At 40.5% G+C, this 71,149-nt stretch overlaps 4 protein-coding genes, 1 long non-coding RNA gene and 1 pseudogene across 7 annotated transcripts; 1 reads left to right on the top strand and 5 right to left on the bottom strand.

Annotated features, from left to right (window-relative positions):
• Nucleotides 1-2,729: 2,729 nt before the first annotated feature.
• Nucleotides 2,730-6,226, bottom strand: SIRB (sirohydrochlorin ferrochelatase B). The gene is made up of 6 exons (XM_088976946.1): nt 5,910-6,226; nt 5,374-5,591; nt 5,183-5,244; nt 3,370-3,480; nt 3,166-3,258; nt 2,730-3,040 (listed from the first exon to the last, which is right to left on the bottom strand). The coding sequence occupies exons 1-6, from the start codon at nt 5,951-5,953 to the stop codon at nt 2,936-2,938; spliced, it is 633 nt and encodes a 210-aa protein (XP_088833072.1). The 5' UTR covers nt 5,954-6,226; the 3' UTR covers nt 2,730-2,935.
• A 2,853-nt stretch (nt 6,227-9,079) lies between these two features.
• LOC148862751 (uncharacterized) lies at nt 9,080-12,936 on the bottom strand. Its single transcript, XM_088976945.1, has 2 exons — nt 12,500-12,936; nt 9,080-9,691 (listed from the first exon to the last, which is right to left on the bottom strand). The coding sequence occupies exons 1-2, from the start codon at nt 12,697-12,699 to the stop codon at nt 9,232-9,234; spliced, it is 660 nt and encodes a 219-aa protein (XP_088833071.1). The 5' UTR covers nt 12,700-12,936; the 3' UTR covers nt 9,080-9,231.
• A 1,711-nt stretch (nt 12,937-14,647) lies between these two features.
• Nucleotides 14,648-26,058, bottom strand: LOC148862749 (uncharacterized). Its single transcript, XM_088981613.1, has 3 exons — nt 25,750-26,058; nt 25,209-25,392; nt 14,648-15,066 (listed from the first exon to the last, which is right to left on the bottom strand). Exons 1-3 carry the CDS (start codon nt 25,886-25,888, stop codon nt 14,844-14,846), a joined length of 546 nt encoding a protein of 181 aa, XP_088837739.1. The 5' UTR covers nt 25,889-26,058; the 3' UTR covers nt 14,648-14,843.
• Nucleotides 17,099-25,194, bottom strand: LOC148862750 (uncharacterized). Its single transcript, XR_016110918.1, has 2 exons — nt 24,921-25,194; nt 17,099-19,590 (listed from the first exon to the last, which is right to left on the bottom strand). It is a non-coding gene; the product is annotated as an uncharacterized LOC148862750 (long non-coding RNA).
• Nucleotides 26,059-43,771: 17,713 nt separating the features above from the next.
• LOC148862748 (glycosyltransferase BC10-like) lies at nt 43,772-59,206 on the top strand. Of its 2 annotated transcripts, none has more exons than XM_088981612.1 (11): nt 43,772-45,091; nt 50,053-50,169; nt 50,710-50,810; nt 51,823-51,894; nt 54,933-55,014; nt 55,108-55,188; nt 56,573-56,611; nt 56,818-56,883; nt 57,652-57,801; nt 58,545-58,673; nt 58,970-59,206. In XM_088981612.1, exons 1-11 carry the CDS (start codon nt 44,858-44,860, stop codon nt 59,012-59,014), a joined length of 1,116 nt encoding a protein of 371 aa, XP_088837738.1. In that variant the 5' UTR covers nt 43,772-44,857; the 3' UTR covers nt 59,015-59,206. The 2 variants fall into 2 exon arrangements, 1 of the variants encoding a protein (XP_088837738.1); XR_016110917.1 differs by having other exon boundaries at nt 43,883-45,091; nt 57,630-57,801.
• Nucleotides 59,207-60,964: 1,758 nt separating this feature from the next.
• On the bottom strand, nt 60,965-63,041 carry LOC148862747 (U-box domain-containing protein 2-like; annotated as a pseudogene). Its single transcript, XR_016110916.1, has 2 exons — nt 62,758-63,041; nt 60,965-62,134 (listed from the first exon to the last, which is right to left on the bottom strand). The product of XR_016110916.1 is annotated as a U-box domain-containing protein 2-like (transcript).
• Nucleotides 63,042-71,149: the final 8,108 nt, after the last annotated feature.

Here is a 71,149-nt window from a genome sequence, read left to right as displayed (position 1 = left end):
GGGAGTTAGTGGCCTACGAACTATGCGAACGCCCTTGCGAGTCAAGCCCCTCAAAGCTCCCGAGCGAGTCGACGACCTACAGTTAGTAGAACTGTCCCTAAAGGTCGAGCTCCCTATGGCTTCTCGTAGGAGGGGATGACCGGCGTCATTACAAGGCTGATGCAGTGTAACCGTGGTGGCCCCGAACTTCCGACTCACACCAACAACAACATCATGCCCTCACAAAGGGGGGCAGAACATGTACGTTGTGGTCTCACAAGTACTCACCCAGGAAGATAATCCCACCGGATGACGTAGAAGCAGCCATATGAGAAGATACTATAAAATGACCACCCGCTTAGGTGAAAAGGTCAGGCCGCACGTCAGCTAAATAGTATTAAGGAGAGTGGACTACAAAGTCGCTCCTAGAGCCTAAGGGCTAAGGTGCCGAGCTGATAAAGACATCGGCACAACCTGTGACCCAATTGCCTCTTCAGCATAGGCAAAGTCAAGAATAAGGAGAGTGGACTATGAGTCTCTCCCTAGGCCTAAGAGTTATGGTGGCAAGCTGACAGAAGAACTCGGCACCACACAAGACTAGCCGCTTCGGTAGAGGTAACCTAAACCCCAGTCACCTCTTAGGTATGGGCGAAATAAAAAAGCATTTCACATTCATCGGTGTGCAAACATATCGGATACATTCCCTACAGTGTTCGTGCCCCTCGGGTTACATCGACCTCGGATTATTCCTAGCTATGCCCAGTTCACCAATTCGGCACCTTGGGTGAATCCAGTGAATCCACACTTAGAAAATTTTTTGGACAAAAAGAAAGAGAGAAAAAGAAACGATGGACGGAAGATTAATCTGGCACAAGAAAGAAAAACAAAGGAAAGACTAGTTTGCTTCCAGCATCATGACAGACACAAACTTGGCCGATCTCTTCACAGTCGATCTCCACCTCGATTCCTGACTCCACATCGAACTCGCCAGCTACTCTTTTGAGAACCAGCTCGAGAAACACTGCGTCGAAGCCTACCTAGGTGAAGCAACCTGATAAAACAACCACACAAAACCCCTTCTTGAGGATGGCATGATGAACTCCGCTCTTGAGGTACTTAGTTGGACTGTAGAACCCCTTGATGGTTGCATCCCTAATGAGGTAGATGCTCTCGAGGTACCTGTTCAACCTCTCCTCGAGCGGATGAATTTTCTCTCGTGCTCCGATAATCAAGACAGTGAAGTCCTGCGTAAGACTGCAAACATTTGGACTCTTCCGACCTGAAAAGCAAATTGGACCAACGCTTACAACTACGAGCTTATCAAATCAGTCATTCCGGGCCAAAAGGAGCGATCTACTCCCTTCGCCAAGCTACTTTCAGTTCAGGAGTGGGGGGCAATTGATGAGGACAGATTTGGCCCTCCAATGACATTGTGACACATGGCCTCTTTGAACAACTAGATGACACATGGACACCACCTAAGCGATGACTTGGAGTCCCAAATCGTCGTTTCCCTTCGCCTTGATCTGGCGACCTCGACCGCAACTCAGGTCGGCTAGAAGCACCTCATCTAGGGCCGACCTGTAGCACCTCATCACTGGCCAAAGTGACATCAACATGAGGAGCGACCTCCCTTGAGGGCATGCCAACCTGACTAAGGTCCCAGTGGCGACCTACGAGACATGCTCGCCGACAAATTTGACATGCATATCCCGACACTCCCATGTTTCTCGAAAGTTGACCCATGTACCGAACATTCCGGAGGATGGTCAACGTGCATGGTAGTTACCTCCGGGGTTCTCGGACCGATTAGGCAACCTCCCAAAAATCTCGAATGTGGTGCGTGAAGCCCATACCAAACAATGCCTATATAAAGGCACCAAAACCAATGACATAGGGAGGACATGTGATTAAGTACATTCTATCTCTCATACTTTCTGATTTCTAGCTCGCAATCTACTACAAAAGTATTAACTTAAGCATCGGAGCAACCTCGTCAGGTTAGTCACCTCGGGTCCTCTAGCACTGTTTCCTTGTAGGTCTCTTCGAGAGCTACCTAACTCAGCATCCGAGCAGCCTCTTAATTCAATCCAGTCAGTTCGGCATCTAAGCCTTCTTTTAGCAGAAATACTCCAATTCAACCTCTGAGTCATCAGACAACAAGAAGTAGTAAGAACAACAAGGTGCTGCTAAAAAAACCCTTCATCAATACCAACTGAGCCACCCCAATTATGATCCAATGTAGAGTTCAACCCTAGACCAAAAACCAAGCACACATGAGGCCAACATCTAGGCTCACATCAAACATGGATGCACCATTTTACAGGGTATGCAAATAGTACAACTGATGTACATAAGGCAAGGGAAAAAAAAATTAAAAATCGGAACGCCCAAATATAGGAATTAAAAAGAGACTTGCATGAGTCCTAGAACATTAACTTGGGAGGTCTACCGGCTACCTACCTAGAGTCAAATTCTCTTTGTAAAGAAAATGGCAAACACACACTACCTACAACCCACTAAAGATTCAGGGGCCCTTTGATATTTGACTGAGATGAATTGCTTATTTGACTTTTAAGTGGACAAAACAGTCATATAGTAAAATATTTAGGGCTAAGATAGTCGCTTCATCATGCAATTCAGCAATTAAGGAGCTCGCACCCTACTTAATTGCTTATTCACTGAAGTTTTGTTGGAAGACCTTGACCTGTGTGCCTTGGTCTTTGCACAAAGTAACAAGTCAAAACTAATGCAGATGCAACAGAAAACTTGGCTGTGAAACTCAAAAAGCATACAACACAATTTAATACAAAGCCATAAATAGCCATAATTTTTTTTCTGAGTCAAAACCTGCCAATAGGTTTTTTCTCAGGCTTTTAACTCTTTCCATTTCCACACTGACACAGCTCCCTTTACTTAAGTCTCCTTTTGTATATCCAACATGAATCAAGTTTCCTTAATCATATATCCGACATTTTCCCGTTCCAGCACAAGCTTCACATTCATTTGCATTACCTGCAACATGGCTTAAGCAGTGATTGATTCTGTCATTCATGATATCCTGCAAAACCAAAATCTCAAGCTCTAAATAACTGATATTCAACCTTCGACAGAACAGAATAAAAAGACTATGGACAATAGTCATCTCCAAGAGTAATGAAGGCAAGACGATAGATGTTTCCATACCACCATTAGCTCATGCAGGCCAAGAGGTGCAGTTATGATGTATGAGATACCCGGGTGCTCCTTTGCAGCTTCAGCCGTTAAGGATGGAATATCCTAGGAAAAGCAAAAGATTTGTGAGGAAATTCCATAAAATCTCTTTTGTCCTCTTTATCCACTAACATACATAAATACATATTATCTCTAGTTTTCAGCAGCCCACCTCACCTGGTACCAATGTCGTCCGGGGAAAAGGAAGAATGGACTAACAATTACACGATTTGCCCCTTGCTGCATACATAAATTGAATGCATCTTTGATTGATGGTTCTGCCAACTCCTGGTTAAATTAAACAATATTGAAAACAATGAAATTTTGGTTTCGAGAATACCAAAGTAATTTTAGAAATCATAATTTCAGTCTCAAAAATAAATATGCCAGAGTGGTGGCATTGCAAATTGAAAGTCACCTATGATCTCATATTTTATCTTCTTTATGTCCAACTCATTAGGAAAATTGATACATCAAAAATTATGTGCAAACAAACTCTCAGCTTAACTAATAAAACTTAAACTTCAGAAAGAAATAAAAAGTATGCAGAGGTGAAAACTTCTTAGACCCAATGGCTATTGTAAAAACATATATCCTATCCATGGAATTGGAACTACATTTTCAGATGGATTAAAAGATAATGAGGATCATGTCACTCTCAGGTGGCTGAAAAAACATAATGAAGCACAAACACAGTCCACATTAATGATGTCAGATTCAGACAGACAGAAAACCAGAACCGGAATGCTCACTGGGTCATGGTTTTACCGGTCAACCAGTCAGTTGGCTTGTTCTGATAGTAAAAGCCATCAATTAAAGGGACCCAGAAAGGTCACAGGACAGAGTAATATAAATCTGAGAATTAAAGATATAAAGGGTAGCCCAGTGCATGAGGCTCCCGCCAATGTGAGGTATGGGGAGGGGCAGATGTATGCAGCCTTATCCCTGCACATACAGAGAGGCTGTTTCCAACCTTGCGCAAAGGCCCACCCTCATAAACTGAGAATTAAAGATATCTTAAGGATAAACTGCAGAACAATTTAAAATTCAAGCTCAGATGGTGGGGTATCTAGCTTGACTTGGGATCAAATCCCTCTGCCACCAGAGTTGGGAGCATACAAGAGAAGGATAAAAAAAAATTATAAGAGACTACTGAGCAAAGTTGGAAAATAATACATACATTACCCTATGGTTTTTCTTGGAGATAAGAATTTTTCTGGGGGGAGGGGGGGGGAGATCTACCAATTGGGCCTGCTGTGAGGTTACCATGCTGTTCTTCATAGTTCCATCACTCCTCACTGGGACTTTGTTTTCTGTAACATCTCTAAGATGGTTTTTCTCTCTGCAACTGATTCTCTGATAAAAAACCAAACTCCCTTCAAGTATACGTTTGCAGTGTACAGACCTCTGAACTAACCAGAATTCACTTCCCTTCCAAATTTTCCAAGGAAAAAAAGGAGAGAAAAAACCATCAATTCAAAATATTCTTTGCCATAAATTAACTGCATTATCTGATCTATCTGCCAAACTTCATCAAATATGGGATAAAAAACATCATGGAAGGCCATTTTTTACTGTTGTTGTTCTGCAAACAAGAGAAGACCAATCAAATAAAACCCATTTCATCTGATGTTAAACCAAGGCCATCTGTAAACAATTTTGCCCGATATGAAAAGTCAAAATGCCGTTTATTTTCTGAATAGTAAACACGCTTCAGTGGTTTAAAATGGGGAAAAAAAATGAGAGCTATTTCAAGACCCAATTTTTTAAGGATTTGATTAGTCACTCAGTCAGCTTGGGAATATGCAACCTGTAGAGTGATACAATCATAGATTATTCACTTTATGTGAACTGTGGACATTATCTGCTAAGACACAAATTGTACCTTTAGTCTCCACGTCGTCTTAACATTACGTCAATTGAGTAAGTGAAATAAACAAAATTATCAGATAAATAGACTAAATAAAGAAAAAGAAAGAGAATAACTGACCATATGAGCAGGTTCCACGATTGGATACCCAGTTCTATCTCTAAACATCTTTACGAACTCATCTGCAGTACTAAAAGATTCAGTCTCAGCTCCATGTAAAATAGCTATCCAAAATTAAAACTACTAACACCAATGAAACGAATCTGAAATAGGAATTAATTACATGGGAAAGAAATAGCAGTTTAACTTACTTAGCATGAGATTGGATTCTTGGCGCCGGGACCCATGATCAACTATGATAACACCATCTCTGTCGCTTACACCATGTTTCTCCAGACTAAAACCGTTATTTTCAGCAGTCAAAGAGAAAGTTTTGGATAAAGGTCTGCTTTTTGCTGAAATTCTTGGTAATTTTACGAAATTGGATGAAGCCCATCTAGGGCTTATAATACTTTCCCTAATTGAAGTTCTTTAGTACCAAAGGAACCAAAAAACATACTAAAATCAAAACCAGGAAAAAGGGAAACAGAAACAAGAATTTAAAACCATAGAAGCATGATTTATTATTGCACTAAAAAGAAAAGATCGCGAATAGTAACTGCAAGCTCAGAAATATGGGAAACCGAGATGGGATTGCTTGCATTTTCCCTATTGGTAGTTCCTTGCTAAAATCGAAAGAAATGGTGAAATACACACTCAGAGTGAAGAATATGCGAAGAATGGCGGGAATTATAAAATAATGTTAAGTAGGAACGAAGAAACAGTTTGCAATTGAATCGGTACTTACTTGTTAACTGTCAACTGAGAAGGAACATACGACGATGAGTCCATCGACGTCTCCACTCTTCAGACTGCAGGAGTCAGACAAGGGGTTCAAGGCGCAGACCTTGTATTGAGAACATCTCCCAAGACATCATCGGAGATGTTCCCAATACAAGGTCGGGATGGGCCGTGGGGCATTGTGGGGCGCTGATGTGAACTCGCTAACTGCTCAAATTCACGTAGACTTTTCTCGATCAAGTGGTGGATTTGTTTTCTTGACTGGGTTACTTACAGACACCCGGAGCCGGAACAGTGTATTTGTTTTTATATTTTTGGTAAATTACAAAGACCCCTTCTATTATGGGTCAATAAGAAATGCGTTAACTGAGGCAAAATAATAATAATAATAATAAGAAATGCGTTAAATTATTAAAATGCCCACTTATACTTGATTTTCTTTCTCTCAACCTTTTCTCTTAAAAAAAATGCGCCAAATTAGATTTTTTCTCTTAAATTCAATTTACAAAAAGGGAAAATCTATGATAAAAGATAGGGTATGAAAGAAATTTTGACCAATCAAAATCCACCCATAAATTTTGATGAATAATACCTTATTTGCTACCACGCTTATGATAAGTTATACTGGTAAGTTGTTTTTCAGATATCATATCTTTTCCATATCATAATCGAACTTTAACAAAAAATGTCTCCATTTTCTCCAAATGGAACTACTATGATAAAGTCTCCTATTGCTTGTAGTAGAGACCCGGGGTATGGGTTTGGGGGATGGGCTATCCCCCTTGTGTAACCCCTTAAATAAAAAATGAAATTATTAAAATAACAAGAATCATTTCACTAGTATAACAAAAAAAAATCTAAATTTTTTATTCATTTCACTCACATGAATTCTTCTCTTCATCTTAAAATATAAAATTATCAACTCCTTTCTCCAATAAATCCAAAAAAAGAAATCAAACCATAAATCTATATGCATCAATTTATCATCAAGAAACCTCTACCATTTCATTTGAATATTGAATCCAATCAGAAATCTGTAAGGATCTATTAGAGCAACCAAGAGGGCTTCAAGTTACATTTAAAAAACTAATCAAGTCATAAATCATTCAAATAAATAAGAAAATGATAGTTTTGGGATTTAAAATAGTTTAAATAGCTAAATGAGAATCTTTTTTGAAGTTAAATGCTGAAACTCTAATGGAGTGGTATATTTGTCACTGACCCATGGGATAAGGGGAACTTTGTAATTTACCTTGTTTCTCGTCCATTAGCATCGTTTGTTGTGGATTTGTGGTAAATGGGGACCGGATCTGCTCATAATAAAATACTTTTCCAACCCATTTCAGCATGATCTATATCTGCACATCTTACCATAAGAATGGGATCCATCATGGTGAGATGCACAGAGACAGATCATATTAGAGCATGTTGGAAAAGTATTTTATTGTAAGCAGTCAGTAAATGAGGATCATTTAAAATTCAAAATTGGAAAAAAATAAAAGAAAGTAAAAATACCAAGGTTATTTGCTAGTTAATTTCATCAAAAGTACACAATATTCTTATCACTTTTAGTTTGATTTATTAGTCATATTTATTATTTAATATCCAAATCTCATCCACCTCTACAATGTTGGCAAGACTAGTCTAGATTAAAACCAGAAATTAGAATGCTCAATGGGTAGTACTTTTACCAGTTAACTAGGAAATTAACCCATTCAAACTGCTATATAATTGGGACCTAGATAGGGCTAGAAATGACATCCGTTCAACAATCTAATCCAAATTTGATATAGTTAAAGGGTTGTCCACAATGTTTTCAAAACCGGACGGTTAGACCGGAAAAAATGGGAATCGGACACTTAATTGGTTCTGTTTTACCCCAAAACCACTTTTTGACTAAAAACCGTTGATTTGGTTAGCGATTCATTGACTTGGACAGTTAAACTGTTTGACCTGAGAACGGTTTTTTGGTCATTTTTTGGGTTTTCTATTTTTTTTTTTTTGTCAGACGGGCTGTTCGTTCGGACCAAACGATTGGACTGTTGAACTCAAAAATCAGACCCCATAATGGTTCCTTGTCCGATCCAGTTTTAAAAACCTTGGTTATCCAAATTTGATTGGATCGGATATAATCCAATTTGATTCAAGTTGAACGTATATGTTTATATATACTTACAATGTATATTCTATTTATCAGTAAAATTGATTTGAATGTTGTATTTTTATTAAGGGTAAAATATAAAAGCCTCCCTTGTGGTTTTACTTTTATAAAAAACTCCCCTGCAATATTGAAAAAACCTATAGTTGCCTCCCTTTCTTGTCATTGACAAAGAAACATTGTTCTAATGCATTATTTTTTTTTGAAAGTGCCCATTTTACTTTTATATCTATTAATTTAGATGATAATTTACTAAAATACACCAAAAAAAATTCACTAAAAAGATCATTGAATTAGATTGAAAAGAATAAAGTAATTTTATTCTATAAAAACATTAGGTATATATGGTAAACTTTAGAAGGGCAAATCTGATATTCTGAATTAAATTGAAAGATTCTCTAATAAGTTGTAAGAATAATTTTGTAACTTTAAAGTCTTCTTTACCGGAACAAAATGGAAGAGGTAACTGCAGGTTTTTAGTAAACTACAGGGAAGGGTTTTATGAAAGAGAAACCTCAGGGGAGGTTTTTATGATTATCAGAAACTTTAGGTGAGGTTTTATGTTCCTTTTAGGCTTTTATTAAAGAGTCATTGGTTCGTTTTCAATGTATTTTGCTCGTAACAGAGTAATTTTTAGTTTATTTTACTAACAATATATAAGATTTTGATAATTTTAGTTTAATTTATTAATGCTACAATCAGTATTCAATTGAAATGTGATATAAATCTGATGGATGAGATGTGATTCAAATCCAAATTTTGGATTCTACCTTAAATCCAATTCGATCTAATCCATCTGGACTTTGATCACATTCAACCGTTCAGTCCGATCTGAGTCCTCCAACACTGGTTAAATATGAACCCAACCAATAAATTACCAAACAATAACATTTCAAAGTTGAAGCTAGATAATATCTAATTTAATCCAATCTGTTTGTCACCCTAGTTTCTTGTCTTTTCATGATATTACCTGTTACATAGGGAAAATTTGAATGAGATCTGCTGCAAATACTGTCTCATACACTTAAAAAAGCATAGTCTACTTAAATTTTTTATATGTACATATAAAGCATACACTGATACAAGGAGACTGAAATATCCAACATTCTATATATATTTAATTTAGCCCTTTGATAGACTTTCAGATTAGTTGCAAGTTGCAACCATGCATTTAGTATGTAGATACCCTAACCCTACTGAATCCACACCCATTACGTGCAGATCCAGCAACATCCACCCACACTTCATTTAGGCGTCCTATAAGCCGAAAGGGAGAATCATACTGTGCAATTGAGTAAGAATCCTTGCTTTGAGTCATAGTTGAATTCGCCCATGGAGACCTACTCAAACTGACAGCAAGTTTCTCTGCCTCCTTTACGATATTACCATCCCTAGCAAACCCTGAGAACTTCCTGACAGCAACACACATATGTCCCCTTGCATCAAGCTGCAGGTTCAGTTCAGGGAGGGGAACAGGTGGGGTAGTTTGGATCTCTGCTGGCAAGTAGAACCGCACAACATAGGCTGATGAATGCAGGGGCCCAGCCTCTGGGACAATGCTTGTCAGCACAGGAGTTGTCATTCTAATCTTAGAAGAGTTCAAATTGCCTCCTTCGATATACTGGAATATTCTGCAACGTAAAACTTAATGGGAATTGAAAGATGTGGCAGAATGAATGAGGTTGACCTCTGGATATGTATTTGTGAAGGCATATCCCATTCATAAATATATAACACCCAGAATAAACTCAATACACATGATCCTAATTTATGAAAGCACGATCAGTTTTCAGATGATCTTAAAAGAAGACCAAAAGCGCATCACACATACCATGGCCTCAGTGACAAGATGAATTAATGGGATTGGCTTTCTATGCTTTAACATGGAGACTTCAGCCACATTATTTTTTATGAACGATTTTTTATCATTGATCAGACAATACAATATCAAATTGAAAAAACATTAGACATCCAATTGAAAACACAAATGCACAAAATCAAGCACTGACTACTCAAATCTTAGGTTGAGAAATTCTGTAAATGCTATTGTGACAAAAAAGTTGATGATTTCACCCCAGAACCACATTCTACCTGATTGAATTTGGTATAAATTATATAGGGTAAATTGTTGAAACCTCCCCTGAAACTTTAAGTTCTCGTTTTTTTTTTTTTTGTTGTTGTTTATACAGTTTGTATTGTTTTTTTTTTCTGTAGAAACAGACCACAATAGTAACTGTATGGGGTATTTTGAATATTTTCATGTCTCTTGTTAGAGGATTCTAACAGAAGGGGTCTACTTGCAACTGTCTCATAAAGTTCATGGGAGGTTATTGCAATTACCAAACTTTAGGGGAGGTTTCAGCAATTTACCCTATTATATTTAAAACAATCTTCAAGCGAACCCATATTAACTAATAACAGTATGGTAAGTTCCAAATCAAAGTGGGGAAAATTTTGGCTGTCTATATTCAACAGCCTGGACTGTAAAAGGGCTGTCCCCACAAGACACAAGTTCACAGGCTCCTTGTAGCAGTATCGGTGCTGGATGCATTGGCACATTGCAGGGTGAATTTATGTGTGCCCTAAAAGCCCTCTCCCTCAAAAAAAATGTCAATATATTCCCTGACAGGAAGGGGTCCATCTAAACATCATTTAAGCACCAATCAATCCAAAACGAAGCATTATTCTGGGGAATCTGGATTTTCTCCTCACAGAATGGTCCTGACACCAACATAACAGCACTTGCAGCCCTGCATTGGGAATATCTCTACATCTCTCATTGGATGAAAACATACAAGTACGGAAATGTTCCTGATGTGCGGCTGCAACATGCTGTGAGGTAGGTGTTGGGACCATTCTGTGAGGAGGAAATCCAAACTCTCTTCTGGGCAATTGTTTGCAGATGCTTAGGTCTCAAGCTGTTCAGTTTCCTGTCAGGGATCTACTTAAGCTGGCTGCAGGAGCTTCTACTTCTGTCATAATAGAATTGTCCCTAGCAAACCTTGGCAACTTCCTAACTTCTACACAATGAACTACCCACTTCCCAAGATGCAAGGTCAGCTCTGGGTGGGCCAGCCAGTAGACATCCTGATATCTTTTAGACGCATAAAATGTCTCAAATTATTTAGACCCATTTGTTTCCGGTTTGATGTTTGTTAAGGCAGAAGCAGTCGTGTAAGTTAAGAATCAAAGTTAGTACCACTTTGGCCAACAATAATTATTGTTATAGTAGGGGTTTTGCACATCAATATATGAAAATTTCTGCATGTTAGTACCACTTTGGCCAACTATATTTACCTGCATATTCAGATTTGAGATCTCAACTCAACAAAACCAGTGCTTGTGCTTTTGAAAACATTTTAACTCCAAAGCCTTTAAAGTTTGTGATGAGAAGAGAAAAGCACCTTTACTTTTAAGCTTTCCTCAAAATGAAAAAGAAAAGCTGCAGCAAATGGCTTAAAGAGCATGAGCACTTCTTAACTTTTCATCAGAAAAGAAATGCATATATGAAAATGAGGCAATTAAAATTAGGGAATCAACCATGAAGCGGTGACATCAACAGATATATGTAGTAACTTTCTCTATAATACTTAAGAACAGACATTTTCATTGAAACCGCTTAGGCTCAGGTTGGAAAGAATACAAATACAAATATTTACAGTGCAAAATACACACAAAACATATTTGTAGAGTGCAACTGCAGAACCTTACATTTTGTATTATTTTGTATGTATTTGCATTGTACATATTTGCATTTATACTCTTTCCAAATTGAGCCTTTGAAGGAAAATTTAAAAAGCTGACCGAAACTCAGAAATGTTTTTATCCAAATGAAGAACAGAAACCGACTTCAGAAAAGATTGTAAAGAAGTTTTTTCAATAAAGCAGCATCCAATGGCAATCATTTAATTCAAGGTGATGCATAATTTTGAGAATAATGAGTGATTTACACCTTTAAAAGCTCAATGGATGCTTCAAAGCCGGTCGTACGTAATTTCATACAATCAATTTCCTCAAGTGGATTCCCAACTTCCAAGACCCCAGAGGAAAGAAAAAGAACCCTTCAAACCATACAGTCAAATAAAAGCTATCCATGCAAAAATGCATAGGTGAAGTACAGTTCAGGTGACAACACCTCATGAAACTGGAAATGATCCTTACCATCTCCAGTGCAAGAACAGAGTATAAAATAAGTAACTGAACCCCATAAAACCTCATTAAATTCAGTAAATAAATGAGCAATTTGAATCTTTAGTTTCGATGGCATAATAAGTATTAAAAGAAAAACAACCATGGATTCCGCAAAAGAATAAGACACAGCTAGATGATCACGGAATAGTAACAGAGTTTCCATAATTCCCTGCTCTGAGAAAGCAACCATAATTCTTTTCCTAAACACAACTGCGACGACAATATTCAAACATATAATTCAAAATAACCTGTGAAAGCCTTCTCTGGTCGCCTTTTCGAACGAGATTCCTCGAACAGGAGCCGACATCCACGAAGATTCGTTATACAGTCTGACCTCAAAATCGAACTCAGAATAAACAACTGTGAATTGGGGTGACTCAGACCCATCGCAAGATACGAGAAAGCATAAGAAAGAAGCGAAGATGAGTGACAGAGAAAGCTTCTCCATTTTTACTTGGCGTGAACAAGGATCGCCATCTCTCTTCTTAAATAGACTTTCTAGGAGTGGCCCAAATTACTTCTTTCTCCATCTCCTTGTGTCATTATTACAATGTCGTTTCAGTAATGAAATTCAGGCAGCGGCTTCTCGCGTTGCAAGGTAGCTTCTTCGAACAGGAAAAATGACTTTCCGGTGAAGCTATTTTTAATAGCTTCTTCGAAGTGGTTCACTGAAGTCAGCTCAATCAACGTTGAAGTCCTCCCAAACAAGTTCTAATAATGCCCAAATGACCAAGAGATATAAAACAACAAAATAAATGGGCCCATTTGAAGCCCATTAAGGATTTGAGGGAACTAAGGAAGCTTCTTGGAAATTGATATTTTGCATTAAAAATCATCACATAGAAAAGGACGATTAGGGGTGGGAACCGGGACGGAACGGGTCCAGCCGAAACCATGTTAAGAGAGGGAGGATATTCCTCTTTGTTTGTCCTCAATCTCATTGCTATTCCATCCCCTTTAATTCCTCTTGGAACCATTCAATCCTTAAAACTAATCCAATATGAAAAAAGTATCCTTTCCTATTTTCTTCAACTTAACATTGATCTGATCTCGAAGGGATGGAACATGGTTAAAGGCTAAGCTTGGGCTTACTTATCGGTTCAGGCCCATATTTCTTTCTCTTCCTCAATTTGTGTGGTGCAGCAAAGGGATGGAACATGAAAAAAAAATCTAACCAATTAAATACCCACATGAATTTGGATGATTACCCAAATTTTGTTGTTTGAGGAGAAGCCCTAAGGCTCTGTCTGGAAAGAATACAAATATAAATATGTATGGTGCAAAACCCTTGCATTTTGTATTATTTTGTATGTATTTATACTGAGCCTAATTGAGTAATATATTGTAGCAAAAATAAAAATAAAAATAAAACTACTTCTTAAAACCCCTAAAGCTCAAATGTCTTTAGGATGAAGAATAGTAAATGTCAGGTATACTGCCATTTCGCTGCAGTGGCCTTACTTTATTACTTGGCTGCTTTCGGTGAGAGTGCAAAAAGCATATGTACCAAAGCAGATGCAAATTTGGTCAAAAAGTAAATATGCAAATTTAGTTCCCTTTTGCGTTGATAAATTTTGCATTTTGCACTATGATTGTGAGGGATGCAAATATGAATTTCGAGACTATTTTGAAAGCAAATTTTGCTCCCATTTTGAATACAAAATTGTCAAGAAAAAAAAAACAAAAAACAAAAAACAAGTTTACTATCATTTTCAGTACAATGACATTTTTATCAAACTATTGCAAAATTGAACCAAAATACTGATTCCCCCTATTAAATGCAGCCTTACTAACAGTTCAAACTCAAAATATGCTAGGCAGACTTTTTGTCTTTTTCAAATGCCGCTTAAGCTATTTAATAATAGGTACTGGATTGACATATTTTGAAATTTTGAATACTGAATTGTCACATTCTAAAGTTGGGAAGCCAAAATAACACTATACCCAAAGTTCAGGGTAGTAATTAGAAATTTTCCCTAAAGCTCAATTTGAAAAGAATACAAATACAAATATGTACAGTGCAAATAGAACTCCTTCAAACTGAGACTAAATCTCTACTTCTTTTCTTTACAAGTTCAAGAGACGGTCAGGTTACGTATTAGTGGTTCTTTGTCAGCTTGGCCACCTTGGTGAACCACTGAACCCCGAGCTCACAATTATATGACCACGTTTCTATCTCGATACAACGGTTAAATCCGTCAGTGTTATTCGAGCAAATCGCATTCGTAAAATGGTATTGTGGACCAGATCACGGTAACTACGACTCCTCACAAAATACCTCAGTCGCTATCGAAAAGAAAATACAAACAAAAATTTACTCAATTAGATAATAATCAGAATATGATGGGTCACCCATAGAATTCGCCTAAATTTCATACGTGCATACAAGAAATAAATTTAACAAAGCAAATGCCCGCATCTTTTATGAAACTCCGCAAAACAAGAGTAGAAGCAGTTCAAGGCAAAATAACAAGATAAAAAATAACTCCCCCTTAATTTTCACCAAGAAGAGAGAGGGTGAGAGACATTTTTTAGGCGGGCAAATCCACAACCTATTAGGAATTACAAGAGGTCTGGACTTGTTTATATATCCTACAGGTTTAACACCTTCAGCTTCTTTTCCTTCAGGAATACACTCCACTCAACTGGTTTACGAACCGCTCCTTCGTATTCAACATACTTTGGTAGCTTCTTTCCATATGTAAGGAACGTGCCCCCATCAGCCACCGCCTTGCAGACAGCAGTCGCTTGGTATCCACCAATGAAATTTAAGCCTGCTGCTGGACTTAGCTCACTCACTAAGCGCTTCATGTACCTGTAGCAAAAGGCTGGAATAGCTGAGAAGGGCCAGCTTTTATATTGCATTATGATATGAACAAACAACGGTAAAGGAGGAAGAATAAAAAATTAACGCAGGTCAGAACCAACAACCCTTGTATATTTTTAGCAATATAGATCGCATGAAGCAGCTCCAAAAAAAATGAAGGATCCAAATATTTTTTTCTCTTCATTTAGCCTTTCTTTCCTTTTGTTTGGGCATCCCATCCATGTAGCATAGAGTCAATTTAACCTCTAAAATTGGCTTAAGTTGGTTATGTAATTTTAAAGTGCTCACTTAAAGGTACTCTAGTCTAATTCTAATGGAGTTGATTGGTGGTTGGTTTAGATCAATACTGGAATAGGGGGTTCCAATTTGGACACATCACCAGGTTTAGGGCCAAATGTGGCCTAAGAACTCTAACCTAGGCCTAGCCCAACCCGAGCTGCATTTTTGCCCCAGCCTGACATAATCCCTGCCAGAACTCGGGCCCTGCTTAGCTCCGGGTGGACATTTGTGGGCATAAGCTGAAAATCGGTTACATAGTGTAAATATATTACAGAACTGTATATGCTAGTGTAAATGCACATTATTATAGTTGTAAATAAATAATGTACATGTATACACCAGGGTCAAATATAGTAGAAGGTAATGCTGAGTTCAAGCCTGAGTTTCCAATCTAGAGCCCAAAAATTCAGGCTCAATCCATCCAAAAGATCAGATTGAGCTGGACCAGGTTTGGGTTAGACCCATCCAAGTTGCAGCCCAATTAGAGTGAAGACGTAGGTGAAATTTTGCAATGTTTTCTCTTCGGAAACTACATAAATATCTTGTAAGCCTCTTGGCAGCAGTTGTATTACAAGTTCAAAGAAATACCTGTTATTCCTCAGAAGCCAGAAATGGAGAAATTAGCTTCTTCTTGAATAGATTTGAGTGCATCTGGCTAAATCTCAAAGCCACACATGCCCTCCTAAATTCTCCTCTATTTTGCTGATGTTTTCTTCCTTAAGCTGAGCATATCAGCCACACTTCAATCCTGCACTAGAAACCCATGGTGGTCTTACAGGTAATGCTCTAAGAATTAGGAGATGCTCCCCTGTCACCATGGGGAGTTAGGGAACTGAGATATGCCTAACCTCATCCAAGCCTTTATGCATCAAAGTTGGCTTGGTGAACTATGGTGGAAGAAATAACAGTAAGAATATGACTTGTTTTAATTAGTGGCACTAAGGTGAAGAAGATAAGTGAGAAAGAGAAAGCTGAAAAGGTTGTCATCCAGTTTATTAGATCCTAATAAGAGTCAAGTGACTCAAGTCACTAATGCTAATTTAAAGTTTTTGCGACCTAAGTCCTGACAATCAAGAAAGACCTACCAAAATCCTAAAAACATGTAGTGTTAACCCCAAGAGAACTGCTGCAAGCTAATAGCTATTTAGAAGCATATGGACTCCTTCACATGCAATAACCAATATAGTAATTAGGACAGTATTGAGAAGTCCATTATCACATTGACTGCACTCAAGGACTACTCTTCTTTTTCTTTCCTATGGGTTGGAGGAAGGGAGGATTTTGAAGGGAAAAAATTGGCCTGCTGATTACCATATTTTGAGCATCTAATAAGGTCATTTTCAAAACCCATGTTGATGGCATTAACACTCAGAATTTACATCCTCAAAAAACATGAGACAATTTTACGATAACTCATGGAATATTGTTTGACCAGTGTAAATCAAAATCAACAGAACCTTATGACTTTCAACTCAAGGTTCAATCCTAAACCATGGCATCAACTGGTATCTCACTCCAACAACAGGTGTAGAACTCTGTACATTATCCTACTCTTAGATAACAAAGAATCTATAGAAGCACCCCTAGCATCTAGTAAATAGGAACTATAATAATAACAGAAGTTGGGAAAACCAAACCTTGATTGCATTCCTAAATCATGATCTTCCCCAAAGAACAAAAGATGCTCCTATGAGTCCCACGATATCAAACTGCTGCTATTAAATAATTTCAGTTGTATCAATTATCAAGAAACTACATCCAGCATTATCACATTGGTTGTTTTAACCATGGATGTTTTGTACAGATCTTAACAGAGCTAAAGAGTGCCAACCCAATGCACATCCAGCATCATCACATTGGTTATTTTGTACAGATCTAGTAAATAGGAATTATAATAGACCCATGTTTTATATTTTTAGGTAAAAAATGTAACAACAAGAAAAAGAGAAAAAGAGTGCCGGCCCAATGCACATCAAAATTCTCAGTATTGTACTGCCACTGTACACACAGGTCCTCTCCACTTCCAACCTTGCAAGATCATCTACTTTGCTATTTAGCCATGTTGAACCAATCTAATTGAACTGAAATAACATGATTATTTGAATGAGTTGCCTAACCTCTTTTAGGTTAGGTTGGACAGAACTTAAAGATTATAATCAATAGAACAACTGATAATAGAAGTGATAAATGGGTCAGATTAGCTCAAGTTAAGCTTCCGGGCTAGTTAAGTAAATAGGAATGGTTGGTGAGGATGGCTACTATGCTACCCAGGGTTGGTTGCAGAAATTTGCTAATTTAAAAATGTAAAGGAAAATGATGTGAAAGAAGAAAAATGAAAAAATTGAGGAGATAATCCATGAATGCAAAAAGAACATAAGAACAAAATGAAAAGTAAATCAAGAATAACGAGACAGATTCAATAACTATTGGTCAGTAAAGGATTAAACTACCTGCAGTAAATTAAGGATAGGTCCTAATGGTGTCAGCACAAAACCATAAAATTACAATAGCACTTCAAATTCATTAATTCATTCATCCATCTTCTCAAAAGAGTGTTTATATGGATTTATAATTTTATAGAGAGAGTTCAAAATATCTCTTATGAGATCTAGAATATATCCAATTTTCCTAAAAAATGAGACTAATAAAAGAACATTTGAATCTTCTAAATCCTTCAAGCATTCAACAAATGTTGAAAACCCAAAAGATCTGATTGACTATGAGAATCTTGAGAAGATTGGATTCAACTTGAATATCTTGCCTTTCATATTAGGTCTGCATGAATTGGCAACCAACTTCTTGGGCTTGCTGGAAGCCTGGAATGAACTTCATGTTATGGGCCTCTGTAATTCCACATTTAACATTTGACTGTTTCATGTTAGATAGATAACTTTTAATGTTTATGAATTGCCACTTCAGCTAGAGAAGATAATACTAATGCTAGAAAACAAGACAAAGCTAACCAGATTTTTGTATATAAAAAAAGTATCACCCAAGTACCTTGTCACTGGAGCGGAAACTTGGGTTGGGTTAGCCCAAACCCCACCCTCCCAACCTGAAAAGGTCGGGTTGGGTTAGGGTTGAGGTTTTAGCCAATCCGACCCAACCCAGATGCGACTTAACGTCATATTTATGTATTAAGTATTATATAAACACGTATTAATGTAAATATTATATGCTTATGCATGTATGTATGTATTTCTTGTAGAAAATGTATGTATGTTGCTAACATGGATGTCTGTTTGCATGTATGTATCTATCTACATGTATAATTGTTAATAAGTATGTCACGATTATAATTTAGGCAAAATTTTTCTAAATCAGGATACTTATGTCTTTTTAATGATATAATAAGGGGAAATCTCTTATACTACCCCTAAGTTTTAGGAAATGGACTTATACACCCTTGTTGTTTGCAGAATCCTTTAAAGTACCCCTAGGTTTTCTGACAATTGACACCATCATTAAAATTTGAGGGAAAGGCTGAAATGTCAAATTTACCCTTTATTGTTCTTCAAATTTTGAAATCTAAACAGCAGGCATCCAATTAGATCTATCCACACACTCAACAAACATTCTTCACTCCACCCACCCTACTATTTCTGTATTTTTCTTCTTTCTGTCTCTCTACTCTCACTACGGCAAACAATCAGACAGAGATAGTTGAAAATGCATCTATTAGAATTCATGTCATCTTTAAGAACCCCTATTTATCATGTCTAGCAAAGAATCATGTTTATGTCGTCTAAAAATGCATCTAATAGAATTTATGCCTTGCCTAGAGGAATGAACCTACAGTATATACCAAAACAAATCTTTTTTTTTTTTGCAAGATGTTGCAACGATAAAGTTTGCAGAGGCATAGTACCAACAAAGAAGAACCTGATCAACGTCACTGTAATTCTAGTGACAAAACAATCTGTGTATATCCATATTATCTCTGTTTTCCTTCCTCATTCTAGAGAGAGGAAAAGAATCAACTTTGAAATTTCTTATCAATGAATAGTTGCGCTTCCATATATGTAAGTTCTGAGATAAGCTAGCTCTTCAACAAATTACATGCTAAATGAATTTCGGATAGCGGGGCAGGTTTCCCGACCAATTGCACACACCTATACAACAGCACTTGTTCACCGAAGACGATCTTGTATAACATATCTGAATCACTCATTATTAGTACCATGGGATAGCATGCTAAGATGTAGGGTCTTGAGAGATTTGGAGCGCCATAATCTGTAAAAACAGGTCACTTACGCCTATAACATTCCAAAACCCTTCAAATCCTTTTTATCAGGAAAAAGTTAATTTTATTAAATCAATTATATATGTGAATAGTACAACTTGATGACCAGAATGTCATCTCAAAATAACCAAAGGTAGTTTACAATGAAACCCAATAAAGTTGTTGCCTTATAGTCCCTTGTTTAGCGAGGGAATTCGAAAAGAGATTGGCAGCTTGGAAGAGAAACTATATTTCTCTAGGGGGCAGAGTAACTTTAATTAAAGCAACACTAGCCAATTTGCCGGTCTACTTCCTTTCAATCTTTAGGATACCCAACAGGGAGGCTAAGAGGCCAGAAAAATTGATGAGGGACTTCCTTTGGGAGCCTGGGGAAGAGAGAAAATCACTTGATTAGGTGGGAAGTGGTGAGCTGAAGCACAAAAGGACTAGGGTTACGAAATGTAGTGTGCAAGAAAGAAGCTCTTCTAGGTAAATGGCTTTGGAGGTGGCCATTGGAAAAAGAAAGGTTATGGTATGAAGTGGTAAAGAGTATCCATGGTTGTTCCGTTTCCGGTTGGGATCAGTGATTTAAAAGGCACGCCCAGGCACACAGGTGAGGCGCATTTTAAGGTATGTGCCTAACCCAGGTCCTAGGCACACCTAGGGGTGGATTCGAGTTGAGCCAAGCCGAATACTACCAGGCTCGAGCTCGACTCGAGACTATTCTACAAGGCTCGAGCTTGGCTCGAGACTGTTCTACAAGGCTCGAGCTCGGCTCGAGTCAAAAATTCATGAGCTCGATCTCGGCTCAATTCGATCTCGATCTTGAGAAAAAAATATTTTATAAAAATAAAAAATGATATATAAAAATATGTTTTATTTGATATTTAAAAAATTAGGAATTATAATAATTAATAATATATAATATTTTTATTATATATATTATTTTCTATAATTTTATTATTATTATTATATATATATATATATATATATATATATATTTGAGCCGACTCGCGAGCCTCATGAGCCGAGCTCTAATAGGCTCAAGCTCGGCTCGCTTAATAATCGAGCCAGTGAATTGGGCTCGAGCTCGGTTGAAACCGAATCGAGTCGAGCTCAAACAGGTAGTGAAAAGCTCGGCTTGTTGCCACCCCTAGGCACACCCCTTTCAAAAGGCACACATCTGGTGCGCCTAGGCATGCGCTTGATGTGCCTTGCACCTCAACCAAGGCGTCGAAGCTCCGAAAACCCCCCATTTGCTTATGTTGTTCATTCATTCATTCCAATAAAATATCTTCTTGAAAGGCAACTAAAGTTATAAAACCATTATTTTTTATGTGAGAAATAAGAATTTAAGACCATAACATGGACTTGTCCGGACTTGCCTCGAGGGGCGTGGTACTAAGGCAACATGTGGGTTTTACATCACATTAGCTACTTTAAGTAATGCAATTGAGGAAAAAAAGAGATTGTGGGTTTTACATGCTTGAAAATGCTTTATATGTTTAATTTTATTTTTAAGTTTTCATTTGAATATGCTTTACATGTTATGTTTATGTATTTTAATTTTAGATAATAGGTTTTTAAAAACATTTATTTTAAAATTTAAGTTTATATTTTTTTATTAATATTATGTTTAATATTTTTTAAATTTTTTGGTATTTTTTTAGCCTTTTTTTGTATTTTTGTGCCCTTCTTCAAAAAGGTGTGTGCCTCGCCTTGCACCTTGCACTTTTAAAACATTGGTTGGGATGCTGGGGTATCTCGAAGGGCTTTACTTACATCGCCCTAAAAGGCAATCTCTAGCACTCTTCCCAAATTCCTCATGTTTGTAAGGTATGACGTTTACTCTAGAAATTTTGTCCTCTTTTACATTTGGGTGGGCACTCAGCCTCTAAAAGATCGTTTCCCATCTCTTTATTCCATCTCCCTCCTTAAAAAGAAACATATCTCAAGATCCCCCCCCCCTCTTCCTATTCTCCCTTTGGCCTTAAATTGGGATTTTGGGTTTCATAGAGGCCTAATGGATGATGAGTCCGTTTGTGTTTTAGAGCTCTTGCTTCTTCTAGAGTTTGTGTGTTTGGATCCTCCTAAACCTAATAAAAGAATTTGGACATTGACCCCGAGTGGTTGTTTCACTTGTGCCTCTTTCTTTAAATCCCCTTGTTCCTCTCCCTCCTCTTGGGTTTTCCCTGTTAAAGAGATATCGTCAAGGCCAATTCCTCCTAAAATAGCTATGTTCTATTAGGAAATCTACTATGGTAAGATCAATATTTTGTAGACCTAGCAAAAAGTTGACCCAACCCATGAACCCGACCCAACCCAACACTAAAAAACAAGATTATGGTCTCATATTTAGCTACCTAAATGTGAAAATGACCCGACCCAACCCAACCCGAAAAAAATGGGTTGGGTTGGGTTGGGTCATGGGTCAACCCGCTGACCCAATTGTCAAGTCTAATTGGGATTATTTTTGCATTTTAGAAATTTCCACACTTTATTTTTTTCTATTTAGTCTTTACTTTTTATTGTTTACTCTTTAAATTGTTAAATGTTCAAGTTTTTATTTTATATTTGGAATTTTAAGGTTAATTCTTTTAATTTTGACATTTTTCATGTAATTTTTTTTATTTCAATTATTTTTTGGGATGACCCGAATTGACCCATGGGTCAACCCTAACCCGAACATTTAGGTTTAGGGTCTAGCATTTGACAACCCAACCCAAAATTCAACCTGACCCGAAATCAACCTGAAATACCTTGACCCAACTCAAACCCAACCCACCCAACCCGATTGCCAGGTCTAATATTTTGGAAATTCTGCAAAAGAAGAAACTTTATATGTGTTTGTCCCCAAACTGGTGCTTTTTATGTAAAGTGAAGAGTGAGGATTGTCACCATTTGCTAATATCTTGCTTTTTTGCTGGTAGTATTTGGAATTGGGTTTTAACGCCATTTGGGTGCAGGTGGAACTTGCCCTCTGAAGTAAATATGCTCTTTGAACCATTTGCCTTTGGGCGAATGACAAAGAGAGGGAACTTAATGTGGAAGTGCATAAGAGCAGCTAGTTTGTGGACAATTTGGGAGGAGAGAAATGCTAGAATTTTTCAAGAGTGAGAGAAGTCTTGCTGAAGTAAAGGAGTGTATGCTAACAAGGACAATTTTCTGGTTGAAAACTTCAGATCTGTTCGTGAACTTCTCTTACAACGATTTAAGGAGGAATTGGGCAGCAATGGCATCCACAACTGCCACAAAGAACAGAATACAAGCAGAATGGAAGCCTCCCCCAGAAAGAGTGATTAAACTAAATTTTGATGGAAGCAGTCAAGGTAATCCAGGGCCCTCGGGTATGGGAGGGACCCTGGGAGACAAGGACAACAACATTCTATCCTTGTTCTCAAGACCAGCAGGAGTTGGAGATAAGGGCTGAGATATTAGCAGTGGTGCAAGGTATACAGGTTGCTAGCTAATTGGGAGTCAAGAACTTTATAGTTGAGGGGGACTCCAAGGTGGTAGTGGGCTGTTTGTCAAATCCATAAACAGTCTTTTGGGGTTATAGGGACCTTTTGAAGAAAATTAATTGGTTGACAAGGAATGTGATAGTTAGCTTCCAGTGGGTCAGCAAAAAGGCAAATGCTATGGCTGATTCTTTGGCTAAACAATGGGGTATCAAGGGGTGACTTGTTTTGGGCTACCTTGTAATTGTAATTTCCAGTTAGAGTGTGCTTTTTATCAGTGTTCAGCTCTAAGGCGAGGTAACATCTCGTGCCTCCTTTTAGGCTGACTATACACTTCTCCTATGCCTAATAAAATACCTTCATTTATCAAAAAAAAAAGAAATTAGCTAATACATTTGCACTCCTCACCCACTTGAATTCAGCATTTAAATCCTTCGCAATTCTTTCCGCTTCCCTGAAAACATGTTTAAGAGTCCACGGGGTATGTCTGTTACACCTTTCCCATGAGATAATTACTTTTGGGTCCCCTTCCACCTCCAACTATCTAAAGCCCAATTGCTTTGCTAACTGTTGTCCTTGAAGTAAAGCCATCAATTTAACCTTCAGTGAATTAGCAATTCAAAGTGGCCCTGAATATAAGGCCAAGATTATGCTCCTAGAGCTTCTGATTACACCACCTATGTCTGCCACACCCGGGTTACCCAAGGAGCTCCCATCAAAGTTCAATTTTACTTTGTTGCCTTCCAGGGGTTTCCACTCCACTCTTATTCTCCCTCGCTTTAACTCTAGAAGATTGTGTTACCTCAGTCCAAGCTCTTAGTATATCGATGATTGAAAAAATCTGGAAGCAATCCGAAGTCTTTAACCCATAGTGCAACCTTCATTTTTATGCAGTCTATTACCTCCTCCAAAGCTTTGCCCTTTCCGATAAAGATTTTGTTGCTCCTTTCTTCCCACACAACCCGAACAGTTGCTGCCTTAGTAGCTCTCCACAATACTTTCCCTCTTTTCTTTGGTTACCTCAAGAAGTTCGGGTTGAAAATGTCCACCACCTCTTAGGGGGTTCCCACCTGTGGCCAGAAAGAGAAAAGAAAAACTCCTAAATACAAAGGAAAAAGAGACTAATAAATATGAGAGGGTCTCTCCACTACCCCTATATAAGAAGCACATATGATGAGAGAGGCAAGAAAAAGGCCTCCTTTTCTACAACATATCACAAATATTTACCTTACCAAGGAAATTTTCCCATTAGAAAGCTTGAATTTTTGGTGGGACAGGCTTACACCAAATTTCTTTCACTGGGAAGTCCACTCCTTGAGAGTTAGGTGAGACAAGAAGTTTGAAAAATGAGGAACAAGTAAAGAGACCAGCTAAGGAACAAGTCTAAATTCTAGAGTCCTCAAGGTTTGGATCCAGGAAAGTTGCTTCTATCAAGGAAGTGCATTCATTTTCCCTTAAGCCTCTTCTAAACCGAAGATTCCAGTTGAAGCCAAAAGGAGAGGGTGTACCACATCTTACCAGCATTTCTTTTCTTTTTTTTTCCTTCTTTCAGTTGTCCTTCTCCTCCCATAATGACAATAAAGTGGTAGATTTGTCAGTTCAATTCGTAGGGAGCAGCTAAGTATAGGTAAATGATTGATAATGGTTTGTATTGCAATGAGATTAAGTGACCATGTTGGTCTTTTCCCTCCCTGAGTGTTCAAAAGACCTCTATTTCCAACTTGAATAAGAGTTTCAATTTAAATAGGAAAAAAAAAAAAACTTCATTTTTTCTAAAGACAAGCATGGATAATTGGAAGAGTATAGGTTCCCTATATGTTACAGTATGGTGATAGAAATATGGATGTTGAGGAGAATAGGAGGATATTAGTTTTGTAATCTACCGGCCTCTAATAGCATTTGCAGTTTTTGAGGGGGGAGAGGGGTTCACCCAGCCAAAAGGCACCAAATCAATTCAATGATCCTAGCTTTCGCTTCATTTGAAAAGTGTTGATGGCCCAATCAATATCCACAGTCAACTATACTGATGTTTCAGCTGTGTTACATATATACTATGAACGGCAGGTCCAGATGCCAAATGAATGGCAGAGACCCCATATACTTGTAAAAATAACATAGGTTTCAGGACAAAATGAAGGAAAAAAATAAATAAATGTGTGTTGAAAAAGTACCAGGTTTTGGTGTAGCTTTCTGGTACAATTATATCCCCACCAAGGGCCTTAAGCTCTTCAATGGTTTCGGGATTTCCAGGCTTGTCCTCGATTATGCTTATAGTCCGAAGCTTACGCTCATTTGCCAGTTGAATCACGATCCTCCCGACTTCACTATCCCCACAGTTCTGCACCAATGTCCCACCTACTCATTCACATTTCACCACCCACATCCAAACAAGCATGTAACCATTAGAATGAATCCAATTTCGAGCTATAAAAATATAAATCCAAACATAGAATTTGCATTGAAATCCGTGCCAATACAACCTTTACAGTCTGAACAAATGTAGTCAAAGGCCAAGTTAATTGATGAGAAACGAACAGATAAAATGAATTCATTCTTGCGTAAATTTATCAGATCGAATGGAAAGGCCGATGAACTGTACGAGAAAAAATGACAAAACAAATCGAAATGAAATAGAACGAGTTCAATCGAAGATCACTTTTTAATTGATCCATCTAAAGTAGTAACGTAATTTAGGGTGAGAAATTTGCATACCAGATTTGAGAGATAGGGAATCAAGAAGACTTTCGACCTTCTGCTCCAATGAAGAACCTGCAGACGATAATCTTCTGATGCTAGTCCAAAGGTTAGGGTTTTGGTGCCCTAGTGCGTGAAATCTGCGAATGGAATGCATATTTTGCCTATTTCCCTTCGCTCGTCTCGTTTCAACTCCTGAGACTGAAAGCACTCTATGTTGTTGGTTCGACTATTCCTAAACCAGGCGTTTTCCCCTTTTTATACACCACTAGGCGCGCGTACAGAAGCAAGTAGCACACTGGCGCCCGAATCAATCGAGACCGATTCAGTCCTCGCACATTCTTCACAACACTTATAAGCCGTGCATTTGGAGCATCTCCGCACTTAGATTTTTATTTATGGAGAGATATTCCAATTGCAGGGTTGAAAGAGTTGTGAGTACGGTGTGAGGATTTAAAAGAAGTATTTTTTAGGGAACGGTAACAGTAGGGGAATGAATCAAAATTCAAAGGGAAGTAATGAATCAAAATTCAAAGGGAAGTGAACTTATCGATAAATAAAATCCAAAACCTAATAAAACTCCCTAGATGGAATGAATTAGCTCCTGTTTCATTTCACTTCTCAAGTAATTTTAATAAATATTCTATTTAAGAGTTGGGAAGTGATTATTAAGTGTTTTTATGTGTTTGGTAAAAAAAGTGGAAAAGAAGTATTTTTTGTTAAAAGAAGCATTTTTTTTAAAAGTGACTTGAAATTGTTTTTTTTTCAGCACTTATTGGAGAAATAATTCTTCCAATAGAATGGAGCCAGCCAATCCCTCGTATTTTTTAATACCTAAAATACCCCTATGCAAGGGTTTTATCTCCCTCTCATCTCATTCGAACATAGCAAACCAAGTAGCGGCACATCCAGTTATAGGTCCATTAGCAACGATCGACACCTTGGCAGTGAGGGAAAATCGCTGACGGACTTATCATTTTGTCATTTTCTTACACTAGTAATTAAGCATGTGCATTGCACATGAGAAATTTCTTTTATATTAATTACTTGAATTTTAGATATATAATAGTTAAGATAAAAATTGAAATTTAACAAAAGCCACAATATGATTAGAAATAAACTCAAATGATTGTAGTAAATGTGCACATGCATTGCATGTGGAAAATTTAAATTACAATAACAATTATTATTATTAAATTTTGTGATCCATTTTTTGTCATAAATAAAAAAATTATTTTAACAATTATTTTTATTTATTATGGTGAATATATAACATTACAAATGTTCTAAAATGCAACAAAATTCTATACTTTTTCATTGTTTGTGTTCTATCTTTTTAAAATATTTATTATTCAATTATGGCATCATGATTTTTTTTTTTTGAAAAGTTAGATCATTGACTCACCATCTAGATAAGAAAATAGCTTTGCTTTCGAATCAGTTTTAAATTATGGTGAGGAAGTCGGATATTCAAATTTGAATCAATTTGATTTGATTTGAAAAATAATAAATTATTAAAAGAAAAATAAAATATAATAATTTAAACAAATAAAAACAAAAATAAATACAAGTATCTTTTCAACTGTTTTCATCATACATATACATTTTTTATAAAAAAATAAATAATATAACAAATTTATAAAAGTGCAATATAAATAACATATACATGTGTGTGTGTTATCTATACTACTTATAAAAGAGTGAATGCCTCTTTTTTCTAGAATTTTCATTGGACATTTTCTACCCCTCTTGTCTAAACATACTACGGGCATAAGAGAGGATAGTTCTTTACTCTCACTTCATAAACTATCCACTTATAACTGTTCATAAACTGCCCATTAATTATAAATAATTTTGTCTTAGAGATATTGCCATGCATGACACGTTTAACAGTCTCTTTTACTCAAATTTTCATTGGGCAGGCTCTATCCCTACATGTCTATACATATAAAGGGCATATATGTAATTTACTCCCACCATAATGGAAACCGAACACCCCCACGTTCGCATTCAAAGAGACGATCCCACATTCGGTTTTGGAACAGATTTCCCCATGATCACCATGGCTAATTACATAGAAAATGTGCGCATGAGCTCCCTCTATGATGCGGAAAATATATGGTATGGAAAGAGTTTTGACCGATTAAAACCCTTACCCATGAATTTTGATAAATAACACCTAATTTACTACCACGCTTATAATTCTAGTTGATTGGTCAGATGTTTTTCAGATATCATATCTTTTCCATATCATAGTTGAACCCAATAAACTTTCAAATGCGTCACTGTAGGGTGAATATCCTAACTTTCAAAAAGTGTCAAGTTGGTCAAAAACCGTAAACAGACTTAAGTATCATGTAAAAAGGATAAATTTTCCCTTCACCTATCATCTAATTTTCTTATAATCAAACTCTAACTAGTAACCAAATCTTATATCACGTCAAAGATTGAAATACAAAAATGAGCAAATAACTTTTTATTGATAACCATGAAGAGAATATCATTCACTGAACATAATTGGCAAAACGTAAACGGAAACGGATGAAGATCAAAAGTATAGATGGAAAAACAACACTTTGTGAGGACGTGTTGCTGGAACAGGTGGCTACCTGCCCCGATCTCAACACAAGTACACAACCGCATTCCTCGAGCGCGTGATTTGATTGACAATCCCAATCTACATTTTGTTGGATTTTAATCTCATAAGAGATTAAATCCAATGGGTTTGATTGGTCAATTACATGAGATATTGCACCTGTACACTTGTTTGAAAAAATCAGTTTTTCTCTTACAAAAACCCAGTTTTGAACTTGTCCCACATTGGAAAATTATAAGTTTTGTTTTCAATATTTCAATAGGAGATGATTTACACTCCTTAGAATTAGTAGAGGAGAGTATGGGGATTCGATAGCGCGCGCGTGTGTGTGGCGCAATGAGGCACTTTAGAGGCGCACTTTGCTCGCACCCGCATGGCTTGAGATGGGCGGCTCTGGTTTTGGTACGTTGATGACCGTTGATCACCACTGATGAGATCAACGGTCACGATTCGATCGGGTGTGATCAAGAGGCACAATTCAAAGTTAACAGTCACAATGGTTGAAATTGTGACTGTTCAAGGTGCCTTCTCTAAACCAGCACCTACCTTTTCCTCATACCTCTTCACAAGTTATTTAAGGAGCATGAATCAGACTCCAAAAAAACACAATTTCGAAATTCACTATCTCTCTCTCACTCAGTCCGGTCTGCTAAAGTCTCACATAAGGTTTCTTTGGAGACTCTTCAACTTTGCTGGTTGCAGATTCTCGCCCAAGGCTCTGTTGTATCCTGAGAACGAATTTGCCTGTAACCCAACAGCAAACTCAGTAAAACTGAGTGGGGGCAAATAACGTTCTAAAAACATTGTCTTCATACGCGCCTCAGAGCTTCTCCTCCTAAGTTACAGTGACCTCATCTTCACCAGCACATTCAGTTTTCTAATTTCTTTTTTCTTTTTGTCTTCTTTTCTCATACTCATTAAATTTAGAATAATAAATAGATGCCGATGACTTGATAATCTAGCTTTTCAAGCCCATAAGAGATATAGATACAAAATGTGAGTTATTCTTATGCTAATCTGTTTCGAGGAGGATTATAGAAGATGATGAGGGCGGATTTGGCCCTCAAGTGAAAATATGACACCTGGCACCTCATACCAATTAAATGCAGCCTCTTGACAACTAGGTAGCTCGCCACTTAGGGGCAGCTCAACACTTACAGGCAGCCTGGCGTCTTACGAAGAGCTTGCCACTTAGCGGTAGCTCGGCACTTACAGGCAGCCTAGCGTCTTACGAAGAGCTCGCCACTTAGGGGCAGCTCGACATAGGTAGCTCGCCACTTAGGGGTAGCTCGACACTTACAGGCAGCCTGGCGTCTTACGAAGAGCTTGCCACATAGGGGCAGCTTGACACCTACATGCCACTCGACATAGGTAGCTCGCCACTTAGGGGCAGCTCGACACTTACATGCAGCTCGGCATAGGTAGCTCGCCACTTAGGGGCAGATCAGCGTATCGCAGGAAGATCTCCTGCCTAACAACCGTACCTGACAGATCCGAAGACCTATGCTCATGTCTCTCACCAGGCGGCGGCGTGCCTGCCAGCCCTGAGAGCTGTCCCTTGCCTGGCAGAGCCGTACCTTGCAACAGCTGCCTGCACCCACCACCTTAGCTCTGGCAGTAACAGTTGTGGCAGAGAGACAGAGGCGGTTATGCCTGACTTGACAGAGGCGGTTACGCCTAATTTGACTGGACACTACTATATAAGGACTCCGACCCCCAAAGACAAAGAATAAGAAAAATAGAGGTAATCCATGCTCTCTAGCTCTCTCATTTCTCTAATATCATTTTCAAGTTCTCTACAATCAGAGTGCTAACTTAAGCATCGGAGAGTCCCTACTGGGTAAATACCCCCGGGTCCCCTGATTCAGTTCTCGTAGGTCCCTCAGCTCCCGCCGCTTACAAAGAGGAGGAAAAGATGGAGTTCTCATAGGTCCCTTAACTCCCGCCGCCTACGAAGGAGAAAAAATCACCTCATGCAGAGGGCAGTCAGGTTGCGCTACACCAGGGAGCTCCACCATCCTCTAAGTCACAAGTCACCTAGGAGCAGGTCAAATGACGAGGTACTTAGCCAAAAAATAAAAAAATTGGTACATGACTAGAAGCGGTTACATCATAAGATATTATAAGATGAAATCGTAAGAATGAAAAACAAAACCACGAAATATAACAAATTCCGGATTCAAAGGGTTTGGTGTATGTTAGTTCAGTCTGTCTTCTTCCCTCTTTATCTCGATTCATGTCGCCCAATGCCTTTTCGTAATACTTTCTTGATTAGCAGAGGGGCTATGCTTCTTAGCTCGCAGGGGTTGGAATCGAATCATTGACCTGTTGATCTGGTTCCTGATAAAAAACTGTTGAATCGGTCAACAATCCATTGACCCAAACAATCGAGCCATCGATCCGTTGATTTGTAAAATAGTTTTTGACCGTTTTTTATTTTTTTATTTTTAATTGGGAACCATCCAGGCAATCAGTTCTGCTTTATCCTAATATCGGTTCCTCGCAAAAAATCGTTAATCGGTCAATGACCCATTAACACGGGTGATCAAGCCATTGACTTGTTTAATGGTTTTTGGTCATTTTTTTTTATTTTTTTAATTTTTGCCATCAGAACAGGCCATCTGTTTGAACCGAATAGTTGAACTGTCGACCCAAAAACTGGTGGCTAGAATGATTTCGTTTTTAGGTTGTATGAGTCACATGATTAAATGACATAACACGTATGGTGCTGCTTAATGGAATTCACATTCAAATTTTTGTTGCCAGAATGGGTTGTCCATTTTTTTTATTGGGAACTGATGAAGGAAGATTTGGCCCGACCTCTCTATTATGTGACACGTGGCAGAAACAACAGCTCGGCAAAAGGGGCCAAGCCTAGGCGGGAACAAGGGGACACACTTCGCCGAACTGACCCTTGTAACAACTCGGGATACACTTCGCCGAATTGACCCACCTTGTAACAGCTCGGGACACACGTTGCCGAACTGACCCTTGTAACAGCTCGGGATACACTTCGCCGAACTGACCCACTCTGTAACAGCTCGGGATACACTTCGCCAAACTGACCCACCTTGTAACAGTTCGGGATACACCTCGTCGAACTGACCTGTAGACACCTCCGAGCTCAAGACCACCTCGCTCAGCACTTCGCATCACTTGGCACCGAAACCAAACAAGTCGTACCACGCCTGACACTAAGGAAGTTCATGCCCAAGGGCGTCGCGCCTGACTGACTTGGGATATGACGTTTGGCGGTAGCACCCTAAACGGCCACCTGCCACCGCCACTGACACTGCCATCTCCAGTTAGATGACGGTTAGGCAGTGACGGTTCTGTCTCAGCAGAAAGGACGATGGCCGAATTGACAAGCACAAGGGTAATCATACTTGACCTGACAAGGGCCCCGGGACGAGTGCACGAAGTGACTATAAAAGCCACCTGCCCCCCGACAACGGAGGTATGCAAACTTTGTGCTATCTGGTATTACCTTGCTTTTGAAGGATTCTAACTTGAGCTTCGGAGCCTCTACACCGGGTTCCCCCCGGAGCTTCCCCATCTCCTCTGTTTTAGGTTCCCTGCTACCCCGTTCGGAAGCAAGGCAGCGGACAGCTAAGACCGGCCGGATTGCGCCCCATCAATTGGCGCCGTCTGTGGGAAACCGCTTCAAAAAGCCTCCCTCCAAACTTCGATAACCCCTTTTCTTCAAAAAACCCAACACTCATGGCCTCCTCCAGCAACACCGGACGTGGCACGGAGACAAACGCCACCGGGGAGCAACTTCAAGTCCCCGTAGTGTGTGTTGGACAGTTCACCATCCCCCTTTCGGCGGATGGGATCCCCAGCCTGAACGCGCCACAAGCAGTGGCACCCGTAAACCTTCCTACCACAAGCATCCCCTTTCCTCCCCCCAATGAAACAACCTTCACTGAACCAACTGCCGTCCCCCTGGCAGCTAGCCAAAACCGGTTGGAGGACCTGATGCAGTGCATGCGGGCAATGCAAGCCCAAATGCAATAGTTCCAGCAACACCAGCTTCACCAGCACCAAGTGCTGCACAACATCTCCCAGTATCACTATCAACAGCAGTTCCCCCAACTGCCACTGAACCAACCACTACTTCCGCCTCGCCACCCCGCTCCGAGGCCGGTCAAGGCCTCCCCGCAGGATGGGCGCCCCCGCCAGGCGAAGGCTTCCCGGCCCCTGAACCACCCCAATAGCCAGACCTCGTCCCCAGGCCGAAGAGAGAAAAGTGTCCTCCCCGCCTCACAACCCGCAGGCGGGTCGGGAACCTCGCCCGCAAGGTCGGCACCCCGACGCTCCAAGCCTGAGCTCCCGCTCACCGAAAACTGATTCAACGCCCTGGCGGTAGACTACTAGCATTCCGGGCCCATCGAGCTCGGTAACACGGAGGCCAACAACGCCAGCACAAGGCCCGCTCAACGGCGAAGGCGCCGGCGAAGTCGCCGAACCGCCACCTGCGCCTTGTCGGATTTCAGAGGCAAAGATACGAGCTCGGACGAGGTAGGGGCTGCCCCGGTTCTCTCGGTTCCTTCCTCCCTCGCATCGGAACTACTGGCGGTCCCCTTACCCAGAGACTTCAAACTCCCACCTCTGGACAAGTACGACGGGTCCTTCGACCCCAACGACCACGTTGACGCCTTTTAGTCCCAAATGCACCTCGTCAAGGCCAGCGAATCGTGCATGTGCGTGGCCTTTACCACCACCCTCAGGGGGGTAGCCCGCACTTGGTATAGGAACCTGGCCCCCGGGTCGATAAAGTGCTGGGCCCAGTTCGTGTAGATCTTCACCGCACACTTCGTCACCAGCCAACGGTGCCCCAGAACAGAGGAAAGCATCTTCGGAGTAGTCCAAAGAGAAGGAGAATCCATTCGGGGCTACATCAAGCGATTCAACGAAGCATGCTTGCAGATACCGCGGTTGGACCCTGTAGTGCAGCTCGCGGCAGCCAAAAGAGGGGTGACGCACAAAGAATTCAAATGGCACATGGTGGCCAACCAGCCCGCAACCATGGCCGAATTCCTCAAACTCGCGAATAAGTTCATGAGGACAGAGGAAGAAATCAACCAACGAACCGAAGGCGGGAACGAGAAAAGAAAGAGAGAAGGCGAGCTCCCCAGCCCGGCGAATAGGAAAAACCTGACCCGGAAGCCGAAGCCGAACCAGTCATTTCGGGCCCCCCCAGCAGTTCGGACGGACTACACGTCGTTAAACACGAGGCGGACAGAGATCTTAATGACGATCAAAGATGCTCCGTACGTTAAGTGGCCACCTCGCCTAAAGGGAAATCCAAACGAGAGAAATAAGAATTTGTATTGTAGTTTCCATAGAGACCATGGTCATATCACCGAACAGTGTAATAACCTCCGGGATGAGATAGAGGGGCTCATCCGTCGCGGATACTTGAGAAACTTTGTACAACACAACAATAACAATAAAGCAGGTTGGCAAGGGGAGCACGAAAAGGATGCCCCCGAGTCTAGCAACAGATCTGCCGAACCGTTGCAGAAGCAGCCTCCGGAAGAGAGGCCAGTTCGGGGAACCATCCATGTAATAGTGGGAGGTTCGGTGGTAGCGGGGTGTACCTCGGCAGCAGCCCGGACTTCAGTTCGCGAAGCGGCCCTCGAAGAACGGAACCCCCCAAAGAGACCAAAGACCGAAGAACCAATCTTTTTCATAGAGGACGACGCGCGAGGAATCCACTACCCCCATGATGACGCGCTTGTCATTAAGCTAAGGATCAGCGACTTCGAGGTCAGGCGTGTACTCGTAGATTCGGGCAGCTCAGCGGACATCCTCTTCAAATCAGCTTTTGACTAGTTGCAGTTACAGAGGAGCGAGCTGAAGCCCGCGAACACTCCCCTGGTGGGTTTCATCGGAGAGGAACTCAGGCCCCTCGGAAAAGTAACTGTCCCTATGGAAGTCGGCACATGGCCTTGTGCGGTCAAACTCAACCATGATTTCTTGGTAGTCGTGACCCCCTCCCCATACAATGCCATAATAGGGCGGCCGATCACGCATATCCTACGGGCGACGGTCTCCACCTACTATTTGGCCATGAAGTTCCCTACGGACTTCGGTATAGGGGTAGCGCGGGGCGACCAGCTCGAGTCCCGCAAGTGCTACGTTGCCGCCCTGAAGGGAAAAACCAAGGTGGCCGACGACCTCGAACTGGAGCGGCCTGCGGAGCAAGGTGAGGAGCGAGCTTCACCCACAGAGGAAACAGTCGCAATCCGAACTTCAGCTACGGACCCAGATCGCACACTAAGCATCAGAGCTTCCATCGAAGACCCCCTACGAGCCGAACTGGTGAGTTTTTTACTTCAAAATTTAGACTTTTTTGCCTGGTCCACGGCCGACATGCCCGGCATTAGCCCCGGACTGATAACTTACAAACTTAATACTGACCCTGTAGTCAGACCCGTTAGACAGAAGAAACGCAACTTAGCCCCAGAACGCTGGAGAGCGGTCGACGAGGAGGTCGAGAAGCTCATCGCAGCAAACTTCATAAGGGAAGTCCATTACCCGAGCTGGGTGGCCAACCCGGTGTTGGTAAAAAAGGCAAGCGGAAAGTGGCGCATGTGCGTCGACTATACCGACCTGAACCGAGCTTGCCCGAAAGATTGCTTCCCCCTCCCCATAATTGACCGACTAGTGGACGCGACCTCGGGAAACGAGTTGCTAAGCTTCCTGGACGCCTACTCGGGCTACAACCAAGTTAGGATGGACCCATCCGATGAGGAAAAAACCAGCTTCATAACCGAGTTCGGCCTGTATTGCTACAAAGTCATGCCCTTCGGACTAAAAAATGTCGGGGCGACTTTCCAAAGACTTGTAAATAAGCTATTTTGGCCCCTGATTGGTACGAAGATAGAGTGCTATGTAGACGACATGGTCGTCAAGACTCAATTTTTACAAGAATTAATACAAGACTTAGATTATGTTTTCCAAATCCTGCGTCAGTTTAGCATGAAGTTGAACCCCAACAAGTGTGTCTTCGGCGTCACCTCGGGCACGTTCCTAGGCTACATTGTAAATCGGCGCGGTATTGAGGCCAACCCGGACAAAATAAAAGCCATTCTAGATATGAAACCACATCGGAAAGTAAAAGAGGTTCAGAGGCTAAACGGCCGCATAGCCGCTCTAACCCGCTTCTTGTGTAAGTCAGCAGACCGCTGCCTACCCTTCTTCAAGGTAGTCAAAGGCAAAGGGTTCGAGTGGACCCAGGACTGCCAGTTCGCGTTCGACGAACTAAAAGGTTACCTCGCTAGTGTGCCAACCTTAGCCCAGCCCGAGGTGGGCGAGGTCTTAGAACTGTACCTCTCAGCGAGCGATGAGGCGGTCAGTTCGTTACTGATAAAAGTAACAGACCGGGTCCAACGACCCATATATTATGTTAGTAAAATTTTGCAGGGAGCAGAGGCAAGGTACCCGGAGATAGAAAAACTAGCATACGCCCTAGTAATAGCAGCTTGGAAACTCTGCCCGTACTTCCAGGCTCACACCGTCATCGTCCTAACTAACAAACTTCTTAGACAAGTTTTACTCAAACCCGAGGTCTCCGGTCGACTGACGAAATGGGCCATTGAACTCAGCGAGTACGACCTCCAGTACAAACCGAGAACCGCTATCAAGGCCCAAGCTTTGGCAGATTTTATCGCCGAGTGCACTTTCAGCCACGAAGCCCCACAGGTCGAGCCCGAGGTCCCCAGTTGCGGCGAACCCGGAGCTCCTGAGCCCATAGAGTCCGAACGCCGTGAAGTAGTAGCCAGTGTGGCATCTCCTGGTCAGGTGAAGCGCGAACTGGGATGAGGAGCCCTGGATCCTTCACACGGATGGTTCCTCAAACCAGCAAGGCAGCGGAGCTGGAATAGTCTTGTGCGGCCCGAGCGGCACAAAATTAGAATACGCACTACGCTTTGAGTTCGCGGCATCCAACAACGTGGCAGAGTACGAAGCACTGATCGTCGGGCTGGACCTAGCGCGAAAGGTAAAGGCAAAATACATGGTCATCTGTAGCGATTCTCAGCTCGTGGTGAACCAAGTTACCGGCGAGTACAAAGCACGCGATCTCTCCATGATCGCATATTTGGCCAAAGTAAAAGAAGCCCTGCTCAACTTCCGGTCACACATCATTAGGCAAATCCCGAGGTCAGAAAACACTGAGGCCGACGCCCTATCCCGGTTAGCCAATACGAGTCACAACAATATGAGAACTGTGTACATAGAGGACTTACCTCGGCCTAGTATTCTCGGGGGGACAGAGGAGGTCGCTCCCGTCTTAGAAGCATAGCCGAGCTTGATCGATCCACTCGCGAGCTTCCTGATAGACGGAACCCTCCATGCAGAACGCAATGCGGCCAAGAGGGTGCAGCGCCAGGTGGCCAAATACGTCATAATAGACGAACGGTTATACCGACGATCGTACACGCTCCCCTATTTGCGTTGCCTGCGATCTACCGAAGCCGAGTTCGTACTCCGCGACACTCATGAAGGCCTGTGTGGCGGACACTTGGGGGGTAGAGCACTCGCCCAAAAGGCACTTCGACAAGGATACTACTGGCCAACAATGAAGGCAGAAGTTGTCGAGCTCGTCAGAAAATGCGACAAGTGTCAGAAGCATGCTAACATCCACCATCAACCTGCCTCCGACCTCAAATACCTCGCCAGCTCGTGGCCCTTTGCACAATGGGGCATCGACCTCCTAGGGCCATTCCCACTAGCAACAGGCGGAAGAAAATTCTTAGTTGTTGCGGTAGATTACTTTACGAAGTGGATAGAAGCCGAACCTCTGGCAACTGTTATGGCTCGAAACATACAGAACTTTTTTTGGAAGAACATCGTATGTCGGTTCGGGTTACCTCGGGTTCTAATCTTTGACAACGGCAAACAGTTCGAGGATATCAAGTTCCAAGAGTAGTGCCAGAACATGGGGATTCGGCAAAATTTCACGTCAGTCGCGCACCCGCAGGCAAACGGTCAGAAAGCACGTCTGGATCGAGCTAAGGGATTGTGGGCCGAAGAGCTACCAAGTGTCTTATGGGCTCACCGAACGACCGAAAAAGCAGCCACGGGAGAAACCCCCTTCAACCTCACCTACGGCACTGAAGCAGTGATCCCGGCGGAAATCGAAATACCAACGTTGCGATTAGAAACATACGACGATTGGACGAACGGAGACGAGTTACGCACCAACCTCGACCTACTGGACGAGGTAAGGGACCTCGCGCACATCCGAACAGCAGCATACCAGCAGCAGGTAGCTCGCTACTACAATAGCAGAGTAAAGCAATGAAGCTTCCGAGTTGGCGACCTGGTCCTTCGTAAGATTATGGTGCTCGAACCCGGCATCGGTAAGCTTGGACCTAATTGGGAAGGGCCCTATAAAGTAAAAACAGCGCTCGGGGGCGCATACGAACTCGAAACCTTGGAAGGCAAATGAGTACCTCAAACGTGGAACATTGTGAACTTAAGGCTATCTACCTATAAACCACCTAGCGAAGTGGACGAAATCAGGCCCTATGTGCCATAAGGCAAGCCGAGGAACTTCGGCGTAGACAACACATTATCAGCTCGGCAAAAAATTAGTTCGCGGCATAAAAGACCGCGGAAATTTAAAAACCCGACAAAGAAACAGCTCAGGGAAGATGAGCAAGGATAAAAAGACACTCCATTGCAAGAAACAGTGCATTGGCAAAAAAAAACAAAAAATTACATGCCTGGAGCCACTTCTTCGCCATCGGAAGGCACTTCAACAACACCCAAAGGCCCTGCCTCTCCTTCAGAGTCTGGCTCACCATCGGCAGGCCATCTCCTGAGTTATACGCGAAGTGGTTATGGCACTTACATCGAGGTCGGGGTACGTATTCCGGATCATCCACCGGCTCAACTTGAACCCTCTCCTGTAAGAGTCCACCATCAGATCGTCAAAACGCGGAGAGGCAATGTAGTCTTCAACTGCCTTCTTCTTGGCGTCTTCAATGCCTTGGGAAAAAATCTGTGTTCTCTCCCTGATGTCCTCCTGAAGATATTCGACTTGATGCTGCAAATCCAACTTCAAGTCTGCCATATGCTTGACAACTACCCCCATGGCCTCGGCGTCACGCTGAGACCTCGCCTGTCTGGCCATCGCGACGCTAGCAGCCTCTTCAGCAGCATAAGCAGCCGCCTCAGCAGCCTGGGTATTTGCCTCTGCAGCACGGAAGGCTTCTTCAGCAGCATGAGCGGCAGCCTCAGCAGCTCGCGCCTGTCGCGAGCTCCTCTCCACTTGGGCCGCCAAGGCATGAATTGAAGAATTCACCTATCAAAAGAAACAAGTGAGCAAATGACAGAAGAAGCAACAGAATAAAAAAGGAAGATAGAGTCTAACTTACCACCATGACATGTGTTACGGCGCGGCAAGTGACCTGATTCAAGGGAAGATCGATCCACGCCGGACCTCCTCGGGGAAAGTAGCGTCCCTACTCTTCTGAAGAGCGTAGTTCGGCGTCAACACGCTCCTAAACTCCCCTTGAGATCCCGAGCCTGAGGGCCCAGCCCGCGTATGAGCAGACCCGGAGTGAGCAGGAGCGCCCGTATGAGTGGTTTCAGCGTAAGGCGCCCTGGCAGTCTCGTGCACCGGTGGAGTCACTTCGGGCTCCCTGGGCAGATCCTCTGGCGTATGGTCTGGGGCTTGGGGCTCCTCATCCAGGGGCAGCTCGGTACGAGTTCGCTTGGCGACCCGCTTCCTCCTCTTCATACTTTGGAACAAACGCCCCCCACGAGTTCTCTCCGCGTCCATCACACCTACAGAAACGAGTTCGACATCAGATAAAAAATGAAAGAACAAAGCAAGCAAGAAACCGCATAGCTAGAAACCTACCCGAACTCAGGCCGACTGCAATAAGCTTGGCCTCCGTTAAGTAGTGGTGGCACTTTAAGCCTTGTCGTGCCCATTGTCGGAGACCCTTCACCGTCTCTTTATCAAGAGTTACGCCCAAATCGGGAGTGGCCTCACCCCACCCGATCTGAAAGGGTCATCCTTGTGCACTTCGCACGCCGAAGTAGTCCCGCTTCCAAGCCGGGACCTTATTAGGAAGATCGTGCAGAAGCTTAAAACCCTGGCGAGGAGAAAGGTAATACGCCCGTCTCCCCCCAGGAAGAGAACCCGCCTGTCTCTTGAGCATCAAGATAGAGGAGAATATCTCTAAGTCTAAAGGGAAGGTCTGCTCGCGAAAAAGGGAAACTGTCCCCACCAGGTTCCGAATAGAGTTTGGATGAAGCTGGCCAATGGTGACACCAAAGTGGTTTATGACTTCGACGAGAAGGGGATGGAAAGGAAGTCGCAACCCTGCAGCGAGTTGCTCTCGAAAAATCACGATCTCGTCGGGACCGTGTTCCCAAGGAAAGCTACCCGAAGGAATAAAATATGTGTACCCCCCAGGAAGATTGTAAGACAGAAGTATGGATTGAAGCCCCTCAGGCGTCATGGTCGAAGGACCAAACCTGTCTAGCATCCGACCTCGGCGGGAGGTAGACGCCAAACTGCCCGAAGCGACTCGGCCCACTAGTTCATAGTCCTCAAGCTCCACCTCAGGATCATTGAGGCAATCTGGGGACACGGCTCGATTGGTGGAACCTACGTCGGCCCTACTCGAAGAATCGTTTGAGCTATCAAAGCTAGACATTGGGGAAAAGACGAATTCAAGAAAGTACTCACTGGAAAGTTTGAAGAAAAAGCCAAAGAACCGTGAAGACTGTATAACCAGCCTTGACGCGAGCTGGAAAAGACTTGGACGCAAGCTGAAAGGTTGGACGCGAACTCAGTAGACAAACTGCAGAAGTGACAAAACAACCGGGGTCCCCCACTATTTATAGCTACAGTAACCAAGAATCAACCGTGCAGACCGAAGATGATCCGACGGCCCACGTTCTTATTGACCGCACGACCCCTAAGGTCGAGACGTGATTGGTGCACATCTTTCCGAAAAAAGTGAAACGTTAGCGCACGTCTTTTTGAAACTGACGTCGCTTCGACACGCGTCTTTCCGAAACTGACGCGCCGCACGTCTCCCTGACAGTCGCCCGCACACGTACAGCAGTAGCGCGCCTTTTTGAAAATGACCCGCTGTCACGTCCTAGCGGCGCGAATTGGTTTGAAATTTAAAACGCGCGCTGTCACAACCACCAGCATTCTTAAGCACGTTTCCAGCCTTCTCGGAAACCGAAAGAACCCTAGCAAAAGCGTCTCGTGCAGTGAAAGTTCGAAGGACGGGACAAATCCACCTGCTACCTCGTGAAAACTCCCCGCACCATGGCAAGACCCCCGGCGCAAGGAGTGGGGGGCAATTGATGAAGGAAGATTTGGCCCGACCTCTTTATTATGTGACACGTGGCAGAAACAACAGCTCGGCAAAAGGGGCCAAGCCTAGGCGGGAACAAGGGGACACACTTCGCCGAACTGACCCTTGTAACAACTCGGGATACACTTCGCCGAACTGACCCACCTTGTAACAGCTCGGGATACACGTTGCCGAACTGACCCTTGTAATAGCTCGGGATACACTTCGCCGAACTGACCCTCTGTAACCGCTTGGGATACATTTCGCCGAACTGACCCACCTTGTAACAGCTCGGGATACACTTCGCCGAACTGACCCTCTGTAACCGCTCGGGATACATTTCGCCGAACTGACCCACCTTGTAACAGTTCGAGATACACCTCGCCGAACTGACCTGTAGACACCTCCGAGCTCAAGACCGCCTCGCTCAGCACTTCGCATCATTTGGCACCGAAACCAAACAAGTCGTACCACGCCTAACACTAAGGAAGTTCGTGCCCAAGGGCGCCGCGCCTGACTGACTTGGGATCTGACGTTTGGCGGTAGCACCCTAAATGGCCACCTGCCATCGCCACTGACACCGCCATCTCTAGTTAGATGACGGTTAGGCAGTGACGGTTCTGTCTCAGTAGGAAGGACGACGACCGAATTGACAAGCACAAGGGTAATCATACTTGACCTGACAAGGGCCCTGGGACGAGTGCACGAAGTGACTATAAGAGCCACCTGCCCCCCGACAACGGAGGTATGCAAATTTTGCGCTATCTGGTATTACCTTGCTTTTGAAGGATTCTAACTTGAGCTTCGGAGCCTCTACATCGGGTTCCCCCCGGAGCTTCCCCATCTCCTCTGTTTCAGGTTCCCTGCTACCCCGTTCGGAAGCAAGGCAGTGGATAGCTAAGATCGGCCGGATCGCGCTCCATCAGGAACCGTCCAGGCAACCAGTTCCGTTTTACCTCAATCATGGTCCTTGACCAAAAACCATTGAATCGGTCAATGATACATTGACCTGAGTGATTAAATAGTCAACCCGTTGACCCGTTCAATGTTTTTTTGCCATTTTTTTATTTTTTTAATTTATGTTGTTAGAATGGGCGGTCTGTTTGAATCGGACAATCAAACCGTTGACAAAAAAACCGGTGGAAAGAACGGTTCCATTTTTCGAGTCATATGAGTCATACGCTCGAATGACATAACATCATGGCTTTTAAAACCGACCCGAAGACCGAACCGATTAGGGGTCTGATTACCAAGACAAACATTTTGACATTTCAAACCCAACAGTCAGCTCGTTCTGACAAAAAAAATAATCAAAACCATTTAAACGGTTCAATATCTAATTATTAATAATATTTATAATAACTATTATCTATTTATATAATTAATAGGAAATGGGTTACTCTTACGTGGGAATTTAATCGCACGAGTAGATGCTGATGCCAGAAGAGTTTTGGTAAATCAAAATCCCCAAATTTTAATGAATACTGCATTGTCTCTCCTTTTGTGATATTGATTGTTTTCCTTGTATTATATCATGGTCGAACCCTTTATTTGTATTTATAATGGAGATTGATTCCTAAATTTGGGTGGATACCGGGTCACCCCTCGAGAAGATGGGCAACACAACATAGTAATCATTGACGAATACCTCCAGCATAGCGAAGTCGTTGTTGATGGTAGCCTTGATCTTGTAGCATCGTCACCGCCGACCACCAACGCTCATCCATGGGCTGTTGTTCCTCACTAACACGCACCATCGGCTTCTAGAACAAGAAAGGGGTTGATCCCAAATGAGTACTGGGATGCCATCATTTCACCCTCCCTCCTTCATGTTCTGGTTAGAGGTGTTGTCGTTTCTCCCTCCCTCCTTTCCTTCTGGTTAGAGGTGGGCTTACCATCTAAAGGTAAAAGTTAATGAATGATATCTTCATTAGTCCATAATCTCAAATACTTCAATTGGTTCAATCTCAAGGAATATTGTCTTCTTTTGAAGGGTAATCTTAATATTTTCGAAAATTTTAAGTTATACAAGTTATCACGTGATTAGATAATTAACGGTCAATTAATGACCATCACATGATTAAATAATTAATGGTCAATTAACGGCCATCACATGATTAAATAATTAACGATCAATTAATGGCTGGGACCAACTTGACATTTTTTGAAAGTTTAGATACTACAATAACACATTTAAAAGTTCGGGTATTAACTTGACACTACCCTCTAGGTTCAAGTACTAAAGTGGAATTTTTCCTTTAGGAAATTATTGTTTTAGCTACCAACCTACTACATTGGTTGAGAATACAGATCCACTTCTTAGAGTTACCCTTGCTATTTCTTACAAGATGTGGAGAGAGAGAGAGAGAGAGTGATGATTTACCAAACAGAATTGCGAGATTCTTCTCTTCAACATCCAAGCCTTAGTAAGCAGCGATGTACTTTTTGAAAAGCACCAGAAGCAGAGAAACTCAAGATGAATGTAGATAGGAGCTTTTTGTGTATTGAAAATTCAGGTTTGGGTGCAATTCTAAGGAATGCTGATGGAATAGTGATAGTTGCATTTTTTGGCAAATTAACAGTTCATCTCGCATCCAGGTAGAAGTGATGGCCATTCTCAACGGTTAGAGGTTTTGAATATGTAGAAGGAGGAAGACATATCAATGGAATCTGATTGTCAAGCTCTGGTGCAGGCTTTGAAGACATGAAACTTGGATTTGGCTTTGGATGTAACTTTCTATGCTAGCTATCTTTTTTAATTATGTAAATAGATATTGTAATGTTGTTGCACGTAAACTAATTAGAAAAGATCTAGAAGAGTCTGGGTTGTTCGTCCATGATCCACCTGGGTGGGTCCATGGCCAACCAAGACTTAATTAAACATTGTTTTGTATTCTTGCTACTTGTTTTAATGCACCTCATCTTGCTGGTTTCTACAAAAAAAACCCACCACATTGGTTTGCTTTCCTCAAAAAAGTCATCTAGTTGGTAAATATATGTAAGTCCCAGAGAAAGAAAAATTCTTTCCCCTTGTGACAAATCATGATTAGTCTGTGACAAGTAACCACCACAGTTGTTAAGTACGTTAGGCTGTTATATTCGCAATGGACCCAACCTTTTTCCTTCAGCTGCGGTTCAATCTGTTTTTTTAGTAATCAGATCAAGGTTCAATTTAAGGAGTTTGCTATGAGAAGAGCTTTGCCCAGTTGTCCAGCTTGGTCAAGCTTTACGAATCATTTCATGGCAGAGAGCTCTGGCTCTGCCCGAGAGCTAGGGTCTCTTCAAAGGTATCAGGTTCCAACTTCTAAAGCCTGGCTCTGCAACTGCAATGAATCATACTTTTGCTTTTCTAGAACAGTGACCCTCAAGCCTGAGAGAGAGAGAGAGAGCACGTTCTCTGAGCTTTCGCTGTTGGATCAGGACTAGAAGAATGGGTCCAGGGCTGCAGGCCAGAACAAGGAAGGCACATGGTTTCAACTCAGGCGATGAGGCGATTGATTTCTAAGGTGGGACACTGGGTCCAGTGTTGGTGACCAACTTGGAAAGGAAATGGTATTTCCGTTATTTCTGTAATAAGTGAGGGCCTTTTTTTTACTATTCGATCCGTTGAACCTATGCTATATGTAAGGGTTGATCACCGCTCCTCATTTCAAGCAGAATTGAGACTAGTTGAGACTCAAGTCAGTTTCAGTTGGACACCCTTCATGTGAAGTCAAGTTAGTTCCAGAGTCTCACGGAGAGCCAGTGAAACACAAAGTTTCAGCAAATTGGATTGTTTCACAAGCTTATTATTTTTTAATCGGTTCCTTCATCTCGTTATTGATGTGATTTCAGCTGGAATCCGTGAAACAAATCACGGATTTCTGGCTTTTATCTGGTCAAAGTTAGGTTATTTCTTATCTCAACTCGATTCCGGTTGCTTATTGATGATCTAGATCTGCAATATGTCGTATGTTTTGCTCCTTGACCCGATGGTCAGTTTAGTTCAACCTTGATTTCTTGATGTTTCCAACGAAACTGAAAAATGACGCTCGCATTTGTATATGGTCTCGCGTTTTGGTTGAATCTTGTTTTCTTTCAAAGAAAATATACCTGTACAAGTGAGAATTACGGATTCCGGAGGTAGTTGAGCTTTGGCCTCAGACGAGATTTTGTTCGAAATGATCGAGTGCACACGCTGAATTAACAAGGGATGAAGCATAGGGGCAGTCAGCATAAATCCTACAGCCGATGGAAGGCAAAACTCTTCGTTGTGCTTTTGATGAGCTTTTGTTTTGGAAGTTTAGTATTGATGCAGACCCATTATGGTCGAATTAAGATGCTTATGTCGTTGCCTCCTCCATCCTTTCCCAAGCCTAAGATTGCGTTTCTGTTTATAGCTCGGAACCGGCTTCCCGTCGACGTGGTGTGGGATGCTTTTTTCCAGGTATCTTCTCAACTTTCTGTTGCTTTGATTGCGTTTGGCCGAGGTTCTGCTATAGTGGATTGCTTGGTAATTGAACTATGGTACTTGCCTTTTTTTAATGTTTTAATTGTTTCACTCGACTCTTGGAATATATTTTTTCCTTTTTCTTCCCAAGAATCACGCTGTCGCGTGTAAAAATGGAATTTAATATTTTAACATAGTTGATTTTCTGAAGGTTTATCACCTTCTGCACTATACACTTCCGCTACTATTTGGAATTAGTTTTGCACATTTTGGAGAAATAAAGGAATAGCATCTGGAATGGAGTATGAAGCACAGCTCCCCTGAAAGCTTTATTTACCTGATGATCACTAAGCTGGATAAACTTATATTGCTTGGCAATTCATGATCTCCAATCACAGTCTTATCTATCTGCTAATCACGAGATTATAGTACATTATTTATTTCTAATTTGCATGGCCTATAGTGTCAATTAGCATTTCCAGTCATTGTTGGTGCTTATAATGATTATTTATTTGGATTTCCATCCCTCCATCACTTATATTTCTTGGCTGCACTTTTATGGTCTTTTGGACAAGCAAGAAAATACTGCTATTGACAATCAAGTTGTGAAGGTCAATGCCTTCTGTTTGATTCAGCATATCTTCCTCTCAACCTCCCCTTGGAATCTTGCATTTGCAATTTTCATCTTACAATATTTGCTAATTTTTGAAGTTGATTGAATTGCTCATAAGATGATATCATGTTTAGCGAATTAATAAAGTAAAAAAAGAAAAAGAAGTGTTCAACAAACAATATCACGAAACAAAACTGGGCTGGCACTTCACATTGGAAGACTATATCATGAAATCCTTTCTATGTTGCTGTCTTTTTTATCAGTAATAATGATCAAAATAGTATGGACCCTATTAAGGAGTTTAGGCCCAGAAGAGTTGGCTTGAAATGCCTTTTACAGAAGAGGAAGTCAGTGCAGCAATTAAGAAGCTTGAAGGTGATAAATCACCTGGGCCAGATGGTTTTACCAATTTGTTCTATCTAAAGTGCTGGGACTTTGTGAAAGAAGATGTGATGAAGGTGTTCCAGGAGTTTCATGCAAATGCGTCCCTACAAAGAAGTCTAAATGCCACTTTTATCTCCCTTATTCAAAACATTGAGGGGGCTGTGAATATTAAGGAGTTTAGGCCTATTAGCTTACTTCACAATTTCTATAAAATCTTGGCGAAAGTCTTGGCATAAAGAATGAAAGGGGTGGTAGGTAATGTTATTTCAAATAATCAGAGTGCATTTATTCCAGGCAAATAGATGGTAGACTCAGTTTTAGTTGCTAATGAGTTAATTGACTCGAGGAGAAGACAAGGTATTCCGGGAGTTGTTTGTAAGCTTGACATTGAGAAGGCTTATGACAATGTCAATTGGAATTGTTTGGATAGGGTGTTGGACTGCATGAATTTTGGACAGAAATGGAGAAACTGGGTTAGTGTTTGTACTAAGACCTCTAATTTTTCAATCCTCATTAATGGGCAGCCCACGGGTTTCTTTGGTAGTTCTAGGGGGCTGAGACAGGGAGATCTTCTGTCACCCTTGCTGTTCATCTGTGTGATGGAAATCCTCACTCTTTTTAGTAAGAAGGCTGCAGAATCGGGATTATGGAATGGGTTTGCTATCTCTCCAGGTAAAGAGGCAGTTCATATTCTTCAGTTTGCCGCCGATGATACCCTCTGCTTTGTGGACGCATCTCTGCCTCAGTTGGAAACAATACTTGGAATTCCGAGTTGGTTTGAAGTGGTTACGGGTCTCAAAGTCAATCTGAACAAAAGTAAGATCATCCCAGTAGGTCAAGTGGTAAATTTGGAAGATTGTGCACAGATAATGACCTGCCAAATGGAGCTCCTTCCGGTTAAGCATTTGGGTTTGCCTCTTGGGGCAAAATGTTCATCTTCTTCAATCTGGAGTCCAATCATTGAGAGAATGGAGAAGAGGTTGGCTCTTTGGAAGGCTAAATATTTATCTTTTGGTGGTAGGGTTACATTGATTAAGAGCTCCCTGTCCAATCTCCCAACACTCTTTCTTTCCCTCTTTCCAATTTCAAATAAAATTGCAAAGAGGTTGGAACAGCTTCAAAGGAACTTCTTATGGAGGGGATGGGAGGATGAGAAGAAAATTCACATTGTTAAGTGGGAGCAAGTGTGTAAGCCTAAGGAGAAGGGTGGCTTGGGAGATTTGCTTATGAGAGAAATGCTTGGTGGAGGGGCCTCATTGCGGCTAAGTATGGTGTGGATTGGGGAAATTGGAAAACTCTCGATCCCCTATCATTTGGGAGTAGTTCTCTTTGGGCTGGTATTTCTAAGATCAATACTCTTTTCATGAACGGGGTCAAGTTTAAAGTTGGAAAAGGGGATAGAATCAAGTTTTGGAAGGATTCTTGGTGTGAGGAAGGCCCCTTGGCTGATGCTTTTCCCCAGCTGTTCCAAATTGCAGTGAATCAAGATTCTTCAGTTGTTGATAACATTAGTACCGCTGGGGGCTCCTTCTCTTGGACCCCCCTATGTAGGAGGAATTTGCTAGACTGGGAAGTGGAGGAGTATGTAGGTCTGTTGGGGTAGATTCAAAACCAGAGAATTGATATGAGTATGGAAGATGAATGGACTTGGAAGTGGAATGCAGATGGTAGATTCATAGTTAAATCCCTTTTCCTTAAGATGTGCAGCTCAGGTCAGGAGAATTTCCCGGATGGGCAGATTTGGAACCCCACCTGTCCCTCCAAGGTTAACTTCCTGGTTTGGACAATGGTTTTGAATAAATGTCTAACTAGGGTCAACTTGGAGAGAAGGGGTATGCAGATTCTTGATCCCTCCTGTGTCTTATGCGGCATGGGTGCTGAATCTATAGATCATTTGTGCATTCATTGTCCGATCTCCTCTTCAATATGGGGACATTTCTTCAAAAAACTAGAGGTGTGTTGGGCTATGCCTAAGTCTGTGAAGGAGCTGTTTATGAGTTGGAGATTGGAGGGCCTTAGCATGAAAGGCAGGCTTGTTTGGAATACTATTCCGCAGGCTATTCTTTGGCCCATTTGGATGGAAAGAAACAATAGAGTTTTCTATAATCAATTTAAAAGTCCAGATGAGATTGTCCAGAAAGTGGTGGGGAAGATTTGCTCCTGGGTGTCGGCGAATGAGGAGTTTAAAAGTCAGAATATTTCTCTCCTTCTTTGTACTAAATCATGGATGTTCTTGTAATATGTCTTGGGCTCAGGAAGGACTAGTTGGCTTGAGTCTTGTTGTATTTGGCTTTCTCATTGAATAAAATTACTTAACCTTTTTCCAAAAAAAAAAAAATAGTATGGATCCTACTCCCATTGTTTTTTTTTTTTTTTGCTTTTTTTTTTTTCTGGTTGTGGTGGGGGTGGGGAAGGGGAGAGAAGTATAGAACTATGGCTGACAAAAGTATAGTTATAACATTGCTAAACCAAAACTCTCATCACTGTACCCCTAGACCTGGGCCCCCTCATTCAAGCTTAGCTGTCTCTACTCCTTCCCCTGCATGTGAATTGGCAAGGTCATTGTCTAATATAGACATCAATCTGAATGATCTGCTGAGCCTAAAAGCCAACTCTTTGCTTTTATAAATTGATGTCTGAAGGGACAAACAATTGAGGAAGCAGAGAACCACCCAAGTACCACTTGGCAATCAGCCTCAACAATCAAATCATTCCAACTTGAGTAGTAAGCCAGTTTTAGGTCCTTGTAACAATGAAAAAAGTCAAGCTCCAAGGTATTTTTCTTCTCAATTGGACTGGAGTAACTCAACATGATATTGCTCACAGCATATCTTAAAATACTACTGTCAATGGATGGACTGGGATTACCAAGGGAATGGTCATTACAGTTGAATTTTATGTTTCCTTTCCTTCATGTTACCGAAGCTTGTATATCTTTCCCCCTTTGTAGAGCATAACCAGCAATCACTTGTCAGGCTAAGAATGGAGTTCATGGGTACTCTTTTAAATTGTCCTCTGGTGGAGATCAAGTGAGCTGCACTTGTGTTATCAAATCAATCCTTTCTATGATTCTTTTTTCTCAACTTTTCTTCTCACCTTAGCTTTTGAGCCTTTGCGTGGTTTTACTATGAACATTTTTTTGATATATGGTTTTACTATGAACATCATCATCATCTTCCAAACCTTATCCCAACTATATGGGGTCGGTTATATGAAATCTGTTTGCCAGTCCATTCTGTTTAATGGCATACCTGTTAAATTGTTGGCACTTAAATTATCCTTACTACTTCCATCTATGTCCATTTTAGTCTACCCCTTGCCCTTCTAGCCCCTTCAACTCGTAAGTTGTAACAAATCAGTTCCTCTTATGGGTGCTGTTGATGGTTTTCTATGCACATGACCACACCATCTTGGTCTACTTTCTCTCATTTTATCACCAATTGGAGCTACTCCTAAGTTCTTACAAATGACTTCATTTTTTGAATCACCATATGCATTTCTGCCACACTCATTTTCTGGATATGTTGTTTCTTGACTGCTCAACACTTTCTCCATACAAGATAGCTGGCCTTACAACTGTTTTATTGAATTAGGAGTTTTTGGTGCGTTGCATTATTAACTCTAGGCTGTTGAAGGCTTATAACATCTCCATTATGTATTGTACTTGGTATATATTTATTTATACTTTCCATTATGATATTTTAAGTAGCAGACTATTTGCAATTGTTCTTTCTAATTTGGTCCTTTGCACTCCAAAATTAGAGAGATTTTTTTTGTTGTCTTTAAACTTTCTAAAGTACAACTGTAAAGTGTAAAATGGATGCTTCTCTTTTGGTTTTACTGATTGATATACTGATACCAGCTAACAAGAGGTTGTTATGGACCATAAAGAAATTGAAGCTCTGTGGTGTATACATCAATATATTTTATATTTTTCCTAATAAATATCTGTCTTTTTCAGGGAGAAAAGGAGAATAAGTTTTCTATTTATATTCATTCCAGACCTGGATTTGTGTTCAACAAGGCAACAACAAAATCTGCATTTTTCTATGGCCGCCAAGTTAATGATAGTATACAGGTTTGCAGTACTTGCACTTAAATAAGTTTGAAAATAAATCTTGAATTGATACACAAGGAAATTGTTATGAAATTTGTGTACATTACATTAATTAATTGTTACAGCAATCTCCATGGTTTTCACTGGTTTTTATATTTGAAGTTGATTGTTATAAGAAGATCAGTATTATCATTTTTCAAATAAATAATATATGATCAAACTGTTATTGCAATATCTGGGCATATTTATATGAACTTTTATTGTTCGGATTGCATAGAAGTTCTGAATCTGGATCATGGATACATAGAAATAAGATTTTTGTCTGCCGGCTCTGCCCTAAACCCGGTCCTTTGTCACATGTCAATAATAAGTGATACTTGCTTGTTTGGCTCCTCGTCTGGTAAAAGTTAGGTTTTTAATAGCATCTTATCATGTTAGGATCTAAGTCATGTAACCTGCTTGTTGTTAACATCATTCATTTAGCAGCTAGGGTTAAATTCAATTTTCTTATGTAAGTTTTATTGGCTCTATATGTTCTGTTCACTCATGCTTTTGTATCAGGTAGATTGGGGAGAAGCCAGCATGATCCAGGCAGAGCGTATTTTGTTAAAAAATGCACTTATGGATTCTTTTAATGAGCGTTTTGTTTTCTTATCAGACAGGTGAGCTTTGATCTTAATAATGGCTAGTAGAGAAATTTCTCCAAACATGTCATTTCAAATTTTCGTATATGAGTTTTGTATATAGCAGTCTTTTTTATCTAAATACCTCATACTCTTTTAGTAAGAGATACTCATACTAGGTTAATGGAGATGAACATTGACATTTTTGTTGCTAGTTCCTTTTCAATCATTAACATAATAAAGCTGCCACTATTTGAACACGTCTGTAATAAGTGGCTCCAGCTAAATTTGACATGTGTGCTAAAAGAGGACAAGGATTTGATTGCCAATGAATGGTGAGATTACATGGTTTACAACTTTACATAACAGCTTGGTGGGAGTTATGCATTTCTTTCAAGTTTGAATATGTTTCTATATTTTAATTTCTGATTGTCTTTGGCATATCATACCTAACCTAGTAAAATATTACTATATTATAAATCAGAGTCAGAAAGAGACCCCCTCACTAATGGTTTTAGTGATGTTTTTTGTCCTTCCATTATGCTCCATCAAGTGGCATGTTTTTTTTATCAAACTGTAAGTCCTTAAATTTTTTTTACCACTTCAGATCACATTTTCTTTGGTCTTTTCCTTACTCTTTTAGAGCCTTCTACCAGTTATTGATTATCATGAGAACACTTTCTCAGTTGGCTTTTCCTCATCTTGTAAATCACAAATGATTAGAACTTTTGCTTGTGTTTGTGTGTGTGTATGTATATATATATATTAATGTTGAAGACTTAGCAAAACCAAGGATAACCTACCTTTGAGTTCAGATCTAAGTTGTATTTTTTCATTCTACTGTAACTTAAATGACAAATTTAATAAATTTTCTTTGGTTGAGAAAACCTTGATTCGTGATCTAAACTGTGCATTTTATAAAACTACTTGTTCAGATGCTCATGTATTGGTTTCATTTACTTGGGATGTGATTTCATCAAGAAGTAGTAAATAGTAATAATTTATCAATTCGTATGTCCAATGCTTTTCTTTTCATTTGATTTTATGACAGCTGCATACCTTTATACAACTTCAGCTACACATATGACTATATCATGTCAACATCAAATAGTTTTGTAGACAGGTAAGTGGGGTAAAGCCTTATCTCCTTTCCTAGGTGAATAAAATTTCTTGATTTATCAACATCTATTAACTTGAATTTATGAGTTGACAATAGATTTATAAGCATTCTTTTTCTTTGGAAAAATGCTTGAATGACATTTGCAAAAAAAAGGAACTTAAATATTGTGTTCAGAAATGCTTACATTTGTATTGCATGATTTGGTAGATGGATTTTAATTTTGTTTGCAAAAATACTATAATTACTTGGAAAGCTGAGTTCTTATGCAAACTTATATGAAAAAAAAAACTTCTTATGTGCACAAAGAAAGTGAAGTCTTTTATGCAAGGTTCAAAGTATCGATATGTATCGGCCATATCGGAGCCTTCTCGATATGCCCCTACAGGGGGTGTTTTGGGTTGGCAAGTGGTTCAGGGGGTAGACCGGCCATAACCCGGCCCCTCTGAACCAGATTTGCGAAAAAAAGAAAAAAAAAAGAGTACCAATACAGGCCGGTATGCCCTACCGGTGTATTGCCCTGTATCGATACTTTGAACCTTGCTTCTATGAATATAAATTAATCAAAGGACTATTTTCATCACACCATCAAATCTGAGATGTATGTTTTTTTATTTTTTTAAGGGTGCCTATGTGCATATCTATTATCTAGTATCATATAATTCAATATTTTGGTATTTTTTGCTTTATGGGGCTACACAACAGGGGTAGGCCATCCCCTATCCTCAACCCTGCTGGCAGCGGCATTTGATCCCAGGCCTCTGCTACAACGAGTCAGAGATCCTACCAACTAAGCCACCATCAGTTGGTAAATTTCGGTATAACTATATAGGATCATAAACATTCAGGATTTCAGGGAAAATCCATGTCATATGTCTAAATTGTTTTATGAAGTAGGGAGTTTGGCAATCAACAAGCAGCACATCCATAAAATGAGCATAGAAGAGGATGTTGAGATGGATGAATAACAAACTAGAAATGATAGGATTAGAAATGCGTTATTAGAGGGAGTCTAGGAGTAGAAGCAGATTAACATGGCTTGGGCATGTTCAGAAGCTATCTACTGCACCAATAATGAGTCATTTGATGCAAGCTGATGGTTTTGGAAGGGCTAGGGGAGGGTCAAAAAGGACATGGGCTGAGATGGTGAGAAATGATCTGGGGGATAACCATTTGACAGCAGATATCAACCTTGATAGAGTGGAATGGTGAAACAGTATTTGATATATGGAACCAACTTCATATATTAGGATGAGGCTTTTTTGAGTTCTATTTTTTTGGGTCCTTGATCAGTAACTGATTGCAGATAACTTCATTAGTGGTAATAAAATGCAAATAGAGAACAATTACAAAGTGAAAAAGACACTTGCTAGGCTGGGCCTATCAGCTAGCCCAAATTTACATGCACAAACCAAAAGCAATACCATTAGACTTGCCTTCCCCCCACGTCAGGATGACCCAAGTATAGTTCTAATCTCATAGTTCCCTGCCCAGTTAAGGAATCAACAAACATGTTAGCATCTCTTCACCGAGTCAAATGAGGTTTTCAACCTGGATGCCAAAAGCCTAGCTTCTCTTATGTGGTGAAGATAAAGCCAAGAAAGTAATTGTTATCCCTGAATGACCCATTACAACTCATCAGTCTCCTTCAATTCCTAAAAGCTCATACACCAAAGAACAGTTAATCTCATGTCTTACAGAAATGACAATAACTGACCAAATGGAGTTTACTTTGCCAATTGAACCAGAGTAAAGAATCAGAAATTTGCACCTTGAGTTCATAAAAGCCCCTCGCCTGATGTGTTTGGGTTATCCCTACTACAACCATCAAAAGAATTTTGCTCAATGTTGTTCCATCTAGGGGGCTTCCATGCTCAGTGGATGCATAGCTTGTTGAGGTCCTCGAGGAGGGGAAAACCACATACTGCCAGCTCCTCACTATGCCATTCATGTTAAACATCTAATTCTTCTCTAGTTTGCACTCAATCATTCTTATGGCTATAAGTTCCATAAATCCAAATTCAGATTTTGTTTGCTTCTCTAGTTTGCACTCAATCATCTAGGTCTGCTTTTCTATAGTGTCTCATAAACAATTATTTTTAAATGAACTACCTCCCAATAGAATGCCCCATATTCTGGGTGGAATTTGTCCTGGAAGAATTGCTTTCACAAGAAACACTTGGAGGAAATGGAACATGGGCAAGGTGCCAACCAGCAAGTTGGTAAGGTCTCCTGCTGGTCGTAGTGAAGACTTGGGATCAAATCCCGTCTGCACCTGGGTTGGGGCCTGGGGGATGGGCTACCCCCTGTTGTGTAGCCCTTCAGAAGAAATAAAAAAAAAAAAAATCCTTAAAGGAGGAGCAGGACAATTTCTGCTGGGATCAAATGTTCACACTCTTTTATCTGGCCCTCTAAACCCAGAAACACCTCTTCCAAAATAACTTAAGATATAGATCACATCAGAAGGCTCATGATCCCTCAATCATATCCTAAATCCAAAATCTCATGTTCATAGTGAGATTTGAGTAATGTTACAAACATTCTTTCCATTCTATATATATTTTACTCTTGAAAAGAATGAAAGTTTCGTAGAAGAGCCTTAGGAATCTGTTAATTAAGATTGATCAGCAAAATTCCTAGTTGTTCTTGAAGGATGGAGAAATGAAGCCTCTTACTTAGGAGCAATTTAATTGACTTGACATAATTATTCACATTTAGCATTACCAGCTATTCCCTTAATATACTAGTCACATTGTTGTTGAATATTTTAATGGAGGATAATGGTTCAGTACAGGGTCCTCTTTGGTCCCATTGTAGAGATTAGAACTGGGGATGATTTGGATACTCTGCATTATAGATGCTGTCTTACTTTGAATAAAAATCAAATTATTTTTGGTGTTTTAAGACAGGTTTTCAAAATGTGATGTTTTCTTCATTGGTAAAGGTCATACTTGAACTTGTTCTTATGCAATCTAATTTTTTTTTAACGTCTGTGGAATGATTAGAGGTTCTAATAGCATCTCTTCATATTGTGCTGGAATCAGTTTTGCTGATACAAAAGAAGGTCGCTACAATCCAAAAATGGATCCTGTTATTCCTGTTCATGATTGGAGGAAAGGATCCCAGGTAACTTTTTCTTTTTTAAATGGGTTTGTGTGCTGTCCTTTTGAATGTTCTTCCTGTGTTAACTTTTCTAATCATTTGTAATCTCTTCTTCAGTGGGTTGTTTTAACCAGAAAGCATGCTGAGGTTGTAGTGGAAGATGACACAATCTACCCAGTGTTTCAGCAGCATTGCAGAGTAGGTTACAGTTCTGGTTGCCATTAATAGATATAAAATGATTTTTTCTTAATCATCTGCATAATGGGCTATGTGATCAAGCTTAATTCATGTTACACATTGATGCTTTTCGTTTGTTAATGCTTGATGCAACAGAATGCTGAGATAAGAAGGAAGGATTATTTCAATTTTACATCCATATGTTACTGCCTATTTGTTTTTATGTAGAATGGTGTCTAATAGGATGTTATGCAGTTGGATTGATTCAATGGTTCTGATGCTTAAAGCTAAATGATAAATGGTTGAGAAAACTATGCACCCATTCTCAAGTCAACAATGGCAAGAAAAATTCTACAATGTTGAATATATCAACTTCTGAGTTTCATAACCATTGCAGTTTTAATTTACTTCTTTGAATACAATGTTTGTCTATATAACTGGTAGGGGTGTTGGTGTAGGATGGGAAGGAGTTAAGTCCTATAATCTTCATGTGAATGGGAAGAAGAGGGAAATCAGATCCTTATAGAAGAGAGAGAAGAAAACGAAACAGACCTCAAGATAATCCAATTCAAATTCTTTACTAGTCAATTTACAAAAGCACATACTTATAGACTCTAGGAAGAGGGATTGGCCATCTCATTTTCCTACTTCAAATAAGGTTCAATAAAAATATTAGACTTAATCTCACTGATACTGTGCCAATGAAATTGTCAGAACTTGATTCACATTGGGTTCACAAGATCTTGGTCTTGTTGGATAGGTAACTAAATATCTTTTTTGGACACCATAATCAGGAAAAGCAAACAAGTTTTGACTCTGAAAAATGGCTGTAAGACATGCCATTTATTCAACAGAGCTTGTGGAGCCCACAAGACGTCATTAATTCAAGCTAAATTATCTGGATATCCTAGTGCACATTCTAAACTGGTTGATAATTACTAGATAAACCAAAAACTGAAAACTAAAAAATTCTATAGATTTGGAAGTTGCAAAAAATTAGAGAAACACCTTTCTAGATCCAAAAGAACTAGGAAATTTAATATTTTTCAAATTACTAATCTATCAATACCCCCAAGACCATCAATCTCTGAATTAGGACCTCCTCTAAAGATTCTGTTCCTATTGGAGCCCCATGCACCCCATGGAGAAACCCCAAATTTTCATAAGAATGAGCAGTGGATCGGTTTTTCTTCTTTTTCCTTTTTTTGGATTTGTTTATTGTTGTCTTCTTCCTTTTTCCCTCTTCCTCATGGTTTGCATCAGGTGTTCTAAATCTTGAAGTTTTTCGATATGGTTTTCATGAACTCTTCAATTCCTCACAGTTTTTCTATTGTCTTCTTGCTTGACAAATGGCAATGTGTTGTTACTCATCATTCTGCTACCTTCTTTTTTGGATATTATGCAGAGGAGATCACTACCTGAGTTTTGGCGGGATCAACCTTTTGTAAGCATCATCCTAACTCTTTCCTTTTCTCTCTCATTACTTGGCCATCATAATGCCAATAGTTGCAAGATAATATAGAATTTTTGTATCATTTGAGGGCTCACCATGGTTTTATAATCTGAAATATTGCAATTAATAGAGGATACCCTTGACAGGGTGGAGTGATAAGATTGCCACTCTTATCTTTACACTCCTTTCTCATGCAGCTTGCAGATGCATCCAAGGAACATAATTGTATACCAGATGAACATTATGTTCAGACGTTACTGGCAGTAAGTGAATTTCTAAGCTCTTGACATGTTAGCTTCAAAATGATATTTAACCTTAAACTCGAATTTAACTTATTTTGAAGAACTCAGTTTTTATTGGAAATAGGAGTCTAGTCTACTAGTTTCATATTTGTTATTCGTCTTAAGGCTGTGAAGTGTACTATTTGCTTTTGTAAGGGGTGGATTTTCTGTCAGGAATAGCTCTAATAAGATTTGTTTTTTTTTTTAAGACACTTAAACCAAATCATTGACTTTACTAAAGAAAACTCAAGTATCTATTTCCCAAACAAAGTAGAAATAAACAAATAGATGGGTTTGTGACACAGGTATGGGGTAGTGAAAGATTCACTGCACTGAAATTCATATAATTACCTGATAATATTGTATTAAATTTGTTTTTAATTATTAGTTCATTTTTATTTGTAACATATAAAGAAACAGGTACAAGATGGTGGAAGAAAAACCAAAATAAACTGGAAAATCTATTTAATTAATTGTTAATGTTTTATTAATTTTATGTAAATATTACTTTGCGCAGTTTAACTTTTTTACCTATTAGAAACGAATTCAATTAGTTTTTGTTAAGCTTCATTAAAAATGAAAGATTTTCTAACCGTAATCATGTTGACTTGGGCCCAATAGTGGTATCGTTTTAGTACCTTTTGAGAACTTGATGTCTGATTGCTCTCAAAATCTTGGTAGCTCTACCAAGTATTGTAGGCTATACTATTTCTCCTTTTGTTTTACAGTTGCTTATGTTTCACCATCCAGCAAAAGGGACTCGAAGGGGAAATAACTAGAAGAACGCTGACACATACTTCATGGGACCTATCATTTTCCAAGGACTGGGAAAGGCGCAACTGGCACCCTGTGACTTACAAGTTATCAGATGCTACTCCAGTGCTTATACAATCAATAAAGGTAATGTGTACCACGTGCTTATTGATTTCTTGAGTAACTGGATCTGTATTGCTGATGCACACATCTAGGCCATGTTCATGAATTACATGAGAGCGTTTGGTTACAAAATTATTGCCATGGGCCTCATCCATTTTTAGAATGCAAAATGAAGCACAAAATTTGAGATAACTTGTACTACTAAAAATAATAGTGCTCCATGCTGCTCATTTTCATTCTTCAAAGAAGCTCTATGCCAGCAGTTATAAACTGCATAGCTAGATCTCGAAAAACTGCTGGCACAGATTTTTACCAGCGGATGGCTGGCGATCAACTGTTGTGAAAACTTTTGCCAACGGACGTTGACCCTGGTAAAAATCTATGCTGGTGGTTTATTTATGACTCCCGAAATAGAGCTTCTTTGAAAATTTAAAATAAGCAGTACAAGGCACGATTATATGATGTTTTACTATACTTTTGTAACTTTCTTAATATATTAACATTATTATTGTGTTATTGATGTGGGGCCAACATGGTTGATTTGTGTTTTATTGGTTTGGGTCTTGCATGTTAAGTATGTGTATACCTATACTATTATTTAGTTGATAAAAAAAATGAATGAAAATAGTCACTAATAAAAGAAAATTGCTGATAACTTGATAGTATAAGGTATTTATAGATAAGCTTGATGGACTGCCAAGATAACACCTATCAATTAATAAACTCAATGAATCAGTAGCATCTAAAGAACTTGCTGGCATATGCAGGACATAGATAATGTTTATTATGAGACTGAATACCGTCGAGAATGGTGCAGCATTCAAGGGAAACCAGCTCCTTGTTTCCTTTTTGCAAGGAAGTTCACTCGACCTGCCGCTCTCCGGCTACTTAATATGGTAAGAATGGACGATTGGGCTTTTGGTAAGCAAATCGGTGGCTTGCACAAGGTCCAACTGCACTGTTTATAACTTTTGCATAAACTTCCATATCTTCTTTACGTGTTCGGCTTCTATCAGGGCAAGTTGGTGTTTGCACTGTTCGAACAATCCCTTGCAACCATTGGAAATATCTCCCATCAAATAAATCACATAACTATGAAGATATTCCCAACACAACGGGTTTTGCCCTGACTCAAGCCGGACACCTTGTTTACTTTTTTACTAATTAATTTACTCATTTTCCTGGTGTGCAGTCGGTGATAGGACCTTTTAGTGAAGGAAAGAAGAGGGGCTCGTAGTTTTGGCGATACAGGTACCATGTTGTTGTAACTTGCAAGTTTGACACGATATCAAAATTGCTGGTAATGGCAAGCCAAGAAAATATTAAATATATGTAATCCTCAATGTAAAATAATCTTTTACTTGATAGTGGCGTCATCATTTCTTTGTAATATAACAATAAAGAATGACACCTCATGTTTCTTTTCTCATTGTGTAGCTTCTAGTGTCTCTAGTTGATGGGTTAAGGGAATGCTGAGTATTACTCCTATGGTCTATGAGTAGGAATCGAGATCTCAGTGGCGCATTATTCGAATTGTCTAGCCATAACACCTATAGGGCATATACCGCATAGCTGATAACCCCATAAAAAAGGTTTTAATTAGGAAGAGAGTGAGCCAGAGCCTGTCTCAGCGGCTTAGTCATAGTAAATATACATGAACAATAAGCACGTTATAGGGATGCCAATAGGTCCGGGTCAGGTTTATTCAAATGTAAGGTTGGGTTAGGGTTTTTAATTCTTTTAACTCAATTGGGTTTGAGTTTGGTCATGTATACCGTATACAGGCATATGGAAAGTTTAGGATTTGATTTGATGTTTATTTTGAACCTTCTTCTTTCATTAGAGAGAAAATGATATCGTAATTAACGGTTTTTAAAATTTTAAATGTAAAAAAAATACAATTGAAAAGTAGTTATGGATTGGGTTGGTATTGGATCGGGCCCTATAGGGTCAGCGCTTTGGAAATTACATATTACTTAAGCAAGGTGCCAATCAGTTGGTTGGTAAGGTCTCTTGTTGGTTATAGGGAATACTTTATGATTAAATCTTGTCTACACTTGGGTTGGGGGGATGGATTACCCCCATTGTGTAGCCTTTCAGAAGATATAAAAAAAATTAGGTTTGGGTGTAGACATTGGATGCTCGGATTAGGGTGGTTTGTTTTAAAGCAGTGTTTTTTGTTCATGGAGATAAGCTGGGTTTAATTTAGGTGCCGTTTGATAAGTCTTTTTTGAAAGATCTTTCAGAAGATCTGATGGTCAAGAGGTAATGTGAGCTTTTACTTAAAGATCTTAATAGTTCATAGACTGTTTGGTTGGAGTCACAGTTTTTCATGTGAAGACGAGATTTGAGCAAGCAAAAAAAGATGAAAAGCTTCATTTCTAATTTCTTGGATTAAACTTGAATTGAACTTCTTGCATCTTTTTAGAACACGGTCTTTTGGTAGAAAAATCTTCCTCCAAACAAATGGAGAAAGATTGGAGTACAAATTGTCAGGCTTCTAAAAAAAATGATTACCTGCAGGAAAGACGCTAAATGAGCCTTTACCTTCTTGTGTGGACATTTATAGGCCTAGCCATATGGGCTTATTTTAAAGGTTTGGAACAAGATATATTCCACTTAAAAGCCTTTCCTAATTGATCGCCTAATATTCATATTCCCAAACAAATTACATTCGCCGACAAGGAAAAAAATCAAAACCTTGGTGTATTACCATGAATTAGATAAAGTGACGTGTTGATAGGCTACAGTACTATATTGAATGCCATATTTTTGGTTTTACACTATAGCAAAGTGAACTCATTCCTAAAAGCCTTGTGCAAAAAATCTTAATCCTACTGCAAACATGAAACAGCATAAATACATTATATATTTTACTCTTATGTGGATAGTGGGTACGCATCCATACCAAATATTTCATTTACTCGGTAAGAAATTAGGTTTCGCACTAACTTTCATACATTCAGCTTATGGTTTATGCAACTTGAGAATAAAAGGCAGGACGCAGTCCTTGTTCACTCTTTTTTGTTTTTGTTTTTCTCTTTTTACTCCATAAATGACATGAGGATCCGTATCTGATACAAGATCTAAATTCGCATACCCCGGCGTTAAAAAAAAAATTGGCATACCCCGAAATCGGATATGGTGAATTTTTTAAACTATTCTTATGATTCTTACTGTTTGAAAATTGACTAAATGTATCTTTACTTTTTTTTAAATATGAACGGAAAAGATAAAATGTCCGTTATACCCCTATGCGAAATTACATTATCCATGTTTTTAACTTAATTCCCGACAGGCTGCCATCGCTTTCGCCACCGACGGCAGTCGCTGCAAATACCGAACGGCGGAGGTCCGGCGGAAGTCGACGACGAACGGCGCTGGAACCACTACGGATTTCTACCGAGCGGTGGTCATGCCCGTCTGAGAGAGCGCAACAAGCGGCGGGATCCCACTTCTCTCACCAATAATCCTCTCTTCCGTACACTGTCCGTGCATAATTGCAGAAGCGTCAGTACTGCGAACTCTTTCCCCTTCACCAACCCTTCTTCGATCGCTTCAACCAAAACTGCAATCCCTCCTTCAACTATGGCAGTTCCGCCCTCTAGAATTGCAGCTAAGCTACTCAAAACCACCATCACCTTCTCCGTCAAACCGCTCCCTTGCTCTGAAATCAAGTCCACCAGTGGTTTCACGGCTCCTGCATTAACGGCCCTCTCTTTGTTCTGTTTCATAGAACAGAGCTTGTAGAGCGTCGTAAGTGCGTTCTTCCCTCGATTTGATCCGTTCGGGAGCAAAGAGACCAGTGGCGGAATCGCTCCGCAAGCACTGATTAAAACATTGTTGTCTTCGATTAACGAGAGGCTGAGTAGAGCACATGCGGCGTTCTGCTTCGACACCTTTGTACCAGTTTTCAAAATGTAGACGAGAGGCTTTATGGCTCCGGCATTCATGATGGGGGACTTGTTCCCTTCATGGAGAGAGAGGTTTAACAAAGCATTTAATGCGTGCTCTTGTGTCTAGGGATCGGTACAACAAAGGAGAGGTGTCAATGCTGGGATAGCACCGGATTCACCGATTAGTGCTCGGTATTCGGATCTATTCTTTGCCAAGAGGTGCAATTTCGCTGGCTGAGCGTTTTATGGCAGCTGACGGCGATTGAAGATCGTCCATGCAGATCTTCACCGCTGGTTCAAGATTTTCTGAAGAAATGTTCTCGAAGATCTCTGATGAGAGATTCTCCCGCTGCAGAAATCCTAACCATGGCTCAGGTTCCAGATTCGAGGATTCGCATTTGTGTTGATCTTTAGACGATGGAAGAGAAGCCAACCTCTGCGGCTCCCCTGAAATGTCGCTACTACAGGCCGGGAAGGATTAAGTTAAAAACAGGGATAAAAATGTAATTTTGTATAGGAGTATAACGAATATTTTAACTTTTCCGTCCATATTTGTATACTTAATCAATTATCAGAAACGGTAAAAATACATTTAGTCAATTTTTAAATAGTAAAAATAAAATTAGTCAATTAATTAATTAAGCGATAAGGATAGTTTAAAAAATTTACCCAAAATATAAAACAGATATATTTATAGTTAGATAAATATGCGTCTGTGATTGAATATTCGTTGCACCCTAATTGCCTGCCCCAACTCTCATCATAGATGTTCTGCATAACGCAATATAGACAAGCCTTTGACTAGTTGACAATTTCCATATCCCTTTATTGGCTGAGATATTATTTACCATTACATTGAATAGATACACATAAATTGTAAGTCCATGAAATCCCATCAAAAGTTGTCCTCTAAACTCCAAAGTATGCAAGTTAAAAACCATTGGATAATCAGTTCTTAACCTGTAGACAATAAATTAATGGAGTCCTACATAAACAGGATGGTTGTTATTCCAGAATCCAGAAAAGATTAGCTAAAACGGAATCTCGACGCATAGGATTCCCATTCAATTGTAATAGGCCTTACTTCAGGATTCCAGAGAATCGGTTCGGCGGTTGATACTCGAGATGGCAACTATCTACCTTCATAGTTTGAGGCTCACTTTCCAGCTGAAGTCCCTTCATTATGCTGCCTTTGAGGCTGCCCTTCATCCTTTATGTTCCACCAAAGTACAGAATATATAGACTGGAATTTTCAGTTGGGAAAATCAATAGAATACCTTAAGACCATTTAAAGAAAGAAAGTGTTGTAGTGGTTCATGCTTTAGCTAAAGGATGTTGTGATTCTCCATCCTTAATTATCGAATTCGATTTAGGTGAGACTGACCAAAGCAGAATACTAGCAACAGTTTACGACTTTTATTTGGGCTGGCCGAGGTACTGGGCCTGGGTTACAAGCCCATCCCTAAATATGGATTAGTCCAGACAATTATTGCCTTATATAGGGGACTCATTCAAGGGTGGGGACGGAGCAGGAGCAGGGTACACAAGAGGCCCATTGATCATACCACGGTGAGCCAGCAACTGCAATTCCGCACATCTACCTAATAGCCATACTACAATGAGGCTGCCCCAGTCTTAAATGCAATTTAGATTAGTTGTACTTGGTCTTATTTTAATAGGTGGTTACGGGCCGTGATGGGTCTACAGTACTTACGGCCCATGGTCGACACTATGCCACCAAGCCTGGACCAGGAGTAAATGGGCCAATAGGAGCCACCCTATTCTGCAGTTGAGCTGGGCAGGAAGACGAGTGCAAAACTAATCTCAGCGATGCAAATTTGTTCTTGCACATGCAAAATTGTGTATCGTCTTGTCCCTTGAATTTGAATTGCTGCTCTTCTGAAAATTTTATCATCTATGCTATGCTGTGACGTGGACAACCACCCAAAATCTACAAACTTCAGAATTAGTCAACCCTCCCTTCATTTTCTCCATAACCGACTCCCCATAAACGCCCGCCTCGCATCTGGTCCCGTTGGAAATCATTGAATGTTTGATCCAACGGCCACCAGCTCGGAATCCACTACCCCAAGCACCGAAGCAGAAGTAGGTTCGGTGGAGACCGGAGAGAAGTCAAGAACGCACTCCAGTTTGTGCAGTCCAACTCCAATCCCACGCCCACGGCCCACGGCCCACGTTTGTTTATCATCATCTCTCCTCAAGTCAAAATTGCACCTTCCGAAACTTCTGCGTGTAGGTGTAGTCAAGTCTCAGTCTCCTCTTGCCTAGCCCAACCTGAGTAGTTTGAGTAGGGGGAGGGATTTTCTCATTCTCGTTATATGACGTGGCAAAATGAAATCGGCGGGGTTTACAGTCTACCTTGGACATCTTTTACCTGGTCAATGATTGTGACCGTTCGATCTAGTAGCTTCTTGTACGACCTGATAAAAACGTGATGAGTAGCAGCAGTTCAGTGGGAAAGGAAGGCGGAATGGGAGTGGAATCCAGGTTTTGCATATTGGGTGTGGGAAAAGATTCTTGGTGGGCCGCCTAGTAAATGGTGGACCACCCCACTGTTCCATGTTATTTTAATATATTTCAAAAATGTGGCCCGCAATTAAAGCCCATGACCCACGAGCCCACTGTCCACTCCACTTTGGAGTCTGGAGTCTGGAGCCTAGAGCCTGGAACCTGGATGCCTGCCTTAATGATTATGATGTATGAGATGGAGACCATCCCCATGGGATACAATAATGCATGACTTATTTATCATGTGCCCATCCCAACGAGTTTCATCACTCGTCATCAGCATCACTGTCGAGAAAATCGCGTTCACATCATCCGGTTTTTCCATGAGCATCATCATCACGATGCACATGATGATGATGATGATGCATGGGGGTGTGGTGGCCCACCGGGGGATGATTCATGATTCCCTGAGCATGCGGATTGGATTCCCATCTCACCTCAGGATCCGATCCGATCCCAGTTGAGTCTACTACTCGAAGTCTCAACTCTCAAAATCTGAGACTGCAAATGCGATGGACCACGACACGAAGGGAGAGAGGTCAGCGACATGTTCCGATGGGTTTGTCTCACACCTGAGCTACGCTTGGTTTATAAAGCTTGCCAAAGCCTTCCTATAGACTAGGCAAAATGATTGCTTTAACATCGCCATTCCTGTGCTACCTTTTATGACTCCCACACATTACATTACAATTTACAAGTTGCAACCCTCCTCTGGCTCTGGATAGATGGATCTCATTTTCCTTTTCCACGTTTTGGTTTTAATTAACACCCTTTAGGAATTCTAATCCTATCAATGTCAAAGGAAAGCTATGTAAAAAGACACTAATACTCTCCTCGGTCTTTTTCCATTATTATTATTATTATTATTATTATTATTATAAGCATTCTTCTTATCCAGACCAGATCATCGCTCCACATGGCAAGAAATGAGGCTGGTCAAACAGGAAAGCTTGACCTGATTTATATAAATACATACATGAGAGAGAGAGAACCAAAAGGAACCATATTTTATTGAATCATGGGCTATATGCTCTTTGGAGAGGGAGGGATTTGAAATCTAATTATTCCCCATTTAGGAACCAATTCGGATCATGGGCTAACGCTCATCAAGTTATTCTCTCCATTGGTTTGGAAAGCGTATCATCTAGAATTCTAGATTGTAGCTAATGTTATTCTTTCTTAATGATTCTATTCTCTTCTTTTGAAGTTGGTCGAAATGGTGTCCTCTTTATTATTATTTCGCTTGCAAGAAAAAAAAAATCTTCAAGCATCTTTCATCCAAGACAATTTGACAAATTCTTTTTTTATCTCTTCTAAGGTCCTTTAGACTTTGAATTCATTCTCTTTTGAAGGCTGACCTTGATTGTTTGTTAATTATAATCTAAACTTAGGTGGATTAAATTATGCAATTGTTATTATGATTTGGTGAGTGTTCTTGTTTCCCTGTTGGTTAAAAAAAAAAAAAAACATGAATCAGTCAATTCAATTGCAGTAAGGCTTTCCTGCGGCCTAAACCACATTCTCCTTGACTCTTTTGATGCCCTTCTTTTTCAGGTTCTCAAGGAGTACCGAAAAAAGCTCACCCTTGGCTCTTCTTGTGGGGCACTGAATCATTAGTAGAAATGGTTCCCAGATAGAGAGAGAGCAGCAGCAGCAACTGCAACTGACCTGGTTGAACTAATTACAAGCTGGAATGCCCAGGCCAAGTGGGTTTCATTATACCTGATAATTTAACCTTGTGGTTATGCTTAGACCCAGTTGCCTTGAATTGTCCCCTTACCTATTGGATAAAATGTTGAACCAAACCAAACCCTTAATTAAAAGAGATATAAAGCTTTAAACTCTGTACGATACAAAGCTTCGCCACCAAGATGTTAAGTTATGATCCTTCACCTCCCTGATCAAAGCTATAAGGTGGAATCTCACATTCAAGTTGTGATCCCACCCAATAACATGAAATTTAAATTAAAAAGAAAACCATATAGTTGAATAATAAAGTATAAAAGAAAAAAAAAACAGAGAGAGAGAGAGAGATGGCGAAGGCACATAAAACAGGGATCGAGATGGATCATTCTCCAAGCAGCAAAATAGCCCTGAAGTGGGCCATGAATGATGGTGGCGGAGGGTGGAGATGGTATCATCATAATTCATGTGCAGTACAGTAATCTCCAAAGGCTCATAATACTCAGAAAAAGCTCTGGCATGCGTTAAACAGAAAGGAGACGAAACGGGATTCATGTAGCCATCCAATCCCATATAGTTGGGATAAGGCTTGGATGGTGATAACGACGCTGTTCTCGGTTTGAAGCTCGTCTGAATGGTGGTTTCACAGAGCATCTTCGTCTCCAATTAATGTTCTTATGTAAAATACGTTTTGACCATCACATGCTTTCAGTATAGTTTTTATGGCAAAATCAGCTTCATGTACTTGGATTTCATATACACGCCCACTTTTACTGTACGTTTGTTTGTTTGCTTATGAGTCGTTCTTATATGATCTGGAGTCGACGCAAGAATTTGAAATGTCAAGGAGAGACATGGCTCCCACTTTTGAGATTTGGGCCATCTCATAGCTTCTTCATTTTCTTTTGGTATCTTAAGTTTATTTCTATGCTTGGGATTCATTTCCCCATTTCTATATCTAAATTATCGTGATAGTTACGGTTATATGTCCTCCCTAATATGTTTTAAGCACCCTTGTCATTATCAGTTGCAAGCAATCAAAGGAGAAATGCATGTTTGGTACAGTGGGGTTGTGTTGCAGTTACTTTTTTGGTTGATCAATACAAACTTGTATTGTCATATCATATGTCAGTGTTATTTTAAATAAAAAAATGTATATTTTTGATTAATCATTTAAAACATCAATTATTTAATATTTCAGGTAGAAATAACAAATTGTACCAAGGTTAAAATTTTTAATACTATACTTTTCATATTGGGAATATTATCATGTCATATCTTTTGGTCTCTAATACACATATTTACATGTGTTTTCGGGAATCCATTTTTTTAAATAAAAAGAGTATGGTTCAAAGTACATTACATCTATACCAATACACAAAGATAAAGATGTATCAATATTTTAAACCATGATTTGTATTAATCAACTCAAAACAAATGTGTATTGAATCATTGATCAATAAAAAATGCAATTACCAAACACCCCCTTACTTTTTATCCTGCATTTATCCATTAAGCCCCACTAAATAGAATGGTAGACGTTTCGTCCATGGGCTATGGGGCATCATCGGACAAGTAAATTATGTATGGTTTCACATTTTGCGATGTGTCTCAAGCTTTAAGGATCAGAATCCACCATTCGAATGGGTCCTACCATGATCAATTTGGCCCAAAGTCAGAAGTTAGCTTCAAACATGATCAAGTATCGACATGTGTCGGTCTATATTGGCCGGTACATATTATTTTGGGACCCTTTTAATACATCCCTACAGTGAATATATGGGAGGTCTGATCGGTTCAGGGGGTAGAGGAGACCTAAATCATTCCCCCTGAATTGGTTGCAAAAAAACAAAAAAAGGCCTGAAAAACTATATCAATTCGCTTGATACGCCCATACCGACGTACCAGGCATATCAATATTTTGAACCTTGGAGAAGAATTGCAGTGCAACTGTGTTAGCTGTGTCGCTTGTAAGAAAAAACTTAGCTAGTCTGTACGTTTAGTTAAGAGAATTATTGAACTTGATAAAAGATAATTTGTTTTATCCATTTCTTTCGTCTTAATGGATCAACACTAACTTCAGCAACCGCAGCTTTTATCTATCTATATATATTAAAGCGGGATAAACCTTTATTAAATTGACGTCACATGAAATCCTTTTAAAGCGGGATAGGCTTTTCATATGATGAAACTGAACAGTCTGATGTAATAAGATGAAGCTTATTTTTTTAAATAACCTTTCAACCAATAGATAATGCAATATTCTCTTCTCTTCATAATCTCCTCAATTTTAAAGTTTAACTCAATGCAACCTTTTAGGCTTCATGCAATCAATCAACCCCAGCTCGCCATGATTCCTTTCTCATTTCATCAGACGTGGCTTCATGTCTGCATTCCCACCTTCCATTCTCCCTTTACAAGTATGGCAGTGGTGGAGCTCCATGGTCATGTCTTCACCATCATTAGCTTAGCTCTTTTTGATTCACAATTTCGACTCCTTCAGCGAAAACCTAGAAACAAAAAATAGAAATAGAATCAAGTCAGTGCTACAGTATATCCCAACACCAAATGACTGTATGAGGTAACTCCTCTAGTGGCACCCTCTGCCGTCGGTTGTTCCAATTTGGTATTCGTGACATGTTCTTTGTGCAAGTGACTTCAATCTGACGCTGCTCAACAATATCTTGTTAAACTACAATATAACCTCATCGAGTGTTGTATGAGCTCAATGCCAAATATATTGCTGATGGACTTGTGGTGCAGGTGCAGGCCTGTCTCTCTGTGTCTTGTGGAACAAGTGCATTATTTTGAAGAGGCCTCGGTCCAATAAGTGAGTGTATAATTACCAGTGGCTTGTGGACTATTTGGATATATATTTTTTTATTGCTTTGTTCTAAATTTAATAATCTAGATATAACAAAATTTAACTTTTCAAAGGTTTTATTTATATATTTATTTGATGAGTGCTTTTACAGGTTAAGTACAAGGAAATTACAACTCAGAAAATCTCCTACACCATCATCTAGATCAAATACCTCGACCTTGAAGCTAGGACTCTTTCTTGTCCTCATGATTCTTAATTTTGGAAGATGACTTGTTTTGTTTTAGCATGACTTGACTTAATTATTTGTCATCACGTCGTGCAATATTGTTTTCTTGATTATGAATTATTTTTATTAACATTTGTAATTTTGAATTTAGATTTTTGTAATTCATTCAAAACCTTTGAGAATGCTTTTTACTATGCAGTTATTACATTAAGAGATTGACGTGGATTTATAAATATTCATATCCCAAGTAAGTTTGTAAACAACCCTTGTAGACCATATGTCAAAAATTAAAGTCTTATTTGTTTTTTCACATTTGCATGAATTAAAAATAAATAATTGGTAAATAACAGATAATTAACTTGGTAAGTAATTGATAATTAACTTGTAATAACCCTATCAACTTTTACTTAACATTTTATTTTATCTCTTACTCTCGTGCCGATCAGCACGGGTTCTAACTTCCCTACTTTTTACGTATGACGAAAAGGGTAATTAATTTTAGGATAAATTATAAAGAACCCCCTATACTATGGGGTCTATGACAAAAACCCTCTGTATTTTGTTTTGTGATTCTTCCATGTACTATGACTGTGAGACAAAGGCCCCCCTTAACCGTTAATCAGATGATGGAATGCGTTAAATCACCAAAATGTTCTACTAAATTTTTTCTATTTTCTTTTTTTTTTGCCCTTTTTCTCTTAAAACCTATTTGAAGTACCACAATCCGGTCACTCCTAGCTGGTGCTCGCGTGGCTCCTGAGATGTACTTGAAATGAGAGGAAGGAGGAAGAACTCCCGGGGGGTTTCCCGGCGGGAACGCTCCGATGCTTAAGTTGGTATTGCGTACAGGAAGCAAAGAGAGAACGAAGGCTAAGAGTGTAGGTTGCGCTAGTGATTTTCAGATACCTTGTTCCTTGAGGGTAAGTTCCTTATAGCTAAATTCCGTTGCTCGCGGCCCTCTTACTTCTGACAGGGCAGGTATAACTGCCACTGTCAGTCTGCCAAAGCCACTATAGGCAAGGTTGAGGTGGCACGCGTGGGGCCGTCGTGCAGGGTACGTGTCTGTCAGGTGTGGGACGCTTTCTTAAAGGTGGCAGGCGTGGCAAGGGGACATGCCTGCAATTCGCAGGTTTGCCAGGTATGGCGGTCGGGCAGGAAGCCCTCCTATGGTATACCGAGCTGTTCTCCTGTGAATTGCCCTGAGCTGGGCCATTGCTTAAGTGACGGGCTACCTGCAGCCGGTTATGCCGAGCTAGCCGACCTGAGGTCTTTGTGCCTCAGGGCGTCCAAAGAAAAATCGGTGCGTTCTTGCTTGGGAGTGGCCCAAGGTCCATTGGGAGGAGCTCGGGTCTCAAAAGGGGTCAGGGTGCCCCGAACTCGGGACCCCCCGAAGTCCCTTGACCCCTGGGAGGAGGTGCGAGCGAGGTGGCTTTCGGTGAGTAGTTTACCTGCCGAGTTGCCGTGATGAACTTGGTGGGACTTCCCCACCGAGCTGTGCTCTTGTCTGCTGTGCTGTCATGCTGAGTCATAGTTTGAGCTAGGTCACGCCTACATGTACCTGAGCTACGAGGTCGGGCTAAATCACCCTCCATCAATTGGCCCCCACTCCCTACGCTGGCGGCGGTGACCCAACGCGGGGAGGTCATGACGCGCCGGGTGGATTTGGCGTCAGTGTTTGTGCTGCGTCGCCGCGCATTCCGTCCAACTGTACCGGTCTAGCGCCTGGCTCAACCGAAAAGAGATTCGGGTCGCATTCGGGTTACGCACGGACTTCACACGACTTGGACTTCGCGGACGTCAAAAACGCGCTAAATCGTTTTTGCCTCGAAGAACCCGCGGTTGCGGCTATAAATAGGGGGTCCCTTGGCCATTTTCTCCACCACAAAGCCTTCATTGTTAGCGTTTGAGCTCGCGCCAGGGGTTTCTTAGCTCGGGTCCTCCAGTTCGTTCTGTTCTTCCAGTATGGTTCCGTTTCTTTGGTGAGTCCTCCCGAGCTTCAATTTCCCTTCTAGTTCGCTTCTTTCTGTTAGTCCGGTATGTCGTATAGTGTAGACGATCTCATCGACGAGCTCGAGGTAGGTACCTCGGCTCGGGATGTCCCCTCTGCTACCCAGCCATCCGAAGTACGGGTGGCTTCGGGTCATCTGGCGTCTACCTCCCAACGAGGTCGGGAACCAGATCAGTTCGGGCCTTCCATAATGACCTCGGAGAGGC

Source organism: Nelumbo lutea, chromosome 3, assembly GCF_056320005.1.
Source record: "Nelumbo lutea isolate HS-2025 chromosome 3, American lotus-T2T, whole genome shotgun sequence".
NCBI classification, from domain to species: domain Eukaryota; kingdom Viridiplantae; phylum Streptophyta; class Magnoliopsida; order Proteales; family Nelumbonaceae; genus Nelumbo; species Nelumbo lutea.
The sequence above is the reverse complement of the archived record's forward strand: the minus strand, read 5'-3'. Positions and strand labels throughout refer to the sequence as shown.

Excerpts from the sequence above, each read along its gene's own strand:
- LOC148862751 (XM_088976945.1), bottom strand. The coding sequence starts at position 12,699 with ATGGAGAAGCTTTCTCTGTCACTCATCTTCGCTTCTTTCTTATGCTTT. Across the intron at positions 9,692-12,499 it reads ACCAGAGAAGGCTTTCACAG|AATATTCCAGTATATCGAAG; the intron begins GTTATTTTGAAT and ends TTTACGTTGCAG.
- LOC148862749 (XM_088981613.1), bottom strand. The coding sequence starts at position 25,888 with ATGCATTCCATTCGCAGATTTCACGCACTAGGGCACCAAAACCCTAAC. Across the intron at positions 25,393-25,749 it reads TTCCCTATCTCTCAAATCTG|GTGGGACATTGGTGCAGAAC; the intron begins GTATGCAAATTT and ends GTGAATGAGTAG. Across the intron at positions 15,067-25,208 it reads GAAAGCTACACCAAAACCTG|GTACATGAAGCGCTTAGTGA; the intron begins GTACTTTTTCAA and ends CTTTTGCTACAG.
- LOC148862748 (XM_088981612.1), top strand. The coding sequence starts at position 44,858 with ATGAAGCATAGGGGCAGTCAGCATAAATCCTACAGCCGATGGAAGGCA. Across the intron at positions 50,170-50,709 it reads AAGTTAATGATAGTATACAG|GTAGATTGGGGAGAAGCCAG; the intron begins GTTTGCAGTACT and ends CTTTTGTATCAG. Across the intron at positions 56,884-57,651 it reads ATGTTCAGACGTTACTGGCA|CAAAAGGGACTCGAAGGGGA; the intron begins GTAAGTGAATTT and ends TTCACCATCCAG.
- SIRB (XM_088976946.1), bottom strand. The coding sequence starts at position 5,953 with ATGGACTCATCGTCGTATGTTCCTTCTCAGTTGACAGTTAACAA. Across the intron at positions 5,592-5,909 it reads TCTCAGTTGACAGTTAACAA|AACTTCAATTAGGGAAAGTA; the intron begins GTAAGTACCGAT and ends TTGGTACTAAAG. Across the intron at positions 3,041-3,165 it reads GCCTGCATGAGCTAATGGTG|GATATCATGAATGACAGAAT; the intron begins GTATGGAAACAT and ends TTGGTTTTGCAG.